Raw genomic sequence first — 72,089 nt, 5'->3', positions numbered from 1 at the left:
CCATAGATAAAGTTAATTCATTTCTTAGTTCAGATATAATCCCAATAAAAATTAACTGAATCTATCGTTACCATACAATATATTTTTGTACAAAATGAGACGAACTCAAGGACTTCTAAAAACGGCAGTTGTAATATATGAACAGAAAACTGCGAGTGATGATGAATTTCTTGCACGGAGAATTGTCTTCACTTTTCCAAGCGTGAAATTTTTTCAAATTAATGTTTCTATCTAGATTAAAGCAACATTCGTCACTCCAAATAACATTTTTCAGAAAAAAAAAGTTTTGATTTTGCATTGCAACAAAAACAATGCTTTTCTTGCTGAGTATTCCAGTAAGTCTCTGAGATGGTTTAAATGTTCAGTTCCCCAAGTTTCTCTTTCCTTCTTTATAAAGACGATAGTGCAACTGCCGAAGAGTGAAAATGAATTATTATCAAATTTTTTTTAAAGCCATAATGATTGGATGATGTACTAATTGCATTCCGAAATAAACGCTTTCTTCCATATTTATGGCCGAAAAATTTAATTTCGGAATTTAAAACTAAACATATCCCTACAAATGTTCTAGATAGAAATGTGAAATTTTGTATAGATGAAAATAAGAATAAATATATACTAATTCACTCTTGAAATTATGATAGATATAAAAAAAATTTAATTTTTGCAATTTTTGTACAATTGCCTATCTTATTTAATGAAATTTTGTAATTCGAAGTATGTTTAGATGCAATATTTAAAAAAAAAAATTGTTCCTAAGTGCAACCCTTTAATATTTTTTTAGAAAAAAAAAAGTGACTTTAGAAACCATGCTTACATAGTTGTGAAATTAGTTTTTATCTTAAGGCCTAATATTTAAATATTTACCATTGTAATTTCAATTTTGATTACGATAAAGGTCCAATCTATATAAATCTATACTTTTGGCAAGAAATTCAGGGGCGAAAAAAACAAAAGAACGAATTAAATATAAAGTAATATATTTTATTTTTAGCTTTCTTTCGTGCATAGATTTAAGACAAATTGAAAATTAGTAATATATCATTGGCAGCGCTTTTAAGAAAATAGGCAGAAATTTGCTACTACATTACTTGCGACTAAAATTTAAGCTCATGATACTGTATTTGAAAATTAAGCGTTTTAATGTAGCACGTTTAGATGTTGCATTTAAATTAATTATCAACATTTTCTTATTGAAAATGTTTTTTTTTCACCTGAGAATTAACCAGCAGCTGTTTTTAAAATTATTAATATGATTCCTATCATTTATTTTAGCCAGCCAAAATGCTTATTTTTTTGCAAAAAAAAAAAAAAAAAAAAAAAAAAAAAAACCCTTATTTGAACAGCTTTAACGTAAAAAATACATTAGCTCATTTCAAGTATCAGTTTGTGGAATGTATATACATAAAAGCATACATACATATAGAAAGAATTAAACATTATTGATAACCATTTAAATTTGAATTTAAAGCCCTTTCTATGTATTTTTTTTTTCATTTTGTTAAATAAAGTTAAAACGTAAGAGATATAAAGATTAAATTTGTATTATGCACATCAGAATTACAATTTTTATAAATGTCTTCCGTGTGGGAAAATTATAAACGTATTCCTTTTAATAAATACATTTTTAAAGCAAATTTCTCACACTTTATATTTATTATATTCAACACTCGTTTGAAACGTGGTAAGGGAAGTTTCGTTTCGTTATCAGAGACAAGGAGTATCTTTCACATTAATGAGTTGATTACCATTTGGCGTACATAGTAAAATCGCCAAATCTTACATGCAAAGATAGAGTTTATAATGTGGTAACCTTTCTTGACACTTGAGCGGAAAGAGGGAAATTTATCGAGCGCAAATATCACACAACCTTTCTAACTTCAGTCAGGTGGACAAAGCTGCCTTATATCGCATGATAAGAATAAGGCAACGGCGTGATGTTCTGCGGAGTGACAAAGTGGTCACGAGCACCTCCACGTCACAATTTGGAATAATTATTATAATTTGTAAGTTTAGGGAAAGATTTAAATTAAATGAAACTAGTTTAGACGAACTCATAATGTTCTAACGTCATGAAATTTAATAAATTGTCAGATTAAACTTTCATGATGTAATTATTAATATAAAATAATTTTTTTGATTATTAATAGGGGAAATAGAACTTTAATGGAATGACGTTGCACGTGGTTTATACTATGGGGAGACTATACTATTTTCTAAAAGATCCAGAAATTTCACGCGTGCAGCTCATCGTAGCTATTTGAGGCCGAAACAAGGAATAATTTTGAAATTTTTACCCCCCCCCCTCCAGATTGATAACACAGTTAGTGAATTCACATTCTTTTTACTGATGTAAAATGAATATAGAAGTTATCAATTGCAGCCCTAGGTTTTTTCCTACAGCTGGACACAGCCGGATCATATGCTGGCAAATTACGAATCTGAGGTAATTTTTCAAAGAATTTAATTGATGTTATTTTGATGAATTCCGAAACAGGTTCAGTTTGGAAGCCGTCGTAAAGCATTTTCCTTCTGACTTGTCAAGGGGCATTAACAATCTTCAAATGTTTGTTTTGAAAAACTTGCTAAGAATAAGTGGAATATAAGAAAGGGTGCTTGTCTTTCATCCAAGCAGCCTTTGGAATAGAGGGGAACAAAAATCCCCCCTTTCTTTCTGGGTAAAAATTTCGGCGACTGCTTTTTGAGTTCAAGGGGGGGGAGGGTGCCAGAGTAGACTTCCCTTAAACTCTGTGTTGATTGGCTGGAAAGAACATGACTATGGGAGAGGAGGGAAACTAAGAGGGGTTTAAGATTTAATTTGAGCAGCCAAGACCAATCATGCTTAAGATATTTTGGGGCGTATCATACATAGACACTCCAGTCTTTCGGAACCAAAAGGATATGCTGTTTATAAATGAATTTTGATCGATTAGTGCAAAAACATTGCATCGATTTTCAGTGCTCTCTTTAGAAATCATCTCCAAATCTTTTCAAACACTTTATTCAGCCTAGTTTGTAAAGGTTCTGAAGCCAAATTTGTGATCTTATATTTGTTGGAGCTTTAGCTAGGTTTAATAGGAATAAAAGATAAAGTGATCACTGATTTTAAATCATAGAGTTTCATACTGCCTTTCATAACTTTTCTGCACACGTGAATATTTATTTTACTAGTGTAGAGCTGAACAGTAAAATCATCATTCATATTTAATAGATAATTCTGAATCAAAATGCCTATCCAGCGGAACGAGAAAAAATGTTATTGTTTTACTTGGAGGATAGAAAATATGAGTTATATCCCTGAAAAGCTTGATTTAGAAATTCTAAGTCCTGCATTTGTAGTGGATGAGATTGAAAGAAAGAAGTGGGAAATATCACTTTTTCCCAGAGGAAGAGTCGAAGAAAGTGACAAAAGTATTGCTGTTTACCTTCAACAAAATGAGGTCGCGAATGTGGACTGTAGGTCAGAATTTGAGATAGCATTTGTAGGGGAAGATGGGTCTATTTTAGTTTCCGGAACTTCTAAGGCAAATTTTGCGAGACAGTTTGGGTATGGATTCCCAGAATTTGCACTAATAAAAGAGGTCTTTGAAACAAAACGATCTTTATTTCTTCCCAAGGATACATTGACAATACGCTGTAGAATATGGAAAATAGGTGAAACTATGTCACAAGATGTCCAATGCTTTGCTCTTACTCGTATAGGAGTCCAGAAGATATCCTACTTGTGGAATCTGGAGAACTTCAGCACTCTAGCATTGGAGAAAAAATGCAACTATCTTATTAAGTCACCTATGAACGATGCATCATTTATGTCTGTAGACCTGTTTGTGACGGAAGGAAAAAATTCCGACAAAGTTATTTGTTGCGCACTGTCTCTTCAAGATGAAGCAATCAAATATTGCAATTTGCGTTTATCTCTCGTCGATGCATCTGGAAACAGAATACTATGCAACCAAGAAAAATTTTGGTATGACGAGGAACATAAAGGCGCAGCGTTTACTTTCTTTTTTAATAAAAAACTGCTATTAGAAAATAAAAAACTGTTCCTACCCAACGACATTCTATCTCTGCAATGGGAATGGGCTTTTTCCGAAGGAATCGTTCATAAAAAAGTAGAGGAAATTCAGCATGGACATATAAAACCTGAAGCTAAACATTGTGATGACAAAAAAGTGACTAAAGATAAGATACCTCGTTCTTCTTTCAAAAACAATCTAAGATACTTTTATAGAGAAATTCCTCTGCGACGTCTAGGACGAGAACTTCCCACTTATACTTTCGGCCGCTACTTCGGTAATAACTACTAACTTGTATGTTGCTGCATATAGGTATACCATTCTGGAACTGAAGAATTTATGTTCTTCCTATGTGAAAGGTAATCTCCCCCCAATGCAATGCATGCGAAGCACTACTGTTGGCATATAATTATACCGATAATGAAATGAAAGCAGCTATAATGGACTACATAGTAAAACACGGCAAAGAAATGATGAACTCAGAGTGGAGATTATTGATGAATTCAAACAGAAAGCTAGCTGCAGAATCCTTGTATCGCCTGTTCTTTGAAAACCGAAAGGTAAACTTCTTTCCACTTTTATATGAAGTGGTATTTGTATAATCTATCATCAAGTTGATATATTTTTATTTTTTTTAAATATGTATTAGATAAAATTGTGCTAAGAAATTGTTTTGAAACCAGAAATGTGAGACTGAGCTGACAGGAGGAAAATTCGTTTTCTTCAGATAGAAATATTGACATGAATTTTAAAATAAGAATTTTATTTATTTAAGTTGCTTAAAACAAATTATCACGTTGTTCGAAATATTTGTTTTTGTGTTTAGTCTCTTCTCGTATCAAATTAATTAAACTAAATTTTTTTACTTCCATTTTTACTTTTTTTCTCAATTAGTAATTTATGTAAAAACTGAAGCAACGGGTTTCACTTTTTTTTTTAATTACTGCGAACAATTCTTATTTTTAAAACATCTTCAAGTATAAGCTGTTTATTTTTATTTTATTTCATATAAAAAATATCTCAATTCTGTATAAGCTGCCTTACTTACAACTGCTGAGAATATAATAAAAATTTAAATAAAAAAAGACAAATTCTGAAAAAGATTGCAAGAAATGTACTTTTTTAATGTAAAAACGAAGAATTAATTTCAATGTCTAACGATTTTATAAGCATAGTAACACCTAACCACCTAGGCTAATATGTGGAAGACACAGCAAAAATGAATGTAAAGTCGGATAAATTGAAAAAATGTTCAATGCTGACCAAATCAGCAAAACTGTAAATTTCCTTTATATATTGACATTTTTTTTTTTGCCTTTTTAGTGCATGATTTATTTTATGTCATGTATTGCTCGCTTAAGTTTTAGAAATTTATCACAAGAAGGAACTCGAAGAGCGCTCTTTAAAAATAGAAAAAACACAAACGTTCTGGTTCTGACATTATTATTTAAACTAATTTTATTGTTTTATTAAAATTATAGGAAGCATTGAAATTCAGTTTTCAAATTTAAAAAAAGTTTTATTCTCATTTTGTTAGAAAGAATTACTTTTTAACTTAGTTGGATAGTCGAACAACTATTATAATAGATGACGAAGTTAACCTAGTTATGATAAATAAAGAAAATAAAGATTATAAAATCAATACAATAGAATTTCTTTTTTGCCCCTGAATGTTTTTATTCGGACTTATTCATTAATTTCTTCTTCTTTTTTTTTTTTTTTTTTTTTCATTTTCTCATTTGAATTTCTATATTAATGTGATGCTAAAATATCATCTGCAATCAAATTATATTTCGTTTTGTTCCTAACGTTTCTTTTTTCTCAACCATTGCCATTAAACATGACCGTGCCTGCATCAATGAAAATAAAAATAATAATTTATACTCTAATTCAATTAGAATAATTCCTTAATGTTCTCAATTTGCAGAAGGAACTAACCGTTGAACTATTGTTACCATTAGTAATCAAGCATTACGTTATAGAATTTATAGTGTATAGTAGTGTATAATTTTCAATAAGTTTGTCGTCTAGACTTGTGAATTACATAACAATCTAGATTAGTAATATACACGTGTGTTTTTCTAATTAACTCTTAATTGACGAGTTGTAGCCATTTCTTCGTTTTGAAATCAAATCATGACTTGAGAGTAATTCTTGAATGTATCTATAATATATTTCATCGCTATCTTCAATTAAATCTTTCATTGTGAATTATAATGTATACCGTATTTTTTTTTTTTGTATAATTTCACCATGACTTGCTGGTAAATTAATGTTTGTTTGTACAATTGACTGCAGTTATTTTATTTCGTTTAATCAATTTCTGTGATGCAAATAACTTGATATGTATATCTGTATACTATGCTATAATTGTTTTGAAACCATCTTCAATTAATTTATAAATTGTAAATTAAATAATGAATGTTTTTATGACATATTATAGTTGTTTTTTATTTCTTTGTATCAAATCATAATTTCCAAATAAATTTTCTTTTACTAATACAAACGCTCTTCATTAATTTGAAATCATTGCATGAAACCATGATTTCTGAAGCAATTGGTGTTTCTATAACGGTGAAAAAATATATATATAATTATTTGCTAAAATCTTTACAGCAAAGCTTTCATGCTTTGTTTTTACATTGTTAACGAAATATATTATACCAAGTATGGCACTACTTCAAAAGAAAGAGTGAAAAAAACTAATAAATAAAAGTTATAGTATTAATTTAAATCTTTACAGCACAAAATGTCATCCTTTTTTTTTTCTATACTGGAAGCTCGATAAAGAAACTGTAAAAAATAATAAATAAAAGTTCCAGTATTAATTTAAATCTTTACAGCACAAAATGTCACTTTTTTTTTTTACACTGAAAGCTCTCTAAAGAAAGAGTGTAAAACTAATAAATAAAAGTTCCAGTATTAATTTAAATCTTTACAGCACAAAATGTCACTTTTTTTTTTTTTTTTTTTTTTACACTGAAAGCTCTCTAAAGAAAGAGTGTAAAACTAATAAAGTTCCAGTATTAATTTAAATCTTTACAGCAAACGATTTTATTTCAATCCATCTCTATGGTGAATATAAATTAATATTATGTTCAATTGGTTTTTTCGTTTCACAATTAAACGTTATTACGGCAATGGAAACTACTATTATATGTAATATTTAGATTTATTTTAAATTTTCTAATGAATGTGTAGTTATACCCTTCAAATTTAAACTAAAATGCTTTTTTTTTTTTTTTTTTTTACAAAACATTAAAAATTTTTGAATGATGCAGAATTAAAGTATTTTCTTTCTTGCTTTGCTAAAATAGCCATTTTCAAAATATTATTTTAGATACTTTTTTACTTTGGCACAATTATATTCAATTAAGAACCCTTGTTAGGAAATAAACTCTCTTCTATCTTTTTCACCATCTTCTAAATATTTGGAAATCATCTTAGAACACTTTTCTAACAAAATGTCTTTTTTTTTCTTTTTTTATAATTTACATTACAAATTTTTTTCTAACAACGGTGAGCACAGGTTGGAGAAAAGGTGAAGTATTTAGCAAATTGAGAAAAAATAGCCTTCAAACTTCAACTAGCTTCTATTTTCTTAAGCACCTTGGCGCCCATTTCGCTCGCTCAGTGGAGCGATTGTCTAGGCAATCGCTTTGCAAGTAGGAGATCAGAATTCGAGCCACTGTGTGGGGTTTTTTTCTTCTTTCTTAATTTTTTTTTTCAGAATTATTGAAACTAAATTAACAATTTAAAAATAATTTTAATTCATGTGCCTTTAATTTTATGTTTATAAAAATGAATGTTTATATTCATTAGGATGGAATTATAAACCTAATGTTTAAAAGAAAAGTAATTGCAAATATGAATGTGTTTTAAAAATATCAAAATTATTTCAATTAAATTCGTCATTTACAGATAGGGCTAATTCATGTGTTATTCATTTTTCATACAAAAGTAAATATTTATTCTCCTGCTTGGATTATAACTCAATTTTTAAAAGAAAAAAATATAACTATAAATGCGATCAATATTTTTATATTAGCAACTTGCATATAATCTTACTCAACATATTATTTCTTATATATAAAAATAAATGTTCTTTCACCTAATAGTTCAAAAAATAATTATAATCAATTTAAATGACGATAATTATTAATTATAATCACTTACATAAAAAATTACTCATTATTTCTATAAATTTATTTCACATTCAATAATTCTCAATTACATGCAAGAATAAGACAGTTAATTACTATCGTAACAATATTGGAAATAAAATACATTTTGACATTTTGCACGACTGATAAAATCATGATTGTTCACAAGAGAAATGTTTCTTCAAGAGATTTATTACGGAATATAATTCATTTACAATCAAAAATATTTGTCTTCTTCAGAAAGTACCGCAGCGTACAAAGCTTATCGTACCATCTTATCAAAAAATTCTTAAACATCTACCGACGTATTCAATAACAACACCTGCTTTTAACTCTTTTTTTGTGATTGTTAATATTAGGGACGTTTGTTTATATATTTTTTTAATTATTAGTTCATATACTTTTTTAATTTTATATATATTTTAATTACCCTTTAATTTTTGATAAAAATAAAGAACCATTCAATTGGAATTATAATTTGTCATTATTAAAATCTAAATATTTAAATCTTTCCGTTCTTTTAAGATATCGATAATTTATATTTTATTTATCACTAATAAAACTACATTTATAATTATTTTTCTCTTAAAAATGAAATAATGATTTAAGTCCGAGGAGAATATACCTTATTTTTGAATAATTTTGAAAAAAATTATAAAAGGAAAGGGACAAAAGACTGAACTCAAATCTTTTGTCTTGATAACCAAGTCATTGGGCTACTGGTTGGAGTTACGATTACCAGTATATAAGTTATGCAAAAAGGTTTTAAAGCTATTTTCTGGGAAATGGCTGGCTAATGTGTTTAATATTTCAATAGATGGACATCCCAAAGTAATACTATTGGTATACTTAATCTCATACCAAACTCAATTTTAACCCGTTCTCTCTCCTTGTCAGATTACTCTAAACTGTTGAGAATTTTGCGAAAGTGTCAATTCATTTAAGTGATGAGGACAAAATGAATGGAATTTATTATTTGTTATATTGTGAGCAATGATTTTGTTGTTTCAAATAATGGTCAAATATTTATTTTTAGTAACATTGATGAAATACTTAATTTGCATATTCTAATGAGTGCAGTAGAATTTCAAGTTCCCAAATTGGACTAATCCGAATCGATTTGAGAAAAAAAAAAAAAAAAAAAAAAAATCCACAAACAAAACATTCCTGAAAAGGCAGGGAATTCGCTGATTATAATTAATGTGTTCAAGCAATGGTGTTTCATACAGTAGCAATATATTTGAAGTTGAAAAAACATTTTTATCATCATTAAATTAAAATTTTACTGACAAGTATCATTCCATGTCTCTTTATCTAGCAATATCTTCTAATTAATTGTCCGAACAATAAACATTTTCTTATAAATTACTAGTATTACCCGCACAGCGTTGCCCTTGGCATAACATCCAAGAGGAAAATTAGCTTTAAATTTCTGATTCATTCTGTCTCTGTAAATCAATTGCAGTGTGATTTAAAGGGAGACGGTTACTTCGCTCCACAAAAGACTCTCCTTCCCCTAAGTGTGGACATTCTTTCTCTAATAGTCGCTAACCGAATGTTTCTTTCTCTACATTTTCATTATCGCGCAACAAATGAAGCGTTTCGGTATTTAATGTGCTCCGGCCAAAGTTGGATTTCCCTTTTTTTGGGCAAAATGGGTTTTGAATCGCTGTTTAAAATCAGACTTAAACGAAGAAATGAATCGCATATGCATACCACAGCTCTTGCTATTTGCGCATGCGCTGTTTGAGATTTTCGCACATGCGCGGATGAGTGCAAAGCACAGATACTGCTTTCTTAAGCATGTGTGAATGGTAGTGCAAAAATAATTGAAATCGCAATTTCAAGACTACTTTTTCTATCTTGATATGATTTCATTATACTTAAGCCTTCCCCAATATATGTTCTGCAAAATGATACAAATATCTCCAATATCAGTTAGGTATTTCTCATTCAAATATACAGACGCTTTCAGGAGACATCATTTTATACTGTGTATAGATTCGGGTCATTAGAGTTCTACTATATTTCAGTTTTTAATTTTCCATAAACCTCAAAATATACAGAGCTTTTTGAAATATTTTTTTTTTGTTTACTTTAAAATCCTGCGTGATCATTAGCTTTATTGAAATAAGCTTAATATCAATAATTTTGATTTTTCGCAAAGTTCTAGTATATTTAATTAATATAATTGAAGTTCTAATATAATTTTTCAAAGTTTTTATTTTAAAATTTCATTAATACTATTTGTGCCAGAATGAAATATGGCGAAACCAAATAATTTGAAATATGGCGAATACCAAAAAAGTAACTTTTTTAAAAAATATATATTATGTAATGATAAAGACATACGTATTACATGTACATACATTAAATGTGTTTGTTATTTTTTAAGTTAGAAATATCTAAAATTTGTATATTATCGAAATCTCACAGTCGGAATTATTTAATGAGTACAATATTTTATTTTGATGTATTTCATATAAGAAAATGTTAAAAGTTACTAGTACGAGCTCTTCTGCAATTCTGGAAAATAAGAAAATTTCAAATACAGTGGACTCCCGATTATCCGCGCCTGCCGCACTAAGTTTTTTTTTTTTTTTTTTTTGCTTCTAAGCAAAGGAAAAATGCTTCCAAAGCAAGAAGCAAACACAAATGACTGATTTCTTCAAAAAGGTGTAGTTTTCCAGTTATGCTTTTGTAATTACATAATACATTACAGTATTAAAACAGTACATATGTATTAATTTTTCTGTGTATCCTTGACGCCTCTCGTAAGTAGAAAGCACTTTTCTGTTTTCACTAACAAAATGCATTTTAGGTTAGTTTTGAGTGATATACTAAAATATTAAGAGCTAGTTAAACATTTCCTGCTGTTTATTTTACGTTTCATTGTACATAAAACGATTTTTCAAAGTTGGAATGACTGTTTTCTCTTTTGCTATACCCGTTTTTAGTTTTTTTCGGATTATCCGCGATTTTTGTTATCCGCGGCGGCCGCGCCACCCAATTCCGCGGATAATCGGGAGTATACTGTATAAAAACACGAGTAAAAAGATAAAACTGAAATGTTGAGTAATAGAATTCCAGAGAAATAACACTTCTTTTTTTCATAAAACCAAAACCATCGTTTTAGTTATCATAGATTTTTGTTCAAATTTTCTGTATTTTTCTTCATATTTTGGCCTATAAATCGCTATAAAAAATTGTTTTAATTTATACTCCAGTCTAATTGCACTTTGACACGAAAAAAATATATTTAGCAGCAATTTTACTGCCTTAAACATTTTGTGGAAGCATCAAAAAAGGAGCCACTATCTTTATTTTGTCTGTCGGATCGGAAGGAAATGCCAAATATTTTGTTTTTGGCGTTTATTTAAAGAAAAAAATTAAATAGAAAAATTATAGGCTTAAAATAAAAAACTATAAAATGAATCAGCGAAAGTAAGAATAACTTTATCAGGAGAGGGTAAATTTTAAGAAGAGCGAAATTTAAAAAGTTTTCACTAACTGTTCACTAAATCTTTTTACTTTTACTTATTATTCTTTTTTCACAACAGGAATTAGGTAAAGGCCAAGACGTTTCATGATATCAGCAATAAACATTCGAAAAATGACTGTTAATTTGCAATATTCAGTTTGTCTTGTGTCTTTAACATCATACAAATACTTTTACACTATTAATAGCATAATTAATTTTTCTAAGCACGATTACGTTTATCAAAATGAAAGGCACAATTATTTATTTTTGCACTAATCAACGGCATAAAACGTTTTCATATTATATTAAAAAAAAATATTCTTTCATTATATTGAATTGGAAAATTTAATAATAGAAATTTCAATTATGTATATTTTTTTCTTATTACTGTTTATTGTACTATTTCATCGAGTTTCGATAAACGTTTTAATTTTTCAGGGTAATCAAGTGACAATTTTAAAAACACATTTTCCGCATCATTGAATGAACGATGTAGTTAATACTAGTCATTATCTGCTTTTTTGTTTTAATTATCAACGCAATAAACTGAGCTAATATTGAGTTATATATGTGTATATAAGAAATAGAAACTTTTTTTTTGTGTGTGTAGGCTTTATTATCGAAATAACAGCGTTTGTTTTCATGAATCCACAGAAATTTACAACACAGAAATAATTTCTACTGGCAAGTTGGTAAAATATTATTTCTGTTAAATCAGTTTATAACATATAGTATTTCTTTTACTATTATAAAAAGGTATTTCCCATTCAATTTGCAATGTCACTTTATTGAATTAGTGGTCAGTTTTGGAAGTTCGGATCAGTGAACAATGGCATCCTTAATTACAACGACAATGAAGGGGTGGCCATCACGCTTTACACTCATGCCATTCAGAAACCATTCCCTTTGAACCCCTGTAAATGCAGTAAATCTCAGAACATCAGTAACCTTGAACCACCTCATAAGTGTTTACAAAGAGGGAGTTCCAACCTTCAAAGAAAACTAATAAGGAAAGTGTTGAGGTTGGATCTCCAATCCAGCTGTAAAAAGAAAAAGAGGAATGATACATCCCTTTTTCTGGTTCCAATCTTATTCAAGGTCACAGATGTGGGGTATTGATGTTTGGGAAACCAACTGAAAAACAAAGTGTTTAGGAGGGATTTGAGCCCCCTACCCCCCCCAAAAGAAGCTAAAGGGGCAAAACCTGCCCTTTCTTTTCCCTGGGTCCAAATCTTTTTCAAGGTCACAGATATGGGGTCAGTAGTTATATTGGTCTTTCTATCACTGACCCAAAGCGAACTGAAAAAGGAAGTGCTGAAATGGGGTTTGTGTCCCAGCTTCAAAAAAGAAGCAAAAGAAAGGGGGACATCCCTTCTCTCTTCTCTGGACCAAATATTTTTCAAGGTCACAAGTCTTTTTTGGGGTGAGGAGATAAATTGGTCTTGGGGTCATTGCAGTGACCTAAAGCAAACTGAAAAAGAAACTGGTGAGGAAGGATTTGCGCCCCAACAACAACAAAAACTCGAAGGCTGAAACATCCCCTTTCTTTTCTCTGGGCTGAATGAATCTTTTTCAAGGTCATAGATGTGCTGTCTAGAGATATTGGGCTTTATGTCACTGGTGATATTTCTACAGCGGAAAAATTTCTCCTGAAGACATTCTATTTTAAGTATCTAAAAAGCTCTGGCTAGTCGGAAAACAGCCCAAATGGTAGACTCAACAATTAAGATCCTTAAAGGATGACCTATATTTGATTCATTTTATGGGATCGAATATGTGTTTTCATATTCATTTCTAATTAAAAGATTTAATATAAAACTATTTGAATTAAAAATAATAATAATCGGATGATCGCTATTTGTACTTTCCTATTGAAAACTGGTTAGCTTTTTAAAAAATGGAAAGAGCTCTCCGATTTGAAGATGCGTGTACAGAGGCGATATCAGGAAGCTGATAGGAAGAGATATGCACAGTTTCCCTAATTTAGAATCAAAATAGTACATATAATAATTAATTATACTCTTAATTAATACGAATTAAATCTTAATCAGTTCAACAGGATTCTTCATTCTTTTTATTTTCTTTTTACTTAGATTCTGACCCTATTTTTTTTTCTTTCTAATTGTTGAAAATTTGGAATATTTGTAAAAAAATGTTGCAAATTTGCACTGAAATTACTTTACTGGCCATCAGAGAAATGTCAATATTTGAATTTATTATTAATCAGATTCTTGAGCTTGAATTGCGAGATGATTAAATTCTAGAAAAAAATGTTTTTTTTTTCTCTGGATTTTAGTAATATTTAGATCAAAACACATGTCACAGCAATTAATTCCCAAAATTTGTAACTAGATCATTCGAATGTCAGAAATTTATAGATGTCCAATATTGTATAAGGTTGAAATATCCAATAATCTATACTTATATATCAAGCCCAATGTGTGTGTGTGTGTGTGTTGCGGCTCTACAGAAAAGACCATTTGACCTACAGCCACCAAATTTGGTACATGTATACCTTGGAGGTCGGGAATGTGATCCTGGGGTCACTTTTTTTGAATTTTTAATTATTAATTAAAAACTAACTTTCCCACTAAAAAAATCTTTTCATTTTCCCCACAATCAAATGAGTAAGGGTTCAGTTTTTTTTTCCCAACAGTAATGAGGCTAGGGTTAACATTTTTCGGCCGATTATTTCAAACGATTCTGTTTATTTTCTTAATGTTTGATGCATTTAAAATTAAACATTGTTAATTAATCGATCTTTCAGATTCATTCTGAAGTACTTTTGATTTAAAATAAAACAGAATAAAGGAAATTAAAAATGTCTAATCTGCATAGCGTTACCCCAACTGGCGTAGAAAAACTCACGCATTTGCGTTACCGTAACTGGCATTGAAAATTCACGCATGTGCATTGTGTTCTGATTGTTGACATGAAAACCATTATCAACAGATGATTTAAATTATTTTTAGATTAGTTGCATGCTTTTGTAATTAAAGTGTATTTATGTTAGTTATATATTTTTTGTATATGCTTATAGTTTTAAGTCCATCGTTTTTTAAGTAGTTTTTTTCAACTTGTTTTCAACCGATTATTTTAAACAATTCGTTTTATTTTCTTAGTGCTTGATGCATTTACAATTAAACATTGTTAATGAATCGATCCGGTCATGATGAATCTAAGAAAATTTTGTTGACAAATTCTTGAAATATTACATAAATTAAGAAAGATATTCTTGAGTGCCCATAAAGTTTAAACGCTCAGTGACTGTTTTCAGTAATCATATTACAAAAAAAAATACTTTGTTTCAGTAAAAAATATTATATTAATTGCAGATTAATCCTTTCCACTTTAATAAAGTATAAATTCTACGGGAGCTAACAAAAAATTAGAGAGATACATATTACGTTATGACTGAAGGCGTTTATAATATTATGAGTGAATTATATGACTATCAAAATTTGAAGTTTTAAAATGTTTTGATGTAGAAGCTATTAAAGTAGGAATTGCATAAAATATTTAATTATTAAAATTTTAACGAACATTAAGATTGGCGAACCGGCTGGTCGCCAAAGGCGGCTAGTATTTAATAAAATGAGACAACTAAATCTACATTTTTGTAAAATGTTTACTTGATTAGCTAATTTTCTTGAAAGCTAACAATGTTTAAAAGTATAGAATTGTACAAAAAGAATTGAAGTATAAAACACTATTATTGCAAGAAAAAATAAAGAACAAGATAGATTATTTTTTTATTTTTATAAAAATATTATATAAAAATGTAGGAAAAATTCGCAAACTCATAAAACTGATATCAATAAAAAGATTTAAAAAAAAAAAATTTGAAACGGCGAAAAACTCAGTTTTGTATAATAATGCTTCTGAAAGTTATTGCAGACAAAGTCGAAAATTCTTCTTAATTAATTTCCATTCTAATAAGAATATTACAAAAATCACTTTGAAATGCACTTTCCCACCTTCCAAGGTATATATGTACCAAATTTGGTAGCTGTAAGTCAAAGCTTCTCAACTGTAGAGCATAGGCACATTCATCTTTATAATACAGACATCGCGGCCAAGTAGTTCACTTGGAAAGTGGTTATTTTAATCGTATAGATATACGGAATTGCGGTGCATTAAACATGCGTTACGGATGTTGTTTCTTAAGGCACTTCTCACAGACAAGTCCGCTGACATTGTCAACGATTTTAAGCCGAGAGAGCGTCTCTTCTTTTTCGGTAGGGCCGTCTAGGGCCGAAAGTACGTCTTAGCTACTCATGCGTCACAATTCTTTTTATGGGGTGGACTTCGTTCATACATTTCACTCAACCACAGATCGTAATTTAGACCTGAATCAGACAACGATCACCTCTGATGCAGAACCCCAAGTGGTATTGTTTCGAATTGGAGGACTTTGTGACAACGACATTTGTATGTGCGCCAGCCACCGCATACACGGAAAGTCTTCGACCGGCAGGGTTCGAATTCACAATCCGAAGGATGCGGATCCAACGCCCTACCAACCAGGTTATCCCAGCCTTAAGAAAGAATATGCGTTACTTGAACTGTCTTACATACGCTCCGCTCAATGGATACATGAAATTTTCTAATAAAGATTAGTCTTATAATATCATTGTGCTATTAAAATTGCAAATGTGTTTTAAGTCATCTAAATGCTCTAATAACCAAATCTTCAAAATAAAATAAGTTAAAATATTTTTTTTTTAACATAGTGGAAGCTCACTGACAATACTTCCTTAAAAATAATAACCTACATAAATCCAATTATTTTTGATAGGTTTATTGTTGACTTATATGAATCTATTAATAAGGGTTAGTCATTATCTAATATTTCTAAGAATGGTAAAATAATCACTCTTGGATGTGGCAGCAAAATTATGAAATATTTATATCACGACTACTGGTAACTGACACAGAAAGGAAAGGCTATGAACGAAACTTGGAATTGTTCCAATAATTTTATTACCCATAGCTGATGGTTGGACTTAGATTCCGCCTACTTATTCTGGACTAGAAACATGAATAAGGCGAACACCATACTCTGGAACGTTCTTCTAATAGAATCACGATGATACTGATCACAATCGAAACCAAAATGCAGGAATTTTATTGATTTTTTTGCTTTAAAGTAATTTACCGAAATTATTAATAAGGAGAATCTTCTGGAATTTGGACATTCGAAATGCAATATAATAATATCAAACCAAGATACTGAATCAGGTGAAAAAATTACTACTAATTAAATTAATTAGTCTACACTAAGCATATATATGGGACTTTTTGGAAGTGGAAGAATGCTTTCATATGTTCATGAACTATTCAGAGATTTGCTCGAGATTTTAAACCCTTTTAACTTATATTTATAAAGAATAAATAAAAAAAAAAAATATATTAAAATCAATGAAGTCAACTGGTTGAGCTTAAATTATTTCCGCTTTCTGAATAAACATCCGATAATTTTCAACAAGATCATCAAGGAAATTATTCAAAAATGTATGCTTTTGTCTGTAGCGTTGAAGGATTTCTTTAGTTTTAAAGGCTCATTCCCTTGTTTCCAGTCTCTGAGCAGTTTCCTCAATCAATAAATTACAAAGGAAATAATATCACAAGAATTTCTTTTCTCTACCAAGTACAAAGAATTCTCCGAATCTAAACCCGAAACAAAAAATGAATAATAATTTTAGAAAAAAACAACAACCCTGATTTAAATTTATTAAGAAATTTAATAAATGTGTTGCTACTATAAATCTCTATTCTTGCAGCAATTATTTGTTATTAATGCACGGATTATATCTGCATATCAAAAGCAACTTCATAGTAATTACCTAATCCTACATAATATTCTATGATAATGTATTTTTAAGTACTTTGTTAATAAATTACTTGTAATTACAAAAACAAATAAATAATCTCAGGATATAAATAAATGGTCAATTAAATGGTTACTATATTATGTCACACCAAAACCATAATTTTCTTTTGACAAACTATTGAAGACGGCTGGAGTTTCCCGTTAATTACATCGGATATAAGACAGGAATCAACTCACCATTAAAACCATTGTAAGAGTTAGAAATCCATAAAACAATTATTATTTTTTTGACAATAAGCCAAAAGTGTAATTTTAATAATATCTCAAAATCATAGCTTCGGACTTAGTGGCTTAGAACTATATATTTAGACATATGTTTTTCCTATCAAGAACTTCATGTAAGTAGATAATATAAAATTGCAATTTTTCCGAAATAAGCAATTCATACCTGGGATGAACAAGAAGATTAATTTATTATAATGGTCTCGAAATCGAACCTGTTTTATATATCTTTATGAAAAGTTCAACGCAAAGTTCTGCATCCTTAGAAAATTACATCAAAAAACTGTTCCCAAAAAAATCTCAAATTCTATAGGAAGAGAGTGTTTGAGAGTAAGCCATCTATAGCTTGAGGAAAATTTTTATATAAGTAGCATAAGTAAAGATATTTGGGCAAAGAAACATCAGAACCTGATAGAATTGCACAGATTTGATGATTCCCCAATTATGAAATATTCAGTAGCAGCGCAGTCTATACCAATCTTGACAACACTTTTCTAAATTCCACAATGAAGGCAATATTTTGTTATATGGAATGAGCGAGATCTACAAAAGTATTTTCAAAAATGATTTGTCACTTTTCACTAGAAAAAGGAATAAGTAATGAACGAGAACTGAATATTAAGAATGCACATTTCATTACTTAAATTTAGCAAAATATACATCTTTTACCCAGACAGAAGATGAAAATCTCTAAAAATTTTTACATGGATGACCTTGTGAGAATTTCACATCACAGTTAATATTTCATACATTTTTGCTATTTGTGCCCTTATTCACTTATAAGGCAAATTTTAATATTATTTTGCATATGTTCAGTTTTGGAAAATGACTAGATCAAGACGAATTCCTCCGCAATGGAGGGACTGTCATCTTAGGGATCTGAAGACCTACATATCTCTTGAATCCACATTTCACACCATGAAGTATTTTTAGAAAGAAAAGGTCGGCTTATTGAAAAAAAGGAAGATCATTGCAGATGCCCAGTTTTACATAGTCAAGGGACCAGAGATGAATTCATCTGCTATTGAAGTACTACCACCTCCATTGGCCCAAATGTCCTCTTCCCCCCTATTTCTGACCTTGACGTATTCTTAAAGTAAAAGGACTTGGGTCAGAGAAACGGCAACGGCGTGATGTTTCGGAGTTCCGCGATGTGACAAAGTGGTCACGAGCACCTCCACATCATAATTTGGAATTGACACTTTAATTTGTTAGTTTAGGGAAAGTTAAAATTAATTGAAACTAGTTTAGACGAGCGCAGTAAAGCTCTAACATCATGAAATTTGGTAATTAATTTGTATATTTAGAAATTTGATACAATTTTTAATAATGGACAAAAGGCTGGGGAGTGTTTGACCGTGACCTCTCGGGGGTTGTGATTTGACCCTTTAACCAGGGAGGACTTGTGAGTGGGCAGCACAGAACCTTTATGTAAAAGGAGACAGGGAAACTATAACTCTCTTTTTTCTTTTTAGTGGAAGAGTGGGGTCCCAGACTTGTAAACAGTGGCCTTGAACAAGAAATCTATAGTTGTGCTAAAATTTGATGGTATTCATTGATTCAAGGGCAATGGGTCAGTGAGTACCCTGAGTGGTCATTTGCCTTGTTGTCAAGATACCATTGTCAAAGGTTGGCACTTTCAGAATTAATTAATTAATTAATCAAGATTTCAAAACGAATTAAAGTTAATGACAGGCATAGATTCAACAGAAATAGTTTAGTGATGTTTTCGAATGTCATGAAGGATAATTTGTCTTATTCTCAATATGTCATTACTCAGATGTTCTCACTTGATACTGCAATTTACTGAAATCACATTTAAGGCGTATAAAATCATTTGCATTGTAACATCTGGAATGAAAGTTATCATAAAGTTTAAATTGTTTAATTAAAATAAAGGGTTGATTCTTTGGCAACCTTTCGCTGGCAGATTAGATAGAGTTGCAAGTGCATGCATGCATCTTTATTAACTGACGAGTGGTGCTTTGCTATAAACTTTTTATATGCGTGAAAATGAGCGTCATTATTAAGATAATAAAGCCGTAGAAAAAAATTAATTCTTGAATATAATGCTTGTTTCAATACCTTATATAAAATTTTAAAATAAGATATTTCCTTACTATTATTTTAAATTAGTTCATAAAAATTCCTTGATAATTTAAGTATAAAAGTAGATTATGTTTAAAATTATTAACAATGGTGCAGAAATTGTTTTTTTAAATTAATGTTAATGAATCGAAAAAAATAGAAAAATACATTTATTGGACCTGAGAAGAACTTTATGAAAGTGATACAATAAATAAATAAAAACACCACCACAAAATACTCAATTTATTTTTATTAAATATTTGCAATTTACGGTACTAACAGAAAATTATTTGGAAATAATATGAATACGTTTCAGAAAAAAAAAAGAAGAAAAAAAAAAAAAAAACAATTAGTACTTGTACTTATCTATTAAGCTATTAGAACTGTAAAAATGTCAATGTGTAGTAGTTTGAAGCCACACATTGTTTAAGTCACATACAAATTAAATAGTACAAAAAATCATTCATCTTTAGGATGTTTATTTCCGATTAAGACATACTTTAGTTTTGACCTAATTAACCATCTCTTATGATAAATAAAAAATGATAAAAAAATTCTTTAGAAAGATTAAATAAACAAAAAAAAGAAAAAAACTTTTTACTATAAAACACGAAATATCTACGAAAAACTCTATCAATGGACAATGAATTTCAACTCACATTATTTGATGCACTACCAAATGTAATATTAAGATAAAATCAGACTGGTTCTCTATTTTATTCAGTTTTCGATTTCTAAAAGATAATGATTTAAGGCTGTTATTTTCCTCAATTTTTTTTAATTGTGTTGTACTCAATAACTCTATCATCCATTCATAAGAAAAATATTCCAGGTTGTCCATCCGATGCATACAGCATCTCAAATTGAAACTCATATTAAATGAAATGAATGTTCAACCACATGCTATCCTTTAAAGTTTCGCATGCTCTTTAAACTTCAATTTAAAAGCAACTTAAATGCATTAAACATATTCACTTGAATATAATGATATTTTGGTGCAACTGTGTTCATTTCTTCTCTTTCTTCGTTTTTCTCAAAGAAATGTTGAAAAATTGGAAGGAAACATCAATGGTTAATTTAGTAGAAAACTCTTTTTCCATATTCCTAAAAATAAATAAAAGACTGAATAATAAAAAGTTATTCAAAGCATTTGCATATAAGCAAGATCAAAGTAAATCAAATTTGTATTGCTTTTTGAGTGTTTTTTTTCTTTCTCTAATTTTCAGTACTTGTAACGACGACCAAAAAGCGCTAAGAAAAAATTTCATTCGGCTGCATGTGATTCACACGTAGTTTCATTTATATTCAGGCACATATTATACGCGTATATATATATATATATATATATATATATTACTTGATTTTTAAAAATTTTTGTTGTGTATATGATAGAGAAATGAATTTATTTTCTGTGATTTTTTATAGGAATTAGATATTAAACAGGAAACAAAATCTATAACAACATTTCGAAAGACTGAAGTTTTTGCAAAGTAATGTTGTAAAATATTTTAATTGCCCTAAAATTATTTTATTTGATTGTAAGATGCCTGACAGTGCAAATTTGGTTGGTTGGTTGAGTTGGGCTTTATGGCGCAAGAGCTATATTTGACTAAACTGTGGCAAACACTATATATATATATATATATATCTGAAATTTATAAACATTTGCATCTTTAAGAAATTTAAAAAGGTTTAGATGGGGATTTTCTCCAATCATTTGGCTTAACTTAAAGTTATTTGCAACAAATCGGATAAGTCTATTAGTATTGAAATTTTGACACTCAATTAAAATATGTCACTGAGAGAATGCATATTATCAATGGGACCAAATAGGAGCAAGCTGAAGCGGTGTGAGATGCGCGAAGGATAGAACCTGGGACCTTTTGGTTAGCAGTCCAGTAACTAATCGATTATACCAAAACAGCTATTCGGGTAGAAGCGCTGTTACTGGCTTATATGCTATTCACCACAAAGCTCTGATCAAAGCAAATGTTTGTGCGTAAGTCTTATGTGATTGTTTCTAAGGCGAGTGAAAATGATTCCTTATTTCTTGCATAAATTAGATGTGTTGAAGTGACCGATAAAAGGGCAAAACGCGTGTAATTTATTTGTGTGCTGCTCGTCCCAAATACTTTGTCACTTTTTACTGATTCTAACAGCTTGTAAAGCCTTTTTCAGTGGAACAAAGTTTTCCACCGTGAGAGTAGCCGTTTTAGATACCTGATCAGCTAACTCAATACCTATAATACCTGCATGGCCGGAAATCCAACAAAATGCAATGTATAAATCTTTATTGGTTAAATATTTGTAAATCTCAGCATATTTAAGAACAAGAGGACGACTGAGAGGATTAATATTCCTCAGAACATCGATTGCATTTTTTGAATCGGTATATAAAATAAATTTCCTACCCAAATTATTCTTTTTTTGTAAAGCCAGATATATACCATAAATCTCCGAGGTAAATACGGAACAGAACTGATGTAACCTTTCTGATATAATAAAATCTCCTATCCCAACTGCTGCTCCAACACGATCTTCATTCTTATAATCATCAGTAAAATACAAGTTTGGAAGACGAATAATAAATTGTTGTGATCATAAAACGGTAACTAGTTTCTAACAGAACCGCTAGGTTCTTTTCCGAACAGAAAAAATAAAGGATCAAAGGCGAGCACATTAATATAGGCCTCACCTTAATAATGATTAACATTCGTAATAGAAGCCATGTAATGCGATTGTTTGCAGGAAAGATTGAAATCAATACTAGAACATTTTTTTATATGTTTCTGCACTGTTTCCGTTACAGAAGTACCACATTCGGCAGAATAGAACATATCAGCATGAAATGCACTTGAAGTAGCATAAACAAAGCACGAAATCTTTTGGGGAGTAGACTTCTGTAAATATTAAAATTTACAGCATTATTTAATTTTTTTCTCATTTTGTAATAAATTATCATCACGCTCATGCAAGCTAGAATTTAAGATACTACTTTTCGCAAAAGTATGGCAGCAATAATTTACTTAAATTAAATTGGAACTCGTTTACTTTAACGTAATAAATCGTTCAGGATAAAACTGATTATTCTTGAATTTTGGTAGAAGACGCAGTTAGAAAATGTAATAAGCTGTTTTTTTTTTTTTTTTATTGGCAAGATGAGTTTAACGATTGTAATAAAAAAGAAATAGCCGCTGAATTTAATTTTTAATACGATTTAATAAAATAAAATATAACATCTTGTAAGAGTATAAAATTAAGCGATAAATTCTTAAAAGTGATATTTGGAAGAAAAGGAAGAAACTAGGTTGAATCAAGATTAGTTATTTAGATACATAAATTTTTCAAACATTTCCTCGTTCATGATTTAATTTAGTAAATTAGCAAAACAATTATAGCGTGTTATTGAATTGAAAGATTGAAATCAATACTGACACATTTGTTTTTACACGCCTTCTCTTAAATACATGCCATGTTCAGTCAGCATGAAATGTACTTGCAACAGCATGAACAGAGCACGAAATCTTTTGGAGCGCAGACTTCTGTAAGCAATAAAATTTACAGCATTATTTTTTCTCCTATTTGGTGATGAGTCAGCGTCACGCTCCTATAAGCGAAAAATTTAAAAGATACTACTCTTCAAAATGGTATGGCAGAAATAATTTACTTGGATTGCATTGTACCTCTTTCTTTATTATAATAAATTAATAGGATTAGAACTGATTATTACTGAATTTTACTACAAGACGTTATTAGGAAATATGTTGCTAATAAGAGATCAGCTTACTGTAAGTGTAACGATTGTAATAAAAATGAAATAGCCGCTGAATTTAATTTTTAATAGGATTTAATTAATTAAAATATAACATCTTATAAGGGAAAAATTAAGCGATAAATTCTTAAACGTGAGATTTGAAAGAAAAGGGAGACACTAGGTTGAATCAAAACTAGTTTTAAAGTTACTAAAATATGTAAATTGTTCGAAAATTTTCCACTTACGATTTTATCTAATAAATTAACTAAATAATTATTGGATGTTAATGACGCAAACACCAATTTATTCAGAAATCATGATAAGATAGAAGTATAGAGCTGAAATAAGTATAGAGCTTTATATAAGGAAAAGCTTGATTCAAAGTCGTGGTTGGATTAAAGAAAGGAAATGTAAGAAATCGTAAAAAAAGAGGCCTTTATTTAATTCAGAAATCATGATTCGATTCAAGATAGTAACAAAAAAATTCAATATTTTATTCACATATTCATAATTTGGGGAAAGGAAATAAAATTACAACTGCAAATTATACAAACAAGCGCCAATCAATCAGCATGTCATAGTCAAGTTAATGGAAGTAATAAAGCAATCACAGAACAAAAAACATACATTTGAAGCATCAATTACTAGGTAATTACAAGGTAATTAACAAGTTAACATTTGATAGAAAATAATAAAACAATTTCATTACATTAAAGAAAAAAAGTAAATAATCGACAATAAAATTAAACAAATAATTCATAATTAATCAACAGGTCATGGATTGATTAATAGAGACAAATATACAATCATTCATTTCTTCGCAAAGACAAACATGTAATTCACAAGTCATGATTAATATGTGATTAAAAAGTCCTGATTTGAGAGAAATTAATAATAAAAGAATATAAAACTTGCAATTATTAACTCATAAGGCGAGTTTGTTGAATGAAATAAGAAAAACGATCAATGTTGAAAAATGAAATTAATAACTAAAATTAATATTAAACGTATAAATACCAAAAGTGAAAATGTTAATAAGTCACAAACTATCTTCGCTTAGAGCAGAGATTTTTACATTTGGTTCTCTTTACATGCTCTTTTGAACTATTCAGAAGATTACCAGACCCTCTACACATTTACCACATTGTAAAGCACTCCTCACCTGACTCTTCAAAATATACAATATGAGCATACATATATACAATATTTAAATTTTTTCGCATGTCGCTTAACATTTTTTGTCTTTAATTCATGGCTAACGATTTTCTTTTTGGACAAAATCTTTTCTGCATCATATAGAAATGAAAGCCAAAAGTATTTTTAATTCTGGACCAAAATAGATAAAGAAAATTTGGGAAGGGGATCCTTTCTTAATTTTCAAAATGAGATTTATCTTTGACAATTTGACCTCTAAATAACAGCTTGTAAATATAAATATTGCTTTTTGATTGACATGGACATTTAAGGGAATTGTTCCAATATCATAAATATAAAATATTTAATTTGAGAAGTTATTTTAGACTTATTTATTAGTAAGAAATTAAACTAGTTCATTTTAATTTAAGTAATTTTTAAAAATTATAAATTTTTAAATACACTCTAAATATTTTAACACAAAGTTTGTCTAGGTTATTCGATTATAAAGTCAATCAGTCACTGAAAAAAAAAAAAATAAAAGGATTTGACTTCATTGCAAGCAAAATTTAAAATGTGGTTAAAAAAAACATAAGTACGTTCGAGTACATCGCTTTTTACGAATTTAAAAGAAAATTCAGTCACCTTGGAAAAAAAGCCCTCCAGAACTATTATGCTATTTATTTGATATCCAGGCTCTAATCATGACTTGAATTAAAAGAAGAAACAAAACAATTGCGGTACAACAAGAACAAAGATTATCATATTTCTTTTTCAGATTAAATCAAACATTCAATAATTTACAAGTAATGATTTCATTGGATGAAATTGAAGTCATTAGTTCTTCTGTACCTCTGAAAAGAAGGGGGGGGGAGACAAAGAATTAAAAGATCTATAAAGCAATGAAACTGAACAATTACAACAATGTAGCAGAGAATAAAATGAAACCTTTTCTATAAATATCTAATAAATTATTGCCTAATTCAAAATTCTATAGAAATATTCGACAAATTAACATCATATCATGAAGTAGCTTTAATATCAATATAATTATGTAATTAATGATATACGATACAAAGCCAGTGGCGTAAAAAAAATAAGTGCAAGTCACTGTGTGATCGTTCCACTCTGGTTCATAATCAAACTTTGATTACTAAGAAGTATGAAGTTACTTTTTCGCTCCCTCATTTGTTTTGAAATGAAATAAATTTAATAAAATTTTATCTCTATGACGTCACTTAAAACTGGCATTCCAGGATATCTATATCCTCTTGCTCTCCTGAATTTATTCCAAAACTTAAAATTTGGCAAGACTGCTCAAAACAAATTATTTCTACCACAAATTGTAGCAAATATTTGAAAAGCATTTTCAATAGTTTAAAATATATATTTATGTTTCCTGCGATTAATGCATGTCAAAATGTAATCAGCATCTTTATTTTTTGATTTTCTTTTTCTATAATGAACTTTTAAAATATATATTAAATACGTGTATATTTAAGAGGAAATATTAATATAGTGAAAGTTCTGATTCAAAAAGTGAAAATAAAAATACAGATGCTTCGATTTTTTTTTTTTTTAAATTTTTAAATCCATTAGGCATCTATGTTATTTGGCCTGCGCTAGAAACTAACTAAGCCGGGTTGTTAGAAATTTATTGCAATTAAAAAGAATTGTTAAACATCAAAAAATGAATCTTAACCACTGTTTTCGATAACTACAGTTTCCGCAGTTGTACTTCTTTTTCAAAATGAGTACTTTCGTATTAAAAAAGAGGATTTTGTTGGATTAGAATTTTTATTCAAAGAGGAAAGAAAATTTAAAAATAATGAATTATGACACAAAACAAACATAAAAAAAATGCTTTCAGAATTAACAAAACAAGTTATTGCCAAGAAATTAAGGAATAACGAAAAAGAAAAATTTTAAGTCTATCATTTTTGAAGAACAAAGAAACAAATAAAAATAAAAAAATGAGTGTTATATATATATATATATAATTTGATCCAAACAAAGAAAATTTAACCCCAAAAACTTCAAAACTAATAACAATTAGCTACTGGTAAACTGCGTCAAATAAACTCTGATTCTGAAATTAACGCCAATGTTTTTTTGAATATATATATATATATATATATATTAACCTTTCCTATACCAATTCAGTTTCATTTATTTGAATTGAAAGTACATTCATAACTCAGAAAGTTACGAGAAATAGTTAAAAAAATATTCATGCAAAAATAGCAATTTATTTATTAACGTATTTCGTAAGATATTTAATTCAGAAAATGTAAGCAAATAAAAGAAATTTACCGTTCAGTTTTCGCAGGACAGGCGATACAAGGCTTCTGCAGCTAGCTTCCCGTTCGAATTCATCAACATTCTCCACTTGGAGTAATATATTTTTTTGCTGTATTCTACTATGTACTCCATTACAGCTTCTTTCATTTCATTATTGCAATAATTCTCAGCCAACAACAGAATTTCGCATGCATTGATCGGGGAGAGGTTATCTTTCAGATAGGAAGAACACAACCTCATCAGATTTACGATGCCATACTTACATGCTGCAACATACAAGTCAGTAGCGTTTTTCCAAGTTAAATCTTCAACTTCATAAATATAGATGTAGTCAAGCATTCGGATGAGTGTATCGTCATCCAGCTCTTCCATATCGACGCAGTCAATCTCTTCTTCGTTCACCTTGCTCGAAAAAATTCTTTGAAATACAAAAGAAGAAGCAGAAAGAACAATTTTATGGGCAGAAAATATCCCTGTTCGTGTCCTTAAATGTACGTCGCATAGCAACTTTTCTACGTAAAAGGATTTTAAGGTGTCAATCAATGAGATCGTAGGAGATACCATATCATTATTAGTCAGATCGGTTTTGTCAGGTTCGGAGTCTGCAGAACTGGAACTTCCGTAACTAATTTCTTCGAGCGTTATTCCTTTTGAAAAGAAACATTCCCAATCCATTGATAAAATGTCTTTTGGCAGAAACGGACTTTTATTTCCCAATAGCACTTTTTTAGTAAAAGGGAATGTAAATTCGGTACTTTCATGGAGATTCGAATAACAAATGTTCTCGTGATTGCATTGTATTTTATTTTCAGAAGCAAAGATGAGGCATAATCGTAAATTGCAGCACTGAATGGTTTCATCTTGAAGAGACAGTGCGCAACGAACAATTTTGTCGCAATTTTTATCTTCTGTCACCAACAGTTCTATAGACATCAACGGTTCATTATTCGTAGGTGACTTAACAATATAGTTGCATTTCTTCTCTAATTCAAGAGTACTGGAATTTTTCAGGTTCCACAAGAAGGATATCTTCTCATCTCCAAAACGAGTGCGAGCGAAACATTGGCCATCTTGTGACATGACATCACCTTTTATCCACATTTTGCATCGTGCTGTTAAAGTATCATTAGGAAGAAAGATTGATCGCCGTGTATTAAAGACTTCTTTTTTCTTAGCGAATGATCGACATCCATACCCTTCACCTTTTTTAAAAGCGTGATCAATGCAGATAGTCTCAAGTGACAAACCATTTTTATCTAAGAAATCAAGCTGAATTTTCACATTTATAGGTGCTTCAGTACTATCATCTTTCTGTCTATAAAGATAAAAGTTGATATTTCTGTTAATGTCTTTCTGTCCAGCTGGATAAATGTTTAAACGCCATGTGGTTTTGCCCATCGCATCTATTACGAACGGCGGACTGGAAATTTTAAAGTTCTCTCTTAACTTTTCTGACCATCCAAATAAATTTTCTATTTTCCATGTTATAGTGAAACATTTTTCTTCAAGTGCCATTTCTTTTTGTATTTATTTCGTTCTACGTAATTAAAGTTCTAGGCTGCAGCTCGATAGCAAAATGAAAAATAAATGAACGTGGAATATCGAACGTGATGGAACAATTCTACTCAGAGCTATTACTCGCAAACACTAGTGTCGAGAATGTGGAATACCCAATTTTTAATCATTCACTTAGATATAAATGAGTTCTCATTTCAACGAATTTAGTTGCTAATACTTCGATTTTTATAAAAAATCTTTTTAAAATCAGGTTCTAATAACTGTTTGTAAAAATCATGGAGACCATTCAAAAACTCAAAATCACTAATTTTAAATTAAATTTACCCAAAAGCTCTCTGTCTGACGTGAAAGCTACAAAGGCTGCTAGGTAAATGCAAGAAAGATGTATGTGGGCTCTACGTCACTTATCACTAGTTCCAGTTAGTATCCAGAAAGTTGGCTACTTTCTCCAGAGAGCCTTGAAATTAGCCAATGGCAATTTCGGTTGGCTCCTCCCAGCTAAGAAAGGCTTTCCACCCCTTTGTGGGAGAAGAAACCCCCTTTATCTCTATCCTTTTGGGCCGGCTGGAATCAATCTCTAGTTGTTCACTACTAGAAATCAGAGACAGAAAATATCGTTCAGTAGAAATATTCGATTCAAAGCGTTCGTTCACCATTTTGTCCCGTTTGCTTCATGTCTTTCCCGAACGAAAGAGCCGAACTCATTCGGGAACAAAAGAATTGAACTCTTTCTTTCGCAGACGAACGATTGTCCCTCAGTCGTTGTGTGTGACTCACTGACCAAACTGGTATTTTCCATTTCTGTAAAGGTGGGTTCACACGAGGCTAACAGTTGCGCGCAATGTTGTCTGTCTGCTGTTGTCCCTGTATTGTCCCCGTGTGAACAGTTGAGACAACGTCGATGGGACAATGGCTAAAGGTGGGTTCACACGAGGCTTTTTATTGCGCGCAAACGTTGTCTCTCTACTGTTGTCCCTCTATTGTCCCCGTGTGAACAGTTGAGACAACGTGTCGGGACAATGGCTAATAGTTGTCCCGACGGGACAACCATTTGCCATTGTCCCGTTGAAGTCGCGTGATTTTCCTGAAGTAGGCGTGACCTTCTATTGCGCGCAACCCACCTTACAGGTGGGCTCAGACGAGGCTTATTATTGCGCGCAATAGAAGGTCACGCCTACTTCAGGAAAATCACGTGACTTCAACGGGACAATGGCAAATGGTTGTCCCGTCGGGACAACTATTAGCCATTGTCCCGACACGTTGTCTCAACTGTTCACACGGGGACAATAGAGGGACAACAGTAGAGAGACAACGTTTGCGCGCAATAAAAAGCCTCGTGTGAACCCACCTTAATAGTTGTCCCAACCGGACAACCATTAGCCATTGTCCCGTTGCAGTCACGTGATTTTCCTAAAGTAGGCGTCACCTTCTATTGCACGCAATAGTTGGCTTCGTGTGAACCCACCTTAAAGTATAGATGGTAGCCATAATCGCGGGAGAAATGTGACAGGACGCATGCGCAATTATTTTTCTACATTCTCGGAAGTTCTTTGTGATTATAGTGTGTGTGTAGTAATTCACACAAACACCAGAGAGATGAATATATACTCTCTGACCAATCCCATTTTTCCGCATTTTCTTTTTGGGTTACTGGGCGAAAGCGGATTTCTGATTGCTTTTCAATTATTCCGTTGCTTTAGATGCGGATGAAAAGTTTTTTTCTTTTTGAAGGAAAGGGATTTTTTTTTATTAATAAAATCTAAATGTTTACTCAATAAATAAAATTTTTAACAGTCTTTGCATGATCATTGGTGATCCCAGATAAAGTTTTAGGGCGAGGCTCGTAAAAAATTGTTTACTCGTCATCTGTTATTAAGTATATAAATAATTCATGTTCTGAGATACTGAATTCCTATTTATAATACTACTAATTGACTTTAAAATATATTATAATTTAAAAGGAAAGAAAAAATAATTTTGTGTTTTTCTACATTTTTATTAAACACAATTAAGAGAAGACTTGGCTATAGGAATCTGCAGTTTAATTAAACATCTAATGCAAGTAGGAAAGTATTAAAATATGACTATTATTGACCATGGTAGGAAATAAATGTTTCTTAACATTACTATCAGTATTGATTCCAATTCTGAATTAAAGTAGCTCATGCTAGTAAAATAGTCATTAAACAAAATTACATTGCACGATTCTTAATAAAGCAAATTCTGAATTAATGAGTTGAGAACCAAACGTTTACTTTCTTTTAAAAAAATCTGTAAAAAAAAAGTTCAGACTATTTGAAAATACAAGGAAAAGAAAGGATGCATATTATCTGTACTTACAATATAAAAAAATAAATTTATAACAAGGATTTTTAATTCGAAAGAGATATTAAATTTGAAGCAAAATTCACAGCAACATTTTGGAAGACTGATGTTTTTGCAAAGTAATGTTATAAATATCCCTACAATTGCTTCAGTGAAAGATGTTTGAAAGTACAAATTTAAAAGAAAAACTATAAATTATTATGTTTATAAAACGTTAACTACTTCCCAACTGAACTACAAGGTTCTAATGAGAGCAGAAAAAATACGATCAAAAGAGAGAAAAAGGCCCTACCTTCATAATGATCAATACTCGCAATAAGAGATATGCAATGCAATCGTTTGAAGTAAGATTGAAATCAATACTTGTACATTTTTTTTTTTACACTCCTTCTGGCAAATAATGCACCATTCGGTAGAATAGAATACGTCAACATGAAATGTACTTGCAATAGCATAAACAGAGCACGAAATCTTTTGGAGCGCAGACTTCTGTAAACATTAAAATTTACAGCATTATTTTTTCTCCTATTTGGTGATGAGTCAGCGTCACGCTCCTATAAGCGAAAAATTTAAAAGATACTACTCTTCAAAATGGTATGGCAGAAATAATTTACTTGGATTGCATTGTACCTCTTTCTTTATTATAATGAATCAATAGGATTAGAACTGATTATTATTGAAATTCGCAAGGCTTAGTTGGGAAATACAATAAGCTGGTCTCTCTTATTAGAACGATTGTAATAAAAAGGAAATAGCTGCTGCATTTAGTTTTTCATAAGATTTAATTAAAATATAACATCTTCCAAGAATAAAATTACTCAATAAATTCTTAAACGTGATAATTGAAAAAAAAAAAAGGAACACAATAGGTTGAATCGAAGTTAGTTTTAAAGTTGTAAAGATATGTAAATTATTCACAAATTTTCCACTCAAGATTTAATCTAATAAATTAGCCAAATAATCATAGCATGTTATTGGCAGAAACACCAATTAATTCAGAAATTATGATAAGATAGAGAGATTTGAAAAAAAGCATAGAGCTTTTTATATGAGGAAAAGTTTGATTCAAATTCGTGTTTTAATTAAAGGAAGGAAGAATAAGCAATCGTAAAAAAAAGAGCGTTATTTAATTCAGAAATCATAATTCGATTGAAGATAGTAACAAAAATTTTTTAATATTTTATTCACATATTCATAATTTGGTAAAAGGAAATAAAATTACAACTGCACAATTATACAAACAAGCACTAATCAATCAGCAAATCATAGTTTGATTTATAGAAATTAACAAAGCAATCACAGAACAAAAAACATACATTTGAGTCAACAAGTACTAGATAATTCGCAAGGTAAGATTTCATAGAGAAAAAAAAAAAAAAAAAAAAATTTCAGTGCGGTAAAGAAAAAAAGTAAATAATTCACAATTAAATTAATCATAATTAATCAGCAAGTCATGGATTGATTAATGGAGGCAAATATACAATCATTCATTTCTTCGCAAAAACAGACATGTAATTCATAATTCATGATTAATATGTGATTAGCAAGTCCTGATTTGAGATAAATTAATAATAAAAGAATATAAAACTTGCAATTATTAACTCATAAGGCGATTTTGTTGAATGAAATAAGAAAAACGATCAATGTTGAAAAATGAAATTAATAACTAAAATTAATATTAAACGTATAAATACCAAAAGTGAAAATGTTAACAAGTCATAAAATGTTTTTGCTGGGCTTAAAGATGTTGACATTTGGGCACTCTTTACATGCTCTTTTGAGCTATTCAGAAGATTACCAGACCCTTTACATGTTTACCACATCGTAAAGCACTGCTTCTTTGACTCCTTAAAATATAGAATGATATTTAAATTTTTTTCATACTTCGCTTATCCTTTTTTGTCTTTAACTCATGGGTGACGATTTTCTTTTTTGACAAAATGTCATATCTTTATCGCATTACAGAAAGAAACGCAAAATGGAATAACACATGTAGACCTTTTGGCAATGTTATCTTCGGGACAGGAAAGTTCTTTTCTCTTCATAATTTCCATAATAAAATATTAATTTTTGCTGATTTGATATCTAAATAAACAGTTTGTAATTATATTACCATTTGATTGAAAGTGATCTTGAAGCGAATTGTTCCAAATTCACAAATGATTTCAGGAGTTATTTTAGACAAATTAGTAAGCAATTAAACTAGTTCCTTTTCATTTATAAATAATTTTTTAAAGTTATAACTTCTAAATACAGTCTAAATATTTTAATACAAATTTGTGGCTATTAAATTATAAGTCAATCAGTTCACTAAACAGATAAAAAGGCCCGATTTAATTGCAAGCGGAAAATTCGGTTAGAAAACCTAAAATGTAAGTACGTTAGAATACATCGCTTTTGTGAATTTAAAAAAAGAAGTCAAACTCAGTCACTCTGAAAAAAAAAAAAAATCCTCGAGACGTTGGAACTCTCGGATTACCTATTTGATATCCAAGCTCTGGTCATGACTTGATTAAAGGAAGAAACAAAACAATTACGGTACGAAATCTGCATCTTAGGGCTATACTTTTTTTTTTTTTGAAATTTCAATAAAATTTGTATAATTAATAAAAAATTATACGAGATTTTGACTAATAATAATATATTCACTTCAAAAAATATTACAGTTCCAAAACAATTTTTTTTATACATAATCTTGAAATTCAAAAAATTACATCTCAACGATGCGAAATTTTATCACACTTTTATTTCAATTTTAAAATATGCTTTTAGGATAAGTTAAACAACATATTTCATTGCAGAATTGAAACTCGATTCTTTTTCATCGTTGCCTATAATATCTTATCCTTGATTTTTTTTTTTTTTTTTTTTTTTAATTATGTGAGAACATGATGATGTTTTGGCTTGAGGTTTTTCAAGCCTCGAATTGCTTAGGCAACAAATTGTTGAAACTTTAAAATGCGTAGGCAACAAATTGGCGATTTATTTATCAGCGAAAATATTACAGCACAAAATTGATTTTTACATCAGATTGAAGTTCAAAAAATAATCGTTTCAATGATACTAATGACTAATGTTTTAATTTATAAATTAAATTTCTATTTTTAATGTATTTTTAAAAATATAATTAAATCATATTTTTCAACAATTAATTTTGCACAAAATAAGAATGAAATTTAATCCGCACAAACATTAGCTTAAAAAATTAGCTTTTATTAGCAATAAAAAATTAACTTTAACTTGTTGCCATCACATTTACAAAAGCTCTGATTAAAAAATTGCTTAATTATTACTACAAATTAAATCTAGAAAAATGTAATTTTCAGCATCTGATTGTATGAAATGAAATAAATAAAAAATGTGATATTTGATAGGAATGTGATAGCAATTTGGCGATTTATCGCTTTTGAGGCATCAATTTTTCGCTTTTATGGTTATTAGGAAATAATGCAGAAGGTTGTCACATTTGGCAATTTATCGCGAACTAAAGTTACACCTTGGTTTCCAAAGTATTCATTCTCTGAATTCTTACGAATTGTCTTAATTAATTTAAGTCATTAACCAGTTGAAACTGGTTTGAAACCATCACGAGACTATCAGATTACGTATGCGTCAATATTTAGAAATACGATGTTTTTTGTTTTTTTTAAAATTCATTTCGTGTTTATTTTTTGTTATTTTTGAAATGGCAACGAAAAGATATTCAGTTTTGTTGTTCCAAAAATATAAATTGCATATGGTTGTTAAGAGCTGTAATAAAGATGATTTTAATGTAAAGTTTGGATTAAATTTATTTAAAGTAACGGAGTTCTAATTATTAATAATTAGCACTCCGTTAATTATTAATTCAATACTGCTGGTAACCCTAATATGGATTTGTTTACAATTCATTTCGCTTGTTGAGCTGTACATCTACTACTATAGTTCTGTAAGAAATGAAAATGAAAAATAATTTGAAACTAAACTTCTATTAAATAATTCATTTAAATTTCATTTTATAACTGAAAATATTTTTCTACTAAAACGTTCTAGTGTTATTTAAGTCAGACATTTTAAAGTTATTCTTTTGAAATTCTTACTGGAATTATTCTAATTAAAATCATCTGTTCCCGAATTTTTTCTGAACAGAAAATAAAAAATTAAAAACATCTGCTTGAGCTTTTCGAAATCGTTTGTCTTTATTTCACAGTTTTTCTTTTAAATATTCCCTTGCCATTCTAACAGAGTTCTTTGCCATTTGCTCTTCTTTTTGTGGATTTCCCTAGATAATTAGATAAAAGAAGATAAGATTGCTCAAGAATCCGATGTGTGATGACTGGGATAATCATAATTTTTATCACATATATTATCTTGCATATGGTATTGGAGAATTCAATGTCTATCCGATGCTTTTTTACAGAAATTTTTAAATTGGTCCCTGCTCAAAAGAAGAATCAATGTGTAAGTGCATTTATTCCTTTAAAATTCTCTAATAGCGAATGTTTTCGTTTTTCCATGTGCTATTTCTGTTATCCACCGAATCCTTCAGTTCAATGTACAAGCAAAGCTCCTAGGTTCCTAGTCCCATAGCTAGCAAAGCTTTTTTTTTTTCCTTTTTAAAGGTAAAAATTTTTTGCCCATTACCTTTTTCAGATGCTAAAGTCATCACGCGCTCAAATTTTATTGTCTAAAGCCAAACTGTCGCAGCCTGTTTCCAAAAGTTTTATTATTATTTTTTTTTATTTCAGAATTCAGACGAGATTCGGCAATTGTGATCCATAAAGGTTCAAAAAGAAATCTCCTTAGATGTGATCAGTAAATCTCATATTTTCAACAAAAACGGTGGGTAACTATAACATTATTCTTAAATAAAACTATTTAATTTATACTTGAAAATTTTTTGTATTAATTAAAGTTTAGACGCTTTCTGTGATTAGACATTTGTCAGATTTAAATTAGAGAAAAATAATAAAATTAAGGCGATGCATTTGAACGAAAGGAACGGTGAATGTTTTTAAAATAGTATATGTTACATATCCATAAAATTTATTTAAAATTATTTTACTGAGGAAGCCTTGCAGAGCAAGAAGGGCTTAAAAATTCATATAGCTCTTTTCCTCTTAGTAGTCAAATGCAATGAAACTCTAAAGACTATTCTTCAAAATAAGAACAGTCTTTCTGGATAGCTCGTAAGAGCAATATTTCTTTAGTAGCAGGAAGTTTTACTGCAATAATTTAGCTTAGACATATGGAGTAGAATTTAAAAAAAATATATAAGTCCCTTTTTATTAGAAATTTATAGTAATGCTGAAAGATTCAAGTGACCATTTTGACAACAGTCATATAATCTTCAGATAAGTTATTTTATTAAGCAGAGTAGAAAACTTAAGTATTAAAAAAATGACTATTGTTGGCCATAGTGGGAAATAAATTGTTCTTAATAATGCTATTAGTATTAATTTCAATTCTGGATTAAAGTTGGTCACTTTCTGCTTAATAAATATTGATTGATTAAACGAAATAACATTACATAATTCTGAATAAAGCATGCTATGAATAAATGAATTGAGAACTAAGCGATCTTTTTCTTGAAAAACCATTGTAAAAAGAAGTGTTCAAAGGTTATTTGAAAATGCACGGAAAAGATAGGGCGCACGTTATTTGTACTTACTATAGTAAAAAAAAAAAATGTTGTCTACGATTTTTAATCGAACAGAGATATTAAATAGGAAGCAAAATGCATAACAACATTTTGAAAGGCTATGTTTTTGCAAAGTAATCTTATAAAATAATCCAATTAAACTAAAATTATTTCATTGTTAGCTGTCTGAAAGTACAAATTCGGAAGACAACTATAAATTATTCTAATCATAAAAATGTGATGGATTTGGAATCGAATTACTATTGTGCATAGACAAAAACAGATCAAAGGAGAGCACATTGAAAAAAGCCCCACCTTAATAATGATTAATATTCGGAATGGAACGTATGCGATGAAATCGTTTGTAGGAAAAATTGAAATCAATACTGGCATATTTCTTAAATTTTTTTTTTTACACTCTTTCTGTTAAATAAATGTTATATTTGGTAGAATAGAATATGTTAGCATGAAAGGTAAAATAGCATAATAAAGCACTAAATCTTTTGGGGCGCAGACTTCTGTAAGCAATAAAACTTACAGCTTTATTTAATATAGTTTCTTTTTATTTACTTATTTTGTGCTGAAACAGCATCACGTTCCTATAAACGAAAATTTATAAGATATTAATCATCTTAATGATATGGCAGCAATAATTTATTTGGATAGCATTGTATTTCTTTTTCTTTAATGTAATAAATGATTTGGATGAAAACTAATTATTTCTGAATTTGAATAAAAGACTTAGTAATAAATACATTAAGCTGATCCTTCTTATTAGCAATAAAAGTTCAACAATTGTAATAAAAATGAAATGGTTCCTTGATTTAATTTTTAATATAATTTGATTAAGTAAAATATAACATTCAGTAAAAGTGCAGAATTGAGTGAAATTCTTAGACCTGACATTTAAAACAACAGGAAGATACTAGCTTGAAGGAAAAGGAAATTATTCAAAAGGAAACTAGGTTTTAAACTTGTTCAGATATGTAAATTTTTCAAAAATTTTCCATTCACGACTTAATTTAATAAAAACAATTATAGCATGCCATTGGCACAAACACCAAATAATTCAGAAATCGTGTTAGATAGAGATATTTGAAATAAATTTAGAACTTTGAAGAAAAGATTGACTCAGCTATAAGTCGTGGATTAAAGGAGGGAAGAGCAAGTAATCATAAAAAAAAGTGCATTATTCAATTTAGCAATCATTATTCGATTCAAGGTAGTAATAAAAAAATTGTATACTTTATTGACACACATACCACACAATTCATAATTGGATGAAACGAAAACAAAAATTAATACAGCAAATTATACAAACAAGCACCAACCAATCAGCAAGTCATAGTTTGGATAACGGATGTAACAACGCAATCCCAGAACAAAAACATACATCTGAAACACCAATCACTAGGTAATTAACAAATTAATATTTGATAGAAAAGAAATAACACTTTCAGTACATTAAAGAAAAAAAAGCAAATAAACAACAATTCACATTTAAATTAAATAATTAATCAACAAGTAATAGATTGATTAATTCATTTCTTCGCAAAAACAGACATGTAATTCACTAATCATGATTAAATATAATTAACTAGTCCTGATATGATAGAAGTTAATAACAAAACAGCATAAAAATATGCCTTTTATTACTCATAAGTGGATTTTGTTGAATGAAATTGAGAAAAATGATCATTGTAGAAAAAACTAACAGGTAACTGAAAATAATACTAAACGTATAAATATCAAAAGTGAAAATGTTATTAACAAGTCAGAAGAAACTGCTTTTGCAGGGTGCAAATATGCTTAAATGTGGAACTTTTTACATGCTCTTTTGAATTGTACCGATGATTATACATTTATGCCATTGTAAAGAAATCCCTCAACTGACACTTCAAAATATACTATATGTAAATTTTTCGCATTTCGCTCAGTACTTTTTGTCTTTAATTCATGGGTAATGATTTTTTTGGGGTGGGTGGGGGGAGGGACAAAATATAACAACTTTCTTACATTATAGAAATAAACGATAAATAATTCTTAATTCTCGACCAAAATGGATAATGAAAATTTCCGGGGGGGGGGGGGTTCTTAATTTCCAAAATGAGATTTTTTAGCTAATTTGATCTCTAAAATAAACTTGCAATTATAAATATGAACTTTTGATTGAAAGTGATCTTTAAGAGAATTACTACAATGACACCACTTTAAAACTGAAAGGATTTTAGACAAATTAGTAAGAAATTAAACTAGTTCATTTTAATTTATAAGTAATTTTTAAAAATTCTAAAACTTTTAGATACAAATAATAATTAAATACAATCGATAAATATTTTAATACAAAATTTGCCTTATTGAATTATAAGTCAATCAGTCACTGAGGAGATAAAAGGGCTCGACTTAAATGGGCAAAATTGAAAACACGATTAGAAAAATATAAGTACGTTCGAGAACATCGCTTTTGGAGATTAAAAAATTAAAATCAATCACAATGGAAAAAAAAAAAAAAAAAAAAGCCCTTGAAACTTTGGAACTCACTGGTTACCTGTTTGATATTCAGGTCCTGGTCTAGACATGATTAAAAACAATTAAGGTACAAAAAGAACAAAGATTATCATATTTGTTTTTGAGATCATTCTTTAATTTATAAGTAATGATTTCATTGGTTGAAGATGAAAACATTAACTCTTCTCTGACTCTAAAAAGAAAAGAAAAAAAGGCAAGGAATTAAAAGATTTATAAAACAATAAAACTGACTGAAAAGTTGCAACAAATGAAGCAGTGAATAAAATGAAACATTTTGTATTAATCTATACTTATAATAAAGCTCAATGTGTGTGTGTGTGTGTGTGTGTGTGTGTTGACGCTCTACAGGCCAGACCATTCAGCCTACAGCTACCAAATTTGGCACGTGTATACCTTGGAGGCCGGGAATGTGCACCTCGGGGTTATTTGTTCGAATTTTTAATTAGAATTTTATTTATTTAAAAATTAAGGTAAATGTTGGCGTTCTTCTGCTATAACTTCCGAAAATATTACCTCACAAAAAAGATTTTTACATCACGTTAAAGATCAAAAATTTATCTTTTAAATTATATCAATGTTTTGACCTTAAAATTAAGTTTCTTTTTTTAATGAATTTTTAAATGCATATTTTAACTATATTTTTCAACAATTTTTTTCGTACAAAATAAAAATAAAATTTAAGCTGCACGAGCACGTTTCGCATTCATGCGAAAAAATTAGCTTTTTTCAAAGTGTTGCCATCACATTGATTAAAGCTCCAATTAAAAATAAATTGAATCTTTTTGGAAATGAAATCTGCAAAAATATAATTTTCAGCACGTGTCTGTAGGAAATGAAACAAATATAAAATATTATTTTTTCTAAAAAATAAATTCAAGAAAAATTATTTTATGATCTTTTACACTATCTATATTATTAATCCAATAAATCAATTTTATTTTAAGACAAGTTTTGTTTAATATGAATAGGATATCCATTCAAATCAGGGCCACACAGCTAATTTGTAAACCTTTAATAAGACACAGATCTGCTAAAATGGTCTAAATGGAAGATGATTATATTTTATGTAACTTGATTCAATAAATGCTCTAATAAATAACGAATTTTTGATTTTACATAAAGCTTCTGCTGTGGAAATCACGTTTAACAAAATGTTCTTGAAACACTAATATTTTAAATAAAAAGAGTTAATTTCCAATCAACTAAATCAATCACTTAAACTGCCTGATTTACGAAAATTTGAATATCACTATTCAATAAAAAAAGGATAATTTTAGATTTTCCATCGATCGTTTGAAAATAATACGCCAATCTGCGCGCAGGATTCTCAAAATTAATTGGCCTAAGATTCTGAAAATGTTGAATTTTTCTAAACTTTTAACATTCAAAACTTCATAAATCAGTCTTAGTTGATTGTGGAAAATAGAAACATTCATTCATTTATTTGAAATTTGGTGTGTCCAGAATATTTCTCAGAATATGATACCTTATTGCATTAAATTTAGACTTCCTAATTTTTGAAATATATTTATAGGCTGGAACAAAATATTATTATTGATTTCATTTCAATCCTTTTGAAAGCAAAACTAAAAACTGAATTTTATGCTGAATCTGAGAAATGTTTGTTGAATTATTTTTTGAGATATTACATAAATTATGAAAAATATTTTGTAGTTCACATAAGACTTAAATACCGAGCGATTCTGTTTGCAATACTCATATTCAATAATAATAATAATAAATAAATAACAATAAAGATGATAAATAAATGGTTTTATTTAAAATACCTTTATATTAATTGCAATTTCCTCATTTCCACTTTAAATTAAAATTGAAGTTTTACCGGATATGACAACAAATTAGCAAAATATATATAGTAAATTGAACAAAACGATTTAAACAACAGTATAAGTTTGGTATGACTATCAAAATTTGAAGATTAAAAATGTTTTCTTTGAGAATTTATTAAGAGACCAGTTACTTAAAATATTTAATTGAAAATTGTAGCGAGCGGTAATACTTTCAAACCGGCTGCTCGCCAAAGGCGGCTAGTATGTAATAAATTATTACTCAATTCGGAATTTTATGGAGACTTCCTTCAAATTAACTTCATATCATGAGGAAACTTTAGTTTCAATATCATTCTGTTATAAATTATATAAAATGTGACACTAATTCAGTGGCGTAAAAAAGATAAATGACACCCGAGGCATTATGTGAACTTTTCGCTCCGATTCATAATCAAATTCTGATTATTAATAAGCAACAACAAGTATAAAGTTACTTTTTCGTTTTTAAGAAGAGAAATACATGTAATGAAATTCTATCTCTATGGTATCATTCAAAACTTGCATCCCAGGATTTCCATATCCTCTTGCTCCCCTGACCCCCTGAATTTATTCCGAAAGTCCAAATTTATTGAGACGGCTTAAAATAAATTATTTTTTTATAAATTATAATACATTTTCGTAAAGCATTTTGAAGAGTTTATGATATAAAAATTTTATGTTTCCTGACATTAAATATTTAAAATACATCTTGATTTTTGGATTTTCTTTAATAAACTTTTAAAATGTTTTATACATAAGCGTAGTAATACATAAGTGTATATGTTATGATCTGAGAGAAATATAAGTTTTGCTTGAAAATGTGAAAGTAAAAATACGGATGTATTTATGAGTACTTTATTTTATTTTTATTTTATTTATCAGGCTTCTATTTTATTTGCCTTAGTTTTGTCTCAGACACTAACTAAGCCGGGTTGTGAGAAATTTATACAATTAAAAAGAACTCTTAAACATAAAAAATGAGTCAATCGCTGTTTTTGAAAACTTGAATTTTTGCAGGTGTGCTCGTTTTCAAAATGAGTATTTTCGTATTAAAAAGAGGATTTTGTTGGATTAGGAATTTTATTCTACGTGGAAAGAAAATTTTAAAAAAATGAATTATGACACAAAAGCAAACATAAAAAAAATGATTTCAGAATTAACAAAATAAGTTATTGCCAAGAAATTAAGGAATAACGAAAAAGAAAAATTTTAAGTCTATCATTTTTGAAGAGCAAATAAACAAATAATAATAATAATGAGTGTTTGTTTATATATATATATATATATATATATATATATATATATATATATATATATATATATATATAATTTGATCCAAACAAAGAAAATTTAATGCCAAAAACTTCAAAACTAATAACAATTAGTTACTGGTAAACTGCTTCAAGTAAACGGAACTCTGATTCTGTAATTAATGCCAATATTTTTGAAAGACAGAAAAAAAAATTGGAACCTTTCTTATGAAAATTTAGTTTTATTTATTTGATTTGAAATTACATTCATAACTCAGAAAGTTATGAGAAATGTTAAAAAGATATTCATATAAAAAGAGCAAATTATTTACTAATATATTTTGTAAGATATTTAACTCAGAAAATATAAGAAATAAAAGAAATTTACCTTTCAGTTTTCGCAATACAGACGGTACAAGGCTTCTGCAGCTAGTTTTCCGTTCGAATTCATCAATAATCTCCACTCGGAGTTTTTCATTTCTTTGCCGTGTTTTACTATGAAGCTCATTACAACTTCTTTCATTTCATTATCGCCATAATTATCAGCCAACAACAGTGCTTCGCACGCATTGCATGGGGAAAGATTATTCTTCAAATACAGAGAACACAAATTCTTCAGATTCAGGATGGCATATTTGTTCGCCGCTTCATACAATTTATAGGCGCTCTCCCATGTTAAAACTTCCACATTTGAAGCATAAATGTAACCAAGCATTCGGATTAGTGTATCGTCATCCAGCTCTTCCATATCGACGCAGTCATTCTCTTCTTCGTTCACCTTGCTCGAAAAAATTGTTTGAAATACAGAAGACAAAGCAGAAAGAACAATTTTATGGGCAGGAAATGTCCCTGTTCGTGTCTTTAACTGAACGTCGCATAGCAACTTTTCTACGTAAAAGGATTTTAAGGTGTCAATCAATGAGATCGCAGGAGATACCATATCGTTATTAGTCAGATCGGTTTTGTCAGGCTCGGAGTTTTCAGAACTGGAACTTCCGTAACTAATTTCTTCGAGCGTTATTCCTTTTGAAAAGAAACATTCCCAATCCATTGACAAAATGTCTTTTGGCAGAAGCAATTGTTTCATTCCCACAAACATTTCTTTAGTCAAAGGGAATGTAAATTCGGTACTTTCATGGAGATTAGAATAACAAATGCTCTCTTGATTGCATTGTTTTTTCTTTCCATCTGGCAAGACGAGGTATAATCGTAAATTGCAGCACAGAATGGTTTCATCTTGAAGAGACAGTGCGCAACGAACAATTTTGTCGCAATTTTTATCTTCTGTCACAAATAGTTCAACAGACATCAACGGTTCATTATTCGTAGGTGACTTAACAATATACTTGCATTTCTTCTCTAATTCAAGAGTACTGAAATTTTTCAGGTACCACAAGAAGGATATCTTCTCGACTCCAAAACGAGTGCGAGCGAAACATTGGCCATCTTGTGACATGACATCACCTTTTATCCACATTTTGCATCGTGCCGTTAAAGTATCATTAGGAAGAAAGATATATCGACGTGTATTAAAGACTTCTTTTGTCTTAGCGAATGATCGACATCCATACCCTTTATCTTTTTTAAAAGCGTGATCAATGCAGAAAGCCGCAAGTGACAAACCATTTTTATCTAAGAAATCAAGCTGAATTTTCACATTTATAGGTGCTTCAGTACTATCATCTTTCTGTCTATAAAGATAAAAGTTGATGTTTCTGTTAATGTCTTTCTGTCCAGCTGGATAAATATTTAAATGCCATGTGGTTTTGCCCATCGCATCTATTACGAACGGCGGACTGGAAATTTTAAAGTCCTCTCTTAACTTTTCTGACCATCCAACCAAATTTTCTATTTTCCACGTTATAGTAAAACATTTTTCTTCAAGTGCCATTTCCTTTTGTATTGATTTTGTTGTACGTAATTAAAGTTCTAGGCTGCAGCTCGATAACGAAACGAAAAATAAATGAACGTGGAATATCGAGCGTGATGGAATAATTCTACTCAGAGCTATTACTCGCAAACACTGGGGTTGAGAATGTGAAATACCCAGTTTTGAATCACTCGTTTAGTCCAGATGTAAATGAATTCTCATTTCAATGAATTTAGTTGGTAATACTTCGATTTTGATAAGAAATCCTTTTAAAATCAGGTTCTAATAATGTTTTGTAAAAAATTTTTAGACCATTTGAAATAAAAATCAAAATCAATGATCCTAGATGAAATTAATGCAATAGCTCTCCATCTGCTGTGAAAGCTACAAAGTCTCCCTCTTCAAATGTAGAAAAGATGGAATGTAGGTCCTACGAACTTGGTCATTGGTTGCTATTTTCTGGTGCATAAAAATATGCCATCAGTGTTCTTCAGAAAGGTGACCATCTTCTTCAGAGGGTCTCTAAACTAGCCAATGGACATTTCGTTTAGCTCCTCCCAGCTGAAAAAGACTCTCCACCTCTTACAGGGGAAAAGATACCCTCTTCCTCTCGATCCCTTGGGACCTGCTGGAATCCATCGCTGGTTGGTCACTACTAGGAATCTAACATTCCTAACCCTTTGAATTTAGAACCTGGTGCTGAGAAATTCTCCATCAGAAAAAGAAAATTGATTTTTCTTCTCCCTTTGTTTAAGAGACCACTGGTTTCGGTTTTATCGTAATTTCGTTTTTATCATATTTAATATAAAAATGAAACTAAATGTTGGCGAGTTACAAAATAGACCAATGAATTTAGAACCGCCGAATTTGGCCCATGCGTACTCCAAATTACAGAAGCATGCACTTCGGATCGCATGTCAGAAATTTTCATTCAAAATTTAATTAGTTTTTAATTTTTTTAGCCAAACATTTATATTTCTAATAGTTTTGTCTAAGCAATTGCTGGACGTTTATTCTAATTTTTTTTTCTAATTATTGTCTTGCGGTCAACAGTTTTCATAACGAGAGTTGAATATCCTTTGCACAGACACGAAATAGAGAAAAATAAGCAGGGAATAGAGGTGACATTTCCCATTTATATAATAAATTGGAAACATTTCACGAACCCTTCAGTGGCAAATTTTTTTTTATTTTTAAATAAGAGTTAAATACACTAAAATGACTTATTTTAAACGAAACAAAAATGACTTAAGATGCCGCATCTATTATGGCATCGTGTGTCGACAGAGAAGCGGATCATGAAGAATCTGTCACTATTGGAGCCTTTAAATACATCATTTTATTTACAGTTATTGTTGATAGTTCCAAATAACTAAAACATATATTGATCCTGTTCGAATCAGTTAATTTGAGATCACGCTCGAAAACTGGAAAATACTCGGAGATATGATCCGAAAAAGAATAATTTGGCATGCCAAAATGATGCAACATCTGACAATCGATCTTTTCCAATTTCCATATCATGATCCTTTATCAACAACTATTACATCGTGGAAAATATTTTACAATCATACAGCTCTTACTTAAAATACAAACTCAAAATTAACAATATAAGTTGTATTTTTATATATACTAAAAGACACCATTTAGATTGATTAAAATCCTTTTGTTTTAATCAGAAAGGATCGTTCTGAAAAACTTAAGTACTTGATCTTTTGCCATAGGTTTTGTGAGCATGTCTTCCAAGTTAGTTTTCCTGTTAACATATTGAATTTTAAATAATTTTATGGACTAAATTTATTTAAAAGAAATGGCAACGAATGTCGATATGTTCATCCTTTACGTTCTACACATAAATTCATTAGTTTGCTTATCTCAACACTTTACATTTTCGAAAACTAATAATTCAAATTTCCATTTTTCAGGACTTTTTTTTAACCATATAACTTCTTTTGTTGCTTTGGTAAAAATAATAATACTCAATTTCGATCTATACATACATATATATATAAACGCCAACATACGTAGGATTGAAAACGTTCTTATCATATATTGCTGAATTGCAACAATCATAAGAAAATTATAATACGAGCCTTTCAGATTCTATCATTGAACGGTTATATAGCTGCACTTCATATAACGCTTCGCAAATTCGTAAAACTGCAAAATATTATCAAGAATGCTGGATAGAGCTCACTAAAAAAATCTGTCGACTCAAAAAGATATAAAGCATTCATGAAATAGACACCAAACAAGGTTTCATCGAGCACGAAAATAAGTTACTCATTGCCAGATCGAGCTATGATTGATTTATGGATATTGTTAGCCATATCTTCCAAAACTATTAGCTCACAAATATGATTTTTGCATCATGTTAAAACTTAAAAAATTTCACTTCTGTGCAGTGTTTCTTATTTTTTAATAAAATTTTTAATTGTAATACCCAATTTATATTTGATTCTTATATGTTTGAGTATGTGACATTCATAGACGTAGCGAATAACTATACATTGTAGATCCATAATGACAGCCATCATCGTTTTGATAAAACTTTATATATATATATATATAAAGAGAGAGAGAGAGAGACGATTTTAGGACGAATGAGCAGTGGTTTATGTAAACATTTTCATAACAGCTCACTAAATCGACTCAGGTAGCAGTTCAAAATCCTTTATGGTCTTGCATCTTGCACTCCTACCGCTTCTACTATATTCCTAATGGATATTCTTTAAACCTACGTTTAATCCAGAATCTTGGTATCCCTACATTAAAATCTATTTTTTGTTTAAGAGTTATCAAATGTAGGCAAAGAACCAATTTTTGAATTTCCGACTTTACCAGTTTGGACTTTAACTCAATGTAATCTTTAATTTAGAGTTATCAACGATCCGTTTTAAAACACGAGGGCTATTTTGGAACGGACCTCTTGATCCTGAACCTCTGTCAGATGACGAGGACGACACATTAGCTAGCATCACCTCTCCAAACTTCCGCACCACACCAGGATGGATGATTGGCCACGATGGGTTTAATGTGCGCCAGGTCCGCTTACATAGTGGTTGTTTGGTGGAATCGGATCTCGAACCTCAAACTTTTCGGTTCCGTAAGCCGAAACCTTACTACTAGTCAGCCACCGCACCTGCTAAGTCAAGCGTCGGCAGCCAATGCTTTTACACCTAGATCACCGGTTCAACAATGTAATCTTTATTTGCCTTATTACAAGTGTTTATTTAAAAAAAAAATTCATGAATATTTCCACTTTTTACCATGGTGATTCAGGGGTCTATAAAAAATATTTTGAATTCGTATATATATGGATTTTAGTTATAAATTTCGTAGTTTTTAAATTCCTACCCTTTATATATAAATGTTTTATTATATTTTATTGATTATGTTAAAAGTTATAAGATGTGACGAGTATAATAGCTTCTATCGCATTTGTCTGATTCGGCTTTCGCTCGACTGTTTTTTAATATCCTATTTCGATTGATCAACTTTCTCTTTCTTGGATATGTGGAATTTCCAATTTAAATCTATCCTTTCTGGTGCAGGGCCGCTGTGGTCTGGTGGTAAGGTCTCGGCTTCGGAACCGGAGGGTTTCAGGTTCGTAACCCGATTCCACCGAAGAACCGTCGTGTAAGGGGGTCTGTTGCACATTAAATCCACTCCCGCTGGTGTGGTATGGTGTGGTGTGGAGAGGAGGGTGTCAGCTCAGGTGTTGTCCTCGTCATCTGACCGTGGTTCAAAATTACGAAGTCCGTGCCAAAATAGTCCTAGTGTTGCTTCAAACGGGACGTTAATATAACCAAACCAAACTATCCTTTTTAGTATTGCATTTTAAATTGCCAGACACACACACACAAAAAGCTTCGGCAAGCTGGAGATTAAAGGTAGATTCTATTTAACATAAGTTAATATTTCATGAATCTAATTTTTAAATTAGATTCAAGATTCATTCTAATTAGGCAAAATTAAGGTTTGAAAATCACTTTTTAGCCCCTAACTTCTAAGATATTGCAATTATCGAAAAACCTTAAATACAAAATTTCAACCCCCACCCCCCCTTTCCACCATTTCCAACCCGTTTGAGCTAGATGCCTCGTTTACGAACTCAACCGAAGTTTCTACATTTTTATACTCTATTTCACTTTAACTTGGCAGTGTTGTAAAAGGCAGAAAATATGACGATCCGCGCTGGGAAAGAGTTCCTAATCAATTTTGACTTTAAAATAACTAAAATGCGCAGAAATTTATCAAATAATATCATAAATTACAGAAATCGGTTTTTTTATCAGCTTGTGTTTAAAATTATTCTCACGTTAGAAGTGCTTACCTGTTAAGCATTTTGTAAATAAAGCAAACGAATAAAACCAAAAGACATAATGAATTCCCTTTGGCTAGAACCGGTCTTCAAGGTGAAATATTTGGTGCGCTTCTCTTGTACGCCCCCGCCAGCTTTGCTTCATTTAGTTCTCAACCATTATTATCACCACACGTACTTTTTTACCAGCTGATATTTTTTGATATTGTTAATCATATTCATTTTCGATTGTTGAATATTTATTGAAGTCATCACTTCTAAAATGCCTGAAAAAGTGTTATCACCGACTAAGCTCTGTACACCTTCAAGACGAGGGAAACCAATAAAAAGTGCAGCACGCGGAAACATATTAAATGTTTATTCTCGACTCCGAGAAGAAAACCCTCAAGATTCTATCAATCAAACCGTTGACAAAGTTTCACACCTTACAGGTGTTTCGCAAAGATCAGTTTTCCGTTTCAAAAAAGAAAAAAAAGGCATCCAGTCCTTTAAGTACCACTGGAAAGAAGTGACCAGGCTCAGAAGGTAAACAATCAAGGCTTGTAAAATATGACGACTTTACATTATCCTATATTCGAAGAAAAATCCATGCATTTCTTCTTAGAAATGAGATCCCAACATTAGATAAAGTTTTAAAAGATTTGAGCGATGATAGAGATATCTTTTCGAAAAACATTAGCCGAACTACGCTTTACAGAATATTGCAAGACTTGGTATTTTCTTTTGAAAAACGAAAAAGACAGGCGTTACTTCTAGAGAGACAAGACATTATTGTGTGGCGGAGGAATTATTTGAGAAAAATTGCTCATTATAAGAAACAAAACACGCTGATTTATTATCTTGATGAGACATGGGTAAATGAAGGCCATTCTCAGAGTCAAGTATGGCAAGATACAAAAATTAAAAGTAGCTACGAGTGGCAAAGTAGCAAAATTAAAAGTCTTCAAATTTAACAGTAGGTTTGTCGGCTACAAAAGGAAAAGGAAGAAGACTCATTATAACACATATCGGAAGCGAAGATGGTTTCGTCCGTGACGCAGCTGAGATTTTTATTGGGAAAAAAAAGTGAAGACTATCATAACGATATGAATGGTGATCATTTCGAAAAACGGTTAGAAAATGTTCTTCCTAAATGGAAGAAAAACAGTGTAATCGTAATGGGCAATGCTTCTTATCATTCAGTAAAAATGGAAAAGAATTCCTACAACTTCTTGGACTAAAAAGTCTATTCAAGAATGGCTATCCCAAAAGCATATTTCCTGGGATAAAGACATGATTAAAATCGAACTTTTGCAGAAAGTTTCTGAAGTGAAACATTTTAATGACATATATCGAGTAGAAATTATTACAGAAAAATATGGACATACAATTTTGAGATTGCCACCTTACCATAGCAAATTGAATCCTATTGAGATGATTTGGAGACATGCTGCGCGCGAAAATAAAACTTTTAAGCTGGATGATGTAAAGGAGCTCGTGATCCAAGGAATACAAAAAGTAACAATTGACAATTGGAAAAAATGCATTAACCATGTAACAACGAAAGAGAAAGAAATGTGGAAAAATTGATGGATTTGTAGAGGAAGTATGCGAAAACCAAAATTGAATAGTTTCCATGAACAGTGATTCAAGTGACAGTGAGACAGAACTTATGATTTTTGATGTCTCATTTATAATACATATTATAATTAATATATTTTTTTAAATGTTCTAAATAATTTTGGTATGTTTTTTTTCCCCATAAAATAAATTATTTCTCTTGATATTCTCAATTACTTCGAATTTTAATCTATTCAAGATATTCTGATTATTTAGCTTATTTATATATTTGTAAATTTGATTTTCATGAATATATATATATATATATATATATATATATATATATATATATATGAAAATGTATCTATTATTAATATAAATACGTTAATTATTGTATTAATTCGAAAATTTAATTTTTTATATTTCTTCCTTTTGTTAATTTTTAGACTTTAATGAGAAAACCCTAAAACATTTGAGAAAAATCTGAGTTTAACGTTACTTTTTATTAAGCACTTCATATTGTTTCATCACAAATAATGTCATACATTTTTATTAATGCAAAGCTTATTACTCAAAACCATTATTATATTTTGTTTAACAGTTCTAAACTTCAATCTCTGAAAAATCAACTTCTTGATAAAGAATATTCATATAAGAAATAAAAAGGTACAGTTCTAGAGACGGGTACCATTTGGCGATTTCCCGCCAAGCCCCGCGGACACTGTAATCTTCAGAATTGTATTTCTCAATATTATGACTATTTTCCAAGAGATTTTTTTCTGAAGATTACAGCGTCCTTGAGGCGATGGCAGGAGAAAAATTTGGCATGAAGTATACAAAAAGAACAAAAATAAGAATAATTATATTTAATAGAATATTATAATAATATATTTATATTTAGAATATTATAGAATTTAGAATATTATAATTATAAAATAAGAATAATTATATAAGAAATAATTATATAAGAAATAATTAAAAATAGCACAATTTGAACAATGTTAAATTTAAAAAAATGCACAAAAATAACAATACAATTTTTTTTTTAACTCACCCGATTTAACGATGTGAATTTCGTTAATTTACAATAATGTCCTCCTCTTCTACAAACCTTTCCTACCTGTTAATACCATATCCTGCCCGCATTCACCGCACTTCCATCAGCAATTAAATTCATTTTAATGCACCATTCAACACACGCTTTCGCTACCAAACGTTCTAAATCGAAAAAAAACCCTCAATTTAAGGGATTCCTCATTTGTCACATTCATACCAGCCATTTTACACCACAAGAAAAATGGACGAATGTAAGAAAAAAAAAATACTTTACAAGTAGAATAAATCCAATCGTCAATTAATTGAAGAGAAAATCTTGAAATTCCCCACGGAAAGCTGCCAGCACAAGAGAAATCGAAGAAAGTAAGAAAAAATACGTTACAAGACTTGGGGAGCAGTAGAAATTAGAAATTCCCCGCGAAAAGCTGCACTTATACCTAATTGGTTGATATTCAAAGTCAATTCATACCTGATTAGTTTATAATTACATCACCGACATCACCCCATTCTCTTCACAGGGTTGCCATACATTGTAGGCGTAGCTTTAGCTTTAAAATTTGGCGCCAAACTTGGCGGTACCCGTCTCTAGAATTTAGCCATAAGGGGGATTAAACTTAAAATGAAATAACTTTAATGATTTGTTAAAATAATGTGTCAATAATATTGAAAAAAATAATAAAAAGGCAAGTATTAATTCTTTGATTTAAAATAACAATCTTATAAAGCTAATAAATATTAATCATTTGGCGAAAAATTTGGGAGAAAAAGTTTCGCCTAGCGATCTACATTTCTTGTAATTTTGTATTTTAAAATAACCCAGTTCCCTTGACAACGACTGCGATTCGGCATGCGTAAAATATCGACTATTGCCAAGTTAGGGTGGAACAGAGTATAACAACTCATTCCAAGCCGGTTAAAATCCAAAGAAGATCTGCAGAAAATAAGTGATTCGAAATTAGCCACTACCATTACTCTATCAAATTTAAAACCATTGGTGTATATGTTAAAGGAAATGTGATTAATCCGGTGATTATGCCTTATAATGATTGATTAATGGTGATTATTCCTAATCATCACTAAACTTATGAACGATTACGAATAGTCAGTTAAATTATTCAGTTTATTACATTTATCATAATAAACATTATAAAAGTCAAAATCGGTACAATTCTTAAAATTCCATGTTATTATGCTGTTTTAACAGGGCAGACAAAGTTATTGTTCTAACATTCTCAAATGACGCTTCCACTAATGAATAAAATTTCTTTTTAGTTTTAACAACTTAAATTTAATTTTCTGATTCTTTTTTTTTTTTCTTTCTTTGCGATAATATTGATAAAAGAGCATCCGGCTGAAATCGGCAGCAGCAATTCGATAACAATTAGTAATGCAATGTAAAGCTTGTCTTTGTATCTGCAGTAAATTTCTTTCAAATTTACATTAAATTTACACCAAATATCAATTCCATAAGGAATCAGTTTTTTAAATCTCTCTGTAATAAGTTTGCCATTTCTTTCATGTCGTTAAATGGATCACCAAGACTCAACCTTCATGTTTAACCTCTTAGGATCCTCGGTCTCTAAATTGGGCACATTTGTAAAATGCATGTTAAATTAAAATATGTTGTTTTCTAACATCTATATCCAAAGGGAAATGAATCGCTCAGACTTCATTTGAGTAAAGGCTGTTTTCATAGTCAGGCATTCATTTTCCTGAAATGGGAAATTGTCTGATTAGTTGAAATGCTATATTCCTTGATGCAAGGGCAATTCTTGTGAAAGATGTATGAAGTGATATTTTATATGTGCAAAACTGAAACTGTTTTTATGAATTTCATCATAAACAATTTTTTAATTACTAAGCATATTTTAAGATTGCAAATGTATGGCAACTTTTTTCGTTGATTCTATAACCATAATTAGTCATTTGAATACCATTTAGATAGCTCAATTTAAAATTTTGAAAAGTACTTTTCTATTTTTCTCTTTTATTATTAAATTTTTATTATTTCTCTTATTATCATTATTCTCTAATTTACTTCTGCTACAACTTCTTTACATTAATTACTTCTTTTATTAATTATTTCTCTTTTATTATTAAATTCTTATTATTTCTCTTATTATCATTATTCTCTATTTTACTTCTGCTACAACTTCTTTACATTCATTACTTCTTTTATTAATTGTTTCTCTTTTATTATTAAATTTTTATTATTTCTCTTATTATCATTATTCTCTATTTTACTTCTGCTACAACTTCTTTACATTAATTACTTCTTGTATCAATTATTTCTCTTTTATTATTAAATTCTTATTATTTTTTGATATTTAATTTTTAAAAATCTCAAAATCCAAGTTATTAAGAAATATTTATGTTTTTACTAGGGTCTCAAAAGGTTAAAGATGATTTTGCTATTCGCTGCATCGCATTACTGGGAAACTTCTTAAGATCTAATAGAGTACTGATGGCACTTAGGGATTCTCAGTTCAATCATAGAATACGCAGAATTCCTTTTTTGAGAGATGTTCCAAGTTTTAAATATTTTTTTAATAAAATATTAGGTGTTTAGTTTTTGTTTGAGTAAACATTTCTTTGTAAATGTTCTGCCTCGAAAAAAATATTTAATTGAAAGGGGAATAGAAGAATCAACTAATAACAGAGATCAAACAGTGAAGATTATGGACATTTTCCTGTGTATAAGGGGAAAAGAAGAGGTGAAAATCTTCTAATTGCAAAAGATATACCGTATCAAAATTTGAAATTGAGATAACTGTTTTCAACATTTCCACATAAATTTTCAATTAACATGAATTCAAATATGTCATTATCATAAAATAAAGATTTTTCTTTTTGTATTCGAGATTAATTCTTGCAATCATTTGCAGTAATTTCTGAGTATTTTAAAAATTATTTATTTGAAAAAATTAATTAATTAAAAAGAATTTGGTAAAATTACTTTACAAATTACAATTAAACTGTAAAAGTAAATTTACTTTTTAAAAAAAATGCAATTTCGTTAAATTATTTTTTTTAATTATTATTTTTAAGATTTGTAAAAGTAATTTTACGAAATTCTTTATAATATTTCTTAAAATTTTTTTGTGAATTCATTTCATAAAATTTTATCAAGGAATTTTTTTTCTCGACTAAATTATAATGTTACCGCTTGGCAATGAATCTTTTTTTTAAAATGTAAGCTATATTTAAGACAATATATGACGTTTTAGAGCATTATTTTTTTTCATGACTTATTCAAAAACTGGAAGTCAAAAAGCATCTTTTCTTAAATAAATTTTTAAGAATATAACACCTTTCAGTTTAATTTTCAAAGCAATTCTTCCGTTTTTTTAAAAAAGTTTTCGAAGTCAAAGCGAGAACCAGAACCCCAACGGAGAACCTTCTTCCCTTGAAATGAATGAGCTTTTTGTATCTCCTAACTTTTCTTAATAGTGCAGAAAATACTTATAAATCAAGCATCCCTTGAAACGAATTTTTTTTTTTTTACGCCCTATCTTTCTTAACTACGTAGCAATACTTATAACTAAAACATCCCTTGAAACAAGTGATTTTTTTAACCCCTACTTTCTCTTAACTGGGCAACAAACATTAACTAAAACATCCCTTGAAACGATTTTTTTACGCCCTATCTTTTCTTAACTACGCAGCAAATACTTATAATTAAAAACATCTCTTGTAACGAATGATTTTTTTTTATCCTCTATCTTTTTTTTTTACGTCAATCAAGTTGTTGGATAGTAATATATAATCATAATATTTTAGTAAAACACTTATTTTATATTTTATTTACGAAATAATCTAATGAAATAAATTCGGGGAATTTCTTTTAAGTATTTAATTTTTCCCACTGGTATGTTACCATTGATACTTTAAGAAGAAATATGTCGAATACGAAAATACACACAACGATAACATGCATTTAAGCTGAGTACTTCAGCTAAATGAAAGCAAACTGAAATTAAAGTCTGCGAGCTGTTGCCATACAAATTAGAAATGATGATGTGCTACATCCATGTTTCTATCTTCTTTTGAAATCCTTCGTCATCCATAAATCACCTATATCAATGGTAAAATGCATTTCCTTTTGTTTTTAATAATTTTTTTAAAAGGCTTCAGTAATTAATAACATAAAAGACTTTCCAATAAAGAACTGTAAAAAATTAAACATGACAGCCAAAAATTTCCCTTCTAACCATTTTTATCTTCACATTGGAAAACAGAAATACCAGAAGGACAAAAAAGAGAAAACACCAAAACTGGGGGTCAGTTTGACCGTGACCCTCGAGAAATACGGTCTGACCCTTGAACTATGGGTTCCGGTATGGAGACCTCAAAGAAGGTCAAAGGGGAGTGAAACTTCAGGGGCTCCAGTCAAGGACAAATCTCCTTGAATTCAGGATTGTTTGCAGCTGAGTAAATATTCTTTCCAATAAACACACATTTACCTATTGTAAGCCAAATTCAGAAAAGTAAAGACGCAATAACTTAAATAAATAAAGTTTACTACGCGATTTTTTTTAATTAAAATTATAGTTCATTGTTAAATTTTAATTTCAAACGGCTGTCAAAAAGTTCTTCAAAATTCATACATGGTTTTCTTCATTTTACTTTGGAGCAAACAATATTATGGGTGGGACTCTGAAAACAAAATATGAACATTATTCCTGACATTCGCGCCCTTTTTTTAATGTGACAGGAGGGAGGGAGATAATACTTTTATTAAAGAATATACATGAAAGTGTTAGGAAGAAACTCCCGCTGTTTCATAATTAACAATGAGCATCTAATATGATAATACCTATACGCTGCGTGACAGAAACCTGTGCAAGTTTTTGTCGCGTTGTGTGCTTTTCGATTTGTTGGCAGTGCTACTTCTTTACTTTCGCGTATACGTAGTATAAAGTATAGTAATCGTCAAAATTTTCGAACACGAAGTTTTGACGGATCTCCACGTTTTTGGAAAATGTCCGTCTGTCTGTCTGTGACAAAGATAACTCAAAAACGCTTTGAGCTAGAAGGATTAAATTTGGTATATAGGCTTAAAATCAAACTCGTAGATTTGTATCAAATTTTGAACAAAATCTGTTCAGAGGAAGTCTGTCCGTCCGGCTGTTCGAATGCAAGTTAGCACAACATCTACAAAACTAAGAGAGTTAAATCAATAAAAGTCAGTGCATTTATTTAACATCTTTTATATAGACGTTTACCAAATCTTGAGCGATAAGTCACAAATGCAATGACTTAAATATATAAAATTTGGTATGTGATTTTGTGACTTCAAGTACAATTTTATGTCAAATTTTTGTCTCATTCGGTTCGGAATAACACTTTTTAAATCCAAATTCAATTTCTGGAGACTTTTGATTGCATTCCAGGGATCAGTCGCCGAAACTCCAGCCAAGGATTACACTATACATTCAGTAAAAATGAGAAGTTTACACCAAAAGCTAATATTTCGTAATTATTGTTGTATTTTGGGATTTTAAGTATAGTTCTATGCCAAGTTTTTGCTTCAGTCGGTTCGGTAGAACGCGTCTCAAACCTAGATTTAATTTTTGGGTACTTTTGATCGCATTCCAGAGTTTAATCGTCAAAACTCTCGACAAGGATTAGGCGATGCATTCAGTAAAAAGTTCAGCTAAATTTAGCCCAAAGATTATTATTTCGTAACTATTGTAAGCCAGTGCAATGCAAAGCATTCACTGGGATAACATCTTTATTAGAGCATATGCTAGAAAGTTTTTGGGAGACCACTTCCCCATTTTCATATTACTGATTCAATTATTTTCTTTTGCTCCAAATGTTGCTATTAGTTACATTTAAATATGCAAAAAATCTTATAATCAGGCTCCAAACTTCTCAATTTGTTGTTGTTAACAAATTTCAAGTTGCTGTAAAATGTACTTATAGTCATCGACGGAATGCTCGAAGATATCTGTAAAGAAGTTGCTACTACACTTTGCAAAATAATTATCACCCAATGTTCTTTTAAAACCACAAATAAATTTCTCTCACTGTTTCACGATTAATAGTAAATTAGTTTCACGATTAATAGTTATAATAGTAAAAAAAATCAACGCTTCGTTGGTTTTAACCACGATTGACTTGGTCTATTATAATAACACAATAAGTTAGAAGAGTTGCTGCATACGTAAAAATGAGATTGCGATTTATGACACATATTTTCCAAGCGGTGAGTCTACTGTCCCTAGCCATTTTATTATAATGAAAATCAGTGATTTCCGGCAAATGTCGCCTTTGTTTATGACAGAAAAGAATGTCCAAAATATTGGCGAATCGATTTTGAATCAAATCTACCAAATACGCTATTAACAAGAATGCAATTACTGATTCTATGATTATTGCAAGAATTACTACATGTCTGTCAACAGATCTTGTCATATATTTAAATACTAGAGCAAATGAAAAAGTTTGTGTTGCAGAATTGCAAAGGACAAGAAATATTGCAATTGACATTTTGCTCTCGAGATACCTTATGGCATCCAAGATAATCTGGCATTTACTCCAAGCTACCAAATATTCTGATGCTGAGATTTCTTTTGGAAAATCAGATATCAACAGTAAAATGAGACCAGAGATAACGCAGTACAATTGCACTGTGATAAAAATAACTCCAAAAGATACATGTTTGGACATAATTCCCACCATAAAAACTATCACTGAAGCAAATGGAAGATCATTAGATATCCAGAAACGCATATGTATAGGTTCTTGCGAAATTTCAACGACACAAGTGTAATACCATATCATATGCATGATTACTATCCATAAAGGATAAAAAAATAATCCCATAATTGTGAATAACGTTATTTTTTTCCATTGATGATTATTTAGTTTATTCATTAACGATTCGACAAAGGTTATGAGTTCGTCCTTTTTAAGAAACAAAACCCACCAGAGTGTAAGAATAATAAGTTGTTCAACATGCATACTAATTTGAAATTCATTCTTTTCATTCCTGTCAAAAAAAATAGCTATCATTTTTGCAATATTTAGAAAATATATCAAATAAAAACATGCGAGAGATAAGAAAATCCATCTTTTTTGCGAAGTAAGAACTATTCCAAGAGATGCTAAATTCCATTTGATTAATGCTAAAACAAAGAATTGATTTTTAGACTTCATTTTACTTGATAATTTATTTTTTCAAGATTAAAATTTCATTGGAGTTTATTGCTTTGTCAATACTTTTTTTCTAATAAATCCATCAATATCATTTTTCTTAATGTTCATACGAGTTGCCTAGCCGGCGTCCTGGCATAGAGGCAGCGCGTCTTCCCCGTGATGTGGACATCCCTGTTCGGGCATGGTTGTTGTTTTCTGTTCCATCTGTGATGTGTATGAATGTACCCCCCTGTAAAAAGGGGTTTGTGCAAGCGAATGTGACGCATGAAGTAGCTAAGTCGCACTCTTCGCCCTAGTTGGCGCTACTGAAAAAACAAGAGACGCGCACTCGGCTTAAATCGCTGACAGATAACTGTCAGCTGTTTTGTAAAGTGCCATAAATCACAACACAAAACAACTAGTTGGCGAGCTGTTTGATTCTGAATTTTGTTTTGTGCATTTCCTTAATGCTTTAAGCAAACTATCGGTTTATTTTATATTCTTATATATAAAAACTAAGACAAGTTAACATAGTACGTCATATATCACCAATGTGCTACAGCTAGCTTTAGCCAACAACTGATGCCACAATTTTTCTTTGATACGAATCCATGTATCATTAACTTTATTAGTTACCTTGGTAAAGTTGGTTAGCCACAACAGGAACAATTGAATGTATAAAATAAAATAAATGCCTAATATCATAAAAATTTCTTTGGTAGCTAAATTTTCATATGGCAGGCTTCATTTATTATTATTAACTGGGTGGCAGACTTCACTACTTAGTGCGCAAGTCAGGAAATGAATAGAAACATCTTAAAATAAAAATAATCATGTTATTCATCAAATGAATATAGGAAGGAATTATGAGGAAATAAATGAATGTCTCATTTTGTGATTGAAGGGCTTTCTTACATTATTTATCATTCATCAAATGTAAAAAAAACACATCTATATTAGAATAAAAACAATCGCATGATTCATCGCGTGATTTCGAAACATATTACTGTATTACTGGAAAACAGAATAGTCCATCAAAAAAAAGAAAATTCTTTTCAAAAAGAAGAATACACATTTTTTTTTCTAAATAGCATTAAGAGGATTAAATTTCATTGTCAAATTTGACATCCAATAAAAATTTATATTTATCAAAATTGAACAAAGAACAATCAAATTAATACATTATCTTCAAATGTTTCTGTTCATCAAAAACGAAATTAAATTTCATTTAAATACGTGCCACGAATGTTTTTGAAAATTAGGAAATAAAGTTTCGTTTTCAAGCAGTTGAAATTGAAATAGAATTTAGAAAAAAAGTTAATAAATGTGAAAAAAGCTTTTTTTTTAAAAAAAAATTAATATTTACTTTAAAAAAAGTTCTATTACTAAATTGAAGCAAATATTTTTCTCGTGACAGTTCGAAAATATATTCTCGATCAATAGTTACCTTCTTCTTTTTCTGTACAGCCGACCACCCCGCCACCACTGAACGTAGCAGTATCGACAGGATTTGTTGTGGCCGACTGCCATCTTTAGCATTGTTCGTCCTTACATAGACCGATTTATAAAACTGACATTCTCTTCGAGGTAATTGGCACAAAGTGGTCAATTACTGTCCTTCCTCCTCATCTTCCTATTAAACAAGGAACAGGCCATCACTAAAAGAAAATCTCCTCGAAATTTTAAATATTTCTCCAAATTCTCGTTTTACAACAACAGAAATCCGAACACTTTCAAACAGTTGGTAAAAAAAAACTGACAATTTTTAATATCATATCCTTTAGAGTTTTAAGGTTGCCTGGTACCATCAGAAATGTACTTAAGTTCATTATTTTCAACTTTCAAATTCTTTCTTGATTCCCATATTTCTATGCATTCCTTTAAATAGTGGTAAACAGTACCGATTCCTCCACAGATGCATTTATTTTTCTGCATTCTTCCAAATCTTTGGAAATAGGCAGGAAATCTCTCATGTCCTGATATAATTTGAATTATCAGTGGATGGTATCTTCTTATTTTTATTTCTGGATTAGGAATAAAGTCGTAAATAACTCTTCCTTGTTTGGATATATACCATCTGTCAAACCATTGTAGCTTGATTTCTTCTCTTAAATCCCATTTTAAGACACCATTTGATTTCGGGACAATTATATCAACACTCTCTTTCTGTGCCGTCAACTTTGCATATTGATCAGCCTTTTCATTACCATATATCCCAATATGGGCCTTAACCCAATTCAACTCTATCGACTCTTTCTGTGCCGTCAACTTTGCATATTGATCAGCCTTTTCATTACCATATATCCCAATATGAGCCTTAACCCAATTCAACTCTATCCACTCTTTCTGTGCCGTCAACTTTGCATATTGATCAGCCTTTTCATTACCATATATCCCAATATGGGCCTTAACCCAATTCAACTCTATCCACTCTTTCTGTGCCGTCAACTTTACATATTGATCAGCCTTTTCATTACCATATATCCCAATATGAGCCTTAACCCAATTCAACTCTATCCACTCTTTCTGTGCCGTCAACTTTACATATTGATCAGCCTTTTCATTACCATATATCCCAATATGAGCCTTAACCCAATTCAACTCTATCCACTCTTTCTGTGCCGTCAACTTTGCATATTGATCAGCCTTTTCATTACCATATATCCCAATATGGGCCTTAACCCAATTCAACTCTATCCACTCTTTCTGTGCCGTCAACTTTACATATTGATCAGCCTTTTCATTACCATATATCCCAATATGAGCCTTAACCCAATTCAACTCTATCCACTCTTTCTGTGCCGTCAACTTTGCATATTGATCAGCCTTTTCATTATCATATATCCCAATATGGGCCTTAACCCAATTCAACTCTATCCACTTGTTAGTTTTTACACTTTTTATCTTTTCTTTTATCGTCCATATTTCCCTATTACAATTGTGATATGATTGTATGGCTTGTAGGACTGACAGAGAATCCGAAAAAATTGAGCACTTCTGTCCGTCCTCCTCCCTTTCACACTATTCAATAGCCATCTTTAAAGCTTGCACTTCTGCCTGAAAACTTGTGGCATGGTTCCATAATTTCACTAGACTTTTATCGATGTCTTTCCCATAGTAGTGTACTACTATTGCAGCTCCTACTTCATTTTCAAATCAATAGTTACCATATTCAAGAAACGATTGTATAGAAGCTTGTTAATCGTTGCACGTAAAAAAATATCCAAAATTAAAGCAGCTATATTTTGGTATGATATGAATTTTTGATGGGTCTCTACGTATTGCTTGTTCTCGTCAGTTCACTGAAATAATACACAGTAATTGCAATATTTCTTAAATACACTTTACAGTCGCCAAACTATAATTTTTTTCAAGTGATAGCTTACCACATTTAAGAATCCACAGAATTTTTTTATTAAAAGAAAATTGAATGTTGTTTGGAAGATCTTCCCTTGATGTTCATGACATTTTCATCGTAATATTTTTAAGCATTGAATTGTAACAGACATCAAAGAGCTTCACTGCTAATTGTGAAAACATCAAAGTGTTTTTTTAATAGCTTGGCAGCTAATTTGTTTATTATGTCAATGAATCTTCCCATTGGAGTCGAGTCCCATGACGTCATTAAAAACTCAAGTATGCAAGCAAATCTTTCAAATTGTTCGTTGTCATTTGCCACTGTTCCGTTTCAATTTCCGATTTCCTATATAAATGGATCAAATAATTGTTTTTCCACAACTTTCAGCAATGTAAGAAAAATAGGCTATTAAATGTTTGATGACACAATGAAATCTATTTTCATTGAATACTGATGATGATTGCTGAAAATGATGCAAAATTATTTTTAAAAAATTGTTGAATTGCATGATAATCAAATTGGCGTCGTTAAAGAGGGAATTTTGAATAGTTTTAAATGTTACGAAAATCAGTTTTGCGAAGTAATATTTTGAAATAATTTTGGAAAAGTGGTCAAAACTTGCTGAAGTTCAAAATACTTAAAATTTCAAAAAACAGAACAAAAAAAAAAAAAAACGCTCTGAGGTACACACTTTTAATTTTTTGAGGCATATTTCTATCAATTTTGGGTTGTCTTCGTCAAACTGTCTGTCTGTAAAGGTTGACACATACCTTTATTATTAGTAGAAGTAATTCATATAGATAAAGTTAACTAGATTCAGTATTTTCTTATTTGTTTCAGAATACTTTTGCAATCAACTCTAACTACCATAGCTATAGAATCCTCTTAAAATGACCCAATTTTAAAAAACTATATAAATGGAAATTAGTGAAAATAATAAATATAAGGTTAATTTATAAAGCTAATTTGGAGAAAAGGAAAAAGATCTCCCCAGGAATGTACGCTAATATTTTACAGTGTCTTGAATACTATAGTAAAACGGAAAGAACGTGGTGAAATTTTAACAAGCGGGTATAGTTTCCTCGAAACTTTTTCACATATTCTTTAATAGATGTACTTGCGTCTTATTGACTACAAACCTCTGGTGCACAATAGTCACAAAAAAACATATTATAGAGCAGTCTTTGAAAATTAATCACTGGAATGCGGTTGATACACAAGTACCAAAAACAAAACGTGTATATTAGATGTATTTTTTTATCTGATTGCAATTAAATTTAATACGAAACGATAATTATAGTCACAAAATCCCATAACAAATTTCATACATTTAAATCATTTTGTTTTTGACATGTCACTTTCATATGTTTGTGAAAGCACAATCTAACAACACGGTCAAACTATTAAAGGATTTGGTTCTAAATTTGATGTATATTTATACTTCAGATTTTAAATCTGCTAATTAGGTAAACATATTTAGCTTTATCTGTTTGGTATTTATCATGTTATACTTGAATTGATAAACAGACGGACTGTTTTTTAATAGATTTCGTTCAAAATTTAATAAAAATCTACAAATTGATGTTAAGACTATATATCGAACTTGAATTGAAAATATTTTGAATTGTCATGTTCACTGACAAAGAGACTTAATTACAAAAGTTTGTTTTTCTTACTGAGAAGGGCCGCGATGGCCTGTTGGTAAGGTCTTGGTTTATGAGCCGTAGGGTTTCAGGTTCGAGACCCGATTCTATCGAAGAAACGTCGTGTAAGGGGGTGTTTTGCATGTTAAATCCGTCATGCCGAACGTCCTCCTGCTGGTGTGATGTGAAGAGGGGGGGGGGTGTCAGCTCAGGTGCCTTCCTTGTCATCTAACCGTGGTCCAAAATAGCCCTAGTGTTGCTTTACAACGGGACGTTAATATAACTAAACTCAATCTTACTAAGAGTGATCTGAAATGTGCAGATTCTTCAAAATCTCGGGCTCAAATTTTTTAACGATTACAAGACTTCGTGCATGAGAAAGTTAGGAAGAAAAAAAGCATAAGTTTTAATGATCAAAAATTTCTCACTTCGACACTCTTTGATAAATCTAGCTTATTATATAAAGTTTTACACTTTTTTTTTTCTTCTGAAAACTACATTTTTAGACTATTTCGGAGCAGCATTTTTGAAAACATTAATGTTTTTAATTGCTTTTTATTATTTTTAGATGCATTGTCAGTCATAAACATGAAAATGATGAAACAGTTTATATAAATATAATATTCTTTGAAAAGTAAGGAAACTTGTTGTATATTTTTATCAAATTTGACTAAAAAGATAAAATTCTACGCCAAATTATAATGTAGTGAGCGAAATTTCCTTTGCAAACAAGTTACAAAGGTTAATGACCTATGAAGTAACCCGAAATCATGACAGATAAAAAAATATAAGTAAGTTACGTGAGAAAGTGTGTGTAAATTTCCAATTTTTCCATTCACTTTCAATTGAATTTTGACCTAAACTCTAATAAATGAAAACGTTTAACCAGTTGTAAAAATTTTGTCTCATTTCATAACACACATAGTCTATATTGTAACTTTCAAGCAATTATCTCTTTTCAATTTTGAATTATCATGTGAATGGTTAAGATTTATTTTGGAAAAGTCAGTTCTGAGAAAAGTACAGTAAAAGATTTCCCTTAATTGAAAACTTACTTCCTGTGGTCACAGTAATTTAAAAATTCCCACATAGATAGAACTGATTATCCTTTTTCTTATTTTATAAATGTCTTTCATTTAGTTGATCAAAAAGTTTTTCTTCTAATTTTTGGTTTTAGAGGAGAATTTCTGATATAAATGACACAAGCTGCATTGGTTTTAAGATGCAGCTTGTGTCATTTATATCTGAATACTGATTAAGAAGCAGTACTCTACAAAATACTGTTTCTTAAATCCAAAACATGTCTTTAAAATGTTTATTTATATTTTGCGATTTTCAATGCAGACATTTACAAAATAACTTTCCATCCCCCACAATTTTTTAGAAACAGACTTTTTATGTTTATTGTATTTTATAAGAGTACTGCTAACATCCGTGAAAGCCTTTGCATTGTTAATTCTTGTGACAATCGTCAGCACTTTTCGAGCTTCGGCAATGTAATAACGAAGAAATTTTGTACTAGTGTAGTACTTTACATAAATGTCATCATGTAAATTGCTTTTGTTGTTGCGAATTATAATTCCGTATAAGATTTTCAAATTGCTGATGAGCGATAGGCTAATTCCCCCCACCTTCAATTTATCTCCTTTACACATTTTTTTTAATTGTTTATTTTTTATTTATTTATTTATTTTTTTTTTTTTTTGAAGTGCAGCTCCAGCTCTTTGCTATATATGCTCACTATACTCTAATTTTTTTTTCCACAAATTCACACCAAAAATATCCTTTACTATATATCATGTAAAAATTGCTTTGTTAAAGAATCTTCGGTCAATGTTTCCGGATGGCTTTGCTTCATACAAATTTTATTTGTATGAAGCAAATTATAATTTTTTATTTGTAAAGTAATTTTTATTTGCATGAAGTAATTTTTTAAGTGAAGTAATTTTTTTTTATTATTTAATGAAATTTTAAAAATTACTTAATTTTTTGATTTGAATGAAATAATTATTTAGTAAAGACATTTTTTATTTGTATGAAGCAAACTGTAATTTTTTATCCAGTATACTTAGGAACAGATGGCAAGCAGTTTTGAAAGGAGAAAATGTGGTTTATAAAGAAAAGTAAAAATTCTTTTTCCCAAAATAGACGGAAATCAGTTTTTTTAACATAATCGGATACTTTAAAGAATATGTTCAATTAAGTGAACCACCATAAATTTCTAGCACTTAAGTAAAAGTTAAATATATATGCATAAATTTCGGTTGATTTCTAAAAGTTTATTTGTTTAAATAGAATATAATTACGTTTCGTGAGTTATTTTTTATTAAAAAAATATTTTTGTTGTTTATTATTGCCCAATTCTTTGAAGGCCAATAATTAATATTTCGCAACTCTTGTACTTCAATGACATTCGAAGCGTTCTCTGAGATAGCACTTTTGTTAGTGAGCATGCCAGAAAGTTTTGGAAAGATCACTCCTGCTGGTTTAAAATTATGTACAAGATATTTAGATAAAACTGAAGTTGCTCTTTGTATTCGAAGTTAATTTTATTTTCAGAGAACGCAAGCATTATGAAATTTTTTTTTAAGTGGCTTATATTCTCCCCCCCAAGCGAATTTTCTTAAGAGAAACGAGACTTTTATGCAAGAATTAAAATGTAAAATATTGTTTAAATTGAAGTTTTTCTCTTTGTTGCCCTTTTTTTTTTGGCGAAATTCGGCCATCTGAAATTAGCGTACAAATTCGCCGCCAATCACCTATCTGCTAACAAAAATCAGCTGGGTTGCTATGTACTAGCACAATTTGGGCAATGATGTGTTCAGGAGAGGTGGTTGCCGTTACCACTTCACTAACCTAAAGACCCATCTAAAGTGTGACCTTGAGCTATTTTTGAAATTCGAAAGTTTAGCAGGAGGAAAAAGCAAGAGAAATTTCTGACCCTTAAGGGGGGGGGGGAGAAGACAAGCACTCCACAGCAGTTGGCAACACAGATCCTTATTGAGAAGGGCACAGGAGACTTTCAACAATCATTTTCTTTTTAGTTTGTTTAGGGGGTGGTCTGTTTCCTTTGTAAATAGTAGGGATGGGCTGGGAGGTAAGAGGATCGACTCCGTGACCTAAAGACCCATATGCCTGGATGATGGTGAAGTATTTTTAGAATCCGAAAGTTTAGTTGAAAGGAAAAGAATGAAAGTTTCACCCCTTTTGGGAAAAGGGGAAACAGCCAGCGATTTGTTTATTTATTTTTTGTGAAAGATGGCTTGCTTCTTTTATAAAACAGTACCTATAGGAATGGAGGTTGCAGGTGTGCTAAAATTTATTGGAATGCATGAACGGAGGCAATAAATGGCGCCAGTGGTTGTGTACTTTACTCATTATTATGCTATTACTCACACTGTGATGCCATTTTATTACATTGGCTGCTTCTGTAATAAAATAGCATCGCAATTAAAATGCATAAAATTATTTGTACAACACTTGATGTAAGAACGGTTATGCATCATGATTATTAGATTCTTTCATTAAAATATACATTTAAAATGGACTGATCTAATTACATTTCGCTGCCCTATTAGAGAGAACTGCAAAGCATATATGAATATAAACTTTCCAAAAGTACCTTAAAAGTTGTAAATTCTTTTTGTCTTTATGCAAACGAACTTTGTTACCACAGTAATAAAGCTTTAGAGAAGATAAATTCTTTTAAACAAAACCGTCTTCTATATCTTATATAACAATAAGATATTTAATTATGTATGATTTTACATAATTGAAACTAAATATATTGCCAACTTAAAGTGTTTATCTGCGTTAAAAAGCCATTATTGTTTGAAAATAATTTTTTCAATTAGCCGCCTTTAGCGAACAGCTTGTCTGTCTAGTTTAGTGAATTCTCAATCTGTTAATATTGAATGCTTCTTGTTTCTTTAATAAGATTCCACTTGTCATTTAAAGAAAAGGAAAAACATGAAATTCATTGAGAGAGTCTATCACAAATTATTGTGAACGTTAATTGATTTAGCACGGTAACATAACAATTGCTACAAAATAAAAGCAAAAGAGAAAATCCTGCTTCGAAGTTAATGTTCAAAGAAATTTTTTGAATCAGAATTTTGACACTGATAAAAGCACGCGATTGAATGTTTTGATGAATGAGTATGAATTCATCGTAACATTAAAACCATTGTAAGTGAAATTGAATTTTGGAGATTTATGGGAAACGGAAAAAGAAACTGTACCGAAATTAAACTAATATGATTAAAAAAGGAAATTTTGAATAAAAAGCGAAATAAAACTACTTTTTGAAAAACAGTTTTTGTAAACGAAAAAAAAAAAAAAAAAAAAAAAAAACATTTCCGTATATAAAGCATGGCAACTATCAGTTTACGGGTAATAAATAAGGTTACTGGTACGACTCACACCTGATATTCGGAACATCTATTTAATTATATAATTTTATTTTTATTAATTTTTGCTATCTTTTAACTAAAATAGAGAAGGAGTCACTTAATTAAGTAGAGGTTTCGGAACAATTAGAGAGCCACACATTAGGATTACAAGTGAGTTAGTCAATATTCAGCGAGTTAAGCCTATTTATATATTCGATTAAAACTTCTTTTAGGTTCCTATTTCAATACCTCAAATTCTTTTACTTCATCTTTCCTCTGACTGAATGGAATTTTCGGCGAGCTCTCTTCCAAGCATTTCTAATATTAGTTTACAATTCCATTAATTATTTTAGAAGAGTCAAATAAAACGTCGATTTAAAAACTTTCAATGAAATAATCTGAAAAATTCATGCGGCATGTTTTACATTTGACAATAAATAATAAAAACGATTTCAGTGCCACAGACATGGGCGTTTTATATTTATAGATGTTTTATTTCAAATCCTTTAACATTGAATTTTTAAAATCGTTTTTACTTTATTTCTATGACAATTAGAAATGAAACTGAAGGCATTTTAATAGAGCTTAACATCTGAAAATGGAGCTCTAATAGTATTATAAATAAGTGCTTTTCATTGTTTTTTATTAAGATTATTTAAAAATTAATATTTTTTCTATTCCGTTTCCTTTATGTTACATTAAACATTATTTTGAAATTTTTCAGAATGTTTTTCTTTGCTTCTGATGGCAATGTAGCAAATTCAGATAATTCAGAAGACACTTAAATGATAGATTAATTAACACACATTTCCCAACTTAACTTTCCAGTACTGAAGAAATACCAAAATCTGTTGATATCACTTGAATAGCAGTGCATACTCAATCGAGTGATGTAAAATTGAAAGAAAAAATTTCCAAAGTAAAAATTAAAAAAAAAAATTTGTTAACAAAAAGAAAAATAACCTATCAATATAGGGAATATTTTTTAAAAATTCGTTCTCCCCATTTCAAGGAAAATTAAAACTCGTTTTTATCGAAGTGTTGTTTTTCCCATAAATGTTCATTTCTCAAATATGTTTACACAAAATTATATATTTCTTGTATCGGTAATATATAGTATTTATGAATAAAATTCATTTATTCATAAATAGTCGTATTTAAAATATCTGACTGAAATATAGCATATGTTTTGTTTATAATACTGTCTAGAGATAGAATTAAAATATAAATTCAATGAAGGATCATTGTAAAGCCATGCGGTTCCTAAACTTTAAGAAAAAAGAGAAATTCTATAGAAATCCAAAATTTCATATTAAAACTCTAGCATCTACAACAGTCTTAAATTACTTTTAGTCCAGCAATTTGTCATTGCATCACATACATAATCTCATCTGTATTCATAATAAAACTGAATGTGTGTTTGTGTATGCTGGAGTTTTACAAGAATGATTGTTTGACCTAGATCTACCCTACTTAGCACATATAAATTTTGGACGACAGAGATATACGCCTCAAAGCTATTTTTTTAAATTTTAATTGGATTTTTAATTAATTAAAAATTTAGCAATATGTTGACATTTTCTGATATAACTTCCGAAAATGTTATAGTGCAAAAATAATTTTTACATCATCTAAAAATTCAAGAACTTATCTTTTCAATGATATCAGTATCTTAACAAATATGTTAAGTCCCTATTCTTAATGAATTAAAAAAAATATTTAAAGCACATTTTGCAACAATTTAATCCCCAGAAAAAAATAACATGCACGAGCACTAACGCGGGCATGGAAAAAATTTCTGTTATCAACTTTTTGCCATTACGTTGACAAAAATTCTAATTAAAAGATTCATTTAACTTGTACTTCAGATTAGATGTGAAAATGTATAATTTTTATAATGTTTCTGTAAGAAAAGAGATAAACAGGAGTGTTTTCTAAAAAGATAAGAACAAGCTGTGCAAATATATTATTAATTTAATATTCACTGTGATTATCTAACATCTCTCTTAATCGGAAATCAACAGATAATTTCTAAACCTCTAGTAGCAGATATAAACTTTCAATAAAAACAGATTGTCTAAATGAAGTAATTATACTTTATGTAGTTAAAGTAAAAAATGTTCTAACAAATTAAAGAGTTTCCAAAATTTTTATACTGAACTTATGCCCTAGGCGCAATATTTAATAAAATATTCTTGAGTACTCATTTGAAAATTTTATCAATATATATATACAGGGTGTTTATTTAGTCCCGGACCCATTTTGATGCTTAATAACTCATAAAATAATAAAGATAGATTAAAATTAATAACATAAATAGTTAAATAGACTCAAAAAGTTTCATGACCCTTGTCAATGAACTTCCACGTGTGCCCCCTTCGTCGCACGGAGAATATCAAGTCGATAGTCAATTTCACGCCAGGTAGCGACAAGCATGTCGGCATCCACAGAGCCATTTGCGCACATTATGGCGATTAACAATGCCAGAAACATGAAAGGATGCTTCATCGGAGAACATTGTGCTCTTCAGAAAATCAGCAGCATCTTCTATCCTCCTTAGCATATCTGTTGCAAAGGCCATCCTCCTAGGACTATCGTTCGGTTCCAAAACTTGAACAATTTGAACTTTGTATGCATGCGGTCTTAATTTTTTCTTAATAACCTTGTACACCGTCGAAATTGGCATATCCAATTCTGTTGCCGCTGATCTCACAGATATTCTAGGATTGTGTAAAAATGTCTCTCTGACACGCTCAACATTAAAATCACTTGTGCAAGGACGTCTGGAACGTTTCTTATCTTCGATATTTCCGATTTCTAGAAAATTCTTTTTCCACCGCAAAATGCTGTTTTTGGATGGAGGATCTTTTTGGTAAATTCTTCTGAAATTTCTCTGTGCTTGCACTATCGATTTCATTTCTATGAACCACCATAAAATCTGTGCTTTCTCTTGTGGTGTAAGCATTCTCCTTAATATCCACTCGAATAAAACATCACATACAAAAGTACTACATAGAACAAACACATCAAAAGTAAACATAACATTGCAATAGTTGCCAAAAACAAAAGAGAGAAAAATGCAATTAATAATCAGACAATATTTAGAAAAGTACAGATATTTAGACTGGAAAATGAAATTATCTGAAATTAACCACACGTGCAGACGATATTTACAAAAGTAAAAATATTCAAACCTGAAAAGGAAAATATATGAGTTATTCCATCAATAAATGCCAGAAGTTTGTTTATATCTTTATTATTTTACGAGTTATTAAACATCAAAATGGGTCCGGGACTTTATAAACACCCTGTATATATATACAGATTCATTTGTTTTCCATACTGTCTGGAAAAAAATCAAATTTCATGTTAAAAAATTCCATTTTCTCAAATATTTGAAAAATCATCATACTGTAGATTTTTTCAATCTTTTATTATGTTTTTGCATAATTGCCACCTGAATAATGGAAGAAGAATCCCTTCAGATAACATTATTTTAAAGAAATTCTTCCGAGTGTACTTTCCTGTAAATGAGAAATAGAATATATATATATATATATATATATATATATATTTGTTCTCTGAAAAAGAAACAATTTTATGAAACTATTACGATAAATAACAAAAATAAGAATATTTTCCATATTGAATTTTTTTTTTTATTACTGAATGTTTACAGTTATACAAAATAACAGATAAGTCATTAAAAATAACATGAACACGTTTTGCATGCTACTTCACATTTTCCTAGATTTTTTTTCTAGTTGTAGACATATTAACTATTACTTTTTTTTTCTCACTACTCCTTGGAACTTGCATTTCCTATTACTCGCTAGAATAAATACCAAACGTTCCGGTTGCGCATCCAGGCTCTTCTGCGCTCAGAGTTGAAATTTGAGAAAGCTAACTATTTGAATATCTAACTCCACATCCTCCTTAAATATCGCTTCTTTTTTCTTCAGATCTCGATTTAAAAGCAACTTAAACGCATTAAACATTTTCGTGCTCCCACGAGATTCATGCATATAGCATTATTTTCGAAGTTTTGGAGAAAACTGATTTCTTCATGTGCTTTCTTTTCTTCAAAGAATTGTTAGGAAATTGGCAGGAAAGTAGCGATTCAAGGCTACACTCCGCAGGAAATTATCCCTCTGTATTTTCCTATAAAATAAAAGAATGAATATTAATAATACCAAGTATAATTTCTATATCAAATTAGCAGTAGCTGATTGCAAATTTTATTTCTCAATTTTGTACAGTAAAATTAGGCTAGTTAGATAGATTTTACAATTGCATTTTTTCTCTCCATTGTACCGAATTTCGGATTACTACAACGATAAAAAAAATCGTCAATAATTGGAATTTATTGTTGTTAATTCGAATTTAAAAATCGTTGGCAAATGACTTTTATTCATTTATTTAAATATATCCATGATTTTTGCTCTGGTTGTTTGTGAGTGAATAATTTTTTTAAGTCACTTAATTACTCGAAGTTTTAAATGCTATACAATATTTAAAATTGGAACTGCAATACAAATTTCTTACTTGGAAAAAAAAAAGAAAGTAATTTTTTTTTGGTATTAAATCATTGTTACAAAATATAGATAATTTACGATAATTTTTTTAGTTAAAAATTGCTATT

At 29.9% G+C, this 72,089-nt stretch overlaps 1 protein-coding gene across 1 annotated transcript; it reads right to left on the bottom strand.

The window, feature by feature from the left end:
- Positions 1-38,895: 38,895 nt before the first annotated feature.
- LOC129988866 (protein maternal effect lethal 26-like) lies at positions 38,896-44,851 on the bottom strand. The gene is made up of 2 exons (XM_056097141.1): positions 42,512-44,851; positions 38,896-39,216 (listed from the first exon to the last, which is right to left on the bottom strand). The coding sequence occupies exon 1, from the start codon at positions 44,012-44,014 to the stop codon at positions 42,515-42,517; it is 1,500 nt and encodes a 499-aa protein (XP_055953116.1). The 5' UTR covers positions 44,015-44,851; the 3' UTR covers positions 38,896-39,216; positions 42,512-42,514.
- Between the last annotated feature and the right edge of the window lie 27,238 nt (positions 44,852-72,089).

Source organism: Argiope bruennichi, chromosome 10, assembly GCF_947563725.1.
Source record: "Argiope bruennichi chromosome 10, qqArgBrue1.1, whole genome shotgun sequence".
Classification (NCBI taxonomy): Eukaryota; Metazoa; Arthropoda; class Arachnida; order Araneae; family Araneidae; genus Argiope; species Argiope bruennichi.
The sequence above is the reverse complement of the archived record's forward strand: the minus strand, read 5'-3'. Positions and strand labels throughout refer to the sequence as shown.

What these genes read in the sequence shown, in the direction of transcription:
- LOC129988866 (XM_056097141.1), bottom strand. Translation starts at nt 44,014, where the DNA reads ATGGCACTTGAAGAAAAATGTTTTACTATAACGTGGAAAATAGAAAAT.